General features: G+C 38.8%; 5 protein-coding genes across 5 annotated transcripts in view; 3 read left to right on the top strand and 2 right to left on the bottom strand.

Annotated features, from left to right (window-relative positions):
• The window catches only part of LOC130414534 (uncharacterized), a 17,828-nt gene extending 11,459 nt beyond the window's left edge, over positions 1-6,369 (top strand). Inside the window, exons 16-17 of the mRNA XM_056740482.1 lie at positions 26-134; positions 252-6,369. Of these exons, the coding sequence (XP_056596460.1) occupies positions 26-134; positions 252-332 (190 nt within the window). The 3' untranslated portion in view covers positions 333-6,369. The remainder of the gene's footprint in view (positions 1-25; positions 135-251) is intronic.
• Positions 6,370-15,331: 8,962 nt separating this feature from the next.
• Positions 15,332-19,658, bottom strand: eif3ja (eukaryotic translation initiation factor 3, subunit Ja). The gene is made up of 8 exons (XM_056740483.1): positions 19,514-19,658; positions 19,283-19,371; positions 18,839-18,893; positions 18,656-18,750; positions 18,404-18,515; positions 18,150-18,314; positions 17,972-18,045; positions 15,332-16,509 (listed from the first exon to the last, which is right to left on the bottom strand). Exons 1-8 carry the CDS (start codon positions 19,533-19,535, stop codon positions 16,378-16,380), a joined length of 744 nt encoding a protein of 247 aa, XP_056596461.1. The 5' UTR covers positions 19,536-19,658; the 3' UTR covers positions 15,332-16,377.
• A 646-nt stretch (positions 19,659-20,304) lies between these two features.
• apba2a (amyloid beta (A4) precursor protein-binding, family A, member 2a) lies at positions 20,305-31,500 on the top strand. The gene is given in 13 exon segments (XM_056740481.1): positions 20,305-20,468; positions 24,411-24,959; positions 24,961-25,863; positions 26,628-26,687; positions 26,842-26,881; positions 26,957-27,102; positions 27,284-27,370; positions 27,773-27,955; positions 28,633-28,812; positions 28,891-29,103; positions 29,200-29,319; positions 29,597-29,737; positions 30,360-31,500. Coding segments are annotated over 12 exon segments (2,664 nt in total). The 5' UTR covers positions 20,305-20,468; positions 24,411-24,440; the 3' UTR covers positions 30,432-31,500.
• A 576-nt stretch (positions 31,501-32,076) lies between these two features.
• duox2 (dual oxidase 2) lies at positions 32,077-35,497 on the bottom strand. Its single transcript, XM_056740700.1, has 6 exons — positions 35,351-35,497; positions 35,004-35,061; positions 34,180-34,314; positions 33,285-33,492; positions 32,986-33,200; positions 32,077-32,327 (listed from the first exon to the last, which is right to left on the bottom strand). Exons 1-6 carry the CDS (start codon positions 35,495-35,497, stop codon positions 32,077-32,079), a joined length of 1,014 nt encoding a protein of 337 aa, XP_056596678.1.
• A 597-nt stretch (positions 35,498-36,094) lies between these two features.
• duox (dual oxidase) lies at positions 36,095-53,764 on the top strand. The gene is made up of 34 exons (XM_056740179.1): positions 36,095-36,144; positions 36,278-36,370; positions 36,991-37,074; positions 37,152-37,316; positions 38,356-38,543; positions 38,630-38,828; positions 39,845-40,011; positions 40,178-40,238; positions 41,390-41,486; positions 42,156-42,246; positions 42,591-42,693; positions 42,779-42,945; positions 43,041-43,216; positions 43,324-43,442; positions 43,521-43,661; positions 44,380-44,493; positions 44,578-44,777; positions 44,855-45,040; positions 45,106-45,319; positions 45,455-45,548; positions 46,127-46,287; positions 46,398-46,464; positions 46,599-46,673; positions 49,300-49,478; positions 49,644-49,874; positions 50,175-50,274; positions 50,361-50,410; positions 50,510-50,637; positions 51,790-51,943; positions 52,106-52,338; positions 52,398-52,556; positions 52,944-53,099; positions 53,304-53,432; positions 53,604-53,764. The coding sequence occupies exons 2-34, from the start codon at positions 36,286-36,288 to the stop codon at positions 53,724-53,726; spliced, it is 4,596 nt and encodes a 1,531-aa protein (XP_056596157.1). The 5' UTR covers positions 36,095-36,144; positions 36,278-36,285; the 3' UTR covers positions 53,727-53,764.
• The last annotated feature ends 18,325 nt before the right edge of the window (positions 53,765-72,089 follow it).

Genomic DNA, 72,089 nt, shown 5'->3' with positions numbered 1-72,089 from the left:
TCCCTGTTATACAACCTGATTACAGAGAATACGTGAGGATCGAGAAGTCTTTAGAATTCTATGGAAACTACAAAGACCTTTGTCTTAACCTCAAGTTTCCTGAGTGGCAAGAAAAGTTCCATTTGGACCCAGAGGTATGTTTACTCTTTTCTTTTTCACATACGTGTATCAATGTGTTTGTGCATGATTTTATCTAGTTACCTTCTTAGGAAAGATTTGAGGTTGTTTTCACATGTGTGTGTTTGTAACAGGACCCGTTTCACTTCGAGAACCCTCAGGACTTGATAGACTGGATTAAGTGCATAGGATTGTCCGATCTTGTGGAGAACTGAGATCTTCAAATCAGGCTGCAATTGAAAAAAGACAGGTCAGGTTTACCCGACAGGTACCCGACAAGTATTCCGATTTATTTTACATTTCAAACGGCTCACAGTGAAATGCTAGAAATGCAACTGGCTGGCGGATCGTTCGCACCACGCCTCGTCTGACCGTTCCCTAAGAGACGGTTCCACCGTCTTGTTCCTAAACCACGCGCCGGAAACAGTGCGTGGTGATGATGAGATTTTGCAAGCTGTGTTCTTGGGTATGACAGACCCATCTTCGAGTCTGAACGGGGCGATCACAGCGGCTACGTTCTCCGGAATGTTGCCACAACCCCGTCAGTTCCCTGTGCGTGACCGGCGCCTCGGCGAGGTTGAATGCTTCAGCGAACGTCGGGGGTGAACGTGGGTTCCCATGTTTGTTTCCCAAGACTCGACAACGTGCTCTGTCATAACATCTGATAGCTACCTCCGGTCATCAGATGCGAAGCCCCCTGGAGCTCCCGCTTCCGGGCGGTCGAGCCCAAGAACAGGCAACGCAGAGATGACGGCCGTGCTTCCCCTGTCCGGAGATGCACGTTGAGCTCACTAGCATGGAGTATGCCGTTCGCGGCATGTTCCTGTCTGATGCGAAGCCCCCTAGAGCTCCCACCTCTGGGTGGTCGAGCTCAAGAGGCAACGCAAAAGTGATGGCCGTGCTTCGTCGGACTTCCCCGGAGATCCACGTGGAGCTCATTAGATGTGGAGTATGCCATCCGCGGCTTGCTCCTGTCTGAAGGGCTCAGGGAGCTGTTACTTTCCTGGACAGTGAAGGTAGCTAAGGGCTATGTTGACCACCCAGGTCGACTAGCAGCCGTGGTGCACCACGGATGCTGCCACTTGGAGTCGACCCGTGTCGAGGAGTTATAATGCTGTGGGTTAAGCTGCTTTCACCCTCCATGCTGTGGTAGTCAATAGGGTCCAAAACGTTATGGCGACCCATCGGGTCATATGCCAGAGCGTTTGGATCTGGTTGATCGGAAGGTCGACCTGGCTGCGCATCGCCACAGGCCTCGCGCCTTGAGCGACAAAGGTCAGGACGTGTGCCCTGGGTCGGACGATGTCCACGATAGTGGTCCAAGGATCTGTAGCTCAGCATTGCGCGATGAAGCTCGGAAGGTTCGCCTTCTAGGGGCGAACCTCCGATAGCTGATAGCTACCTCCGGTCATCAGCTGTGAAGCCCCTTGGAGCCCCCGCCTCCTGGTGGTCGAGCCCAAGAGCAGGCAACGCAGAGATGACGGCCGTGCTTCCCCGGGCCGGAGATGCACGTTGAGCTCACTAGACGTGGAGTATGCTGTTCGCGGCATGCTCCTGTCTGATGCGAAGCCCCTTGGAGCACCCGCCTCCTGGTGGTCGAGCCCAAGAGCAGGCAACGCAGAGATGACGGCCGTGCTTCCCCTGGCCGGAGATCCACGTGGAGCTCATTAGACGTGGAGTATGCCGTCCCAAACAAACAGGGCTGTATTGTGACACTGTGGAGATATTCTATGGTGAAGAAGCAGACTGTTCCGTGACCCGACCATCTATGGATTATTGAGGTACTGAGCACAGCCTGCCCTCCATCAGCCCCGCCTACCCGCGGTAGCCCCTCTGATACTGTGCCCTCCAAGGATGGCCCGTCAGCGATGCGGAGCCTCGCAGGAGGAGGCCTCTACCCTGTTGAGTAACTGCCTCAGATCGGCCCTGACAGGAGAGCCGTGGGATGGTGAGTACACTCTCTCTCGGGCTTCTCCCCAGTGATATCGCTGCCTTCCACAATCTCCATGTGACGTTGCGTCGGGCGGCGGTAACACTAAGCAGGTAAGTAGGCAGAGCAGTCAACCTCTCCGGGGTCCCACCCTGGTGGGGGTCCCACCCCCGGGGTCCCACCCTCTCTCAGCCACTAACCAGCCTCCCTGGCACAGTGAAGCAGATCATCCTCCAGTTTTGCTACCACGGCACAAGCCCGTTATGCAAGCTAGAGGACGATCCATCTTGGTTACGCGATCCATTTTCGCCAGGCACCTGCCAAGTTCGGGGCATTCTCCTAAGGGGGAAGCTCCCGTGCTGAGGTTGCTGCTTCTGGCGGGAAGTGCGGTTGAACCTGTCCCTCTAACCGAGGCATCTTCCGGGCCGGACTTCATATTGCCTTTAAGGGGGGAGGCTGCGCCCCTCTCTGTATCGAGCTGATAAAGAAGCGCATCTTGGCGACAAGATTGGTTGTGGCAATCGACCCGTAGGTCCGTTACTCTTACGTCTCTTTCTTTCCGCGACAATTCATGTTGAAGGAAGAACGTATCAGTACTGGGTCGGTCCCTGTCTCCACTCACGGTCACGCGGAGCTTGTGCTTCGGCACCTAGACCTTCTGGCATCCGGATTAACTGGGAAAGAGCAAGCTCTCCCCATAAGAGCGGGAGCTCCTCTTATCTCGGTGTGGAACTAGACTCTGCCCTTATGCAGCATGCTCACCCACGAGTTTTCTGCAGTCGGTGTTGAACTGGATGAATCTGGTCAGCCGGACTCCGGGTCCCGCTGATCACTTCAGAGGCTCCTGGGCACGTGGCATCCTCGATGGGTAATCCGCTTGAATTGATGCACGTACAGCCACTTCAGCACTGGCCTCCGAGTCGGGTTCCTGGGATGGCGGCACACCGGCACCAGGCAGATTGGGCTACGCCTCAGTGTCTACGCACCCCAGACCCTGGTCAGATCTGACCCTTCTCCGAGCTAGGCCCGATCGGGTAGGTCCGAGGTGCGTCAAGCACCTCCCTGCGGGGTGGGGTGTAGTGTGCAACGGGGAGTCAGTATCTGGCAGTGACGGGTTCCCTACTGCCTAGAGTTTTTTGGCAGTCCCCTTGGCACTAGACCTCTAGTGCAGGACAAAGCATGCTAGTCTGGTCGGGCAGCACGACTGCCGTGGCGTACATCAAAAGCATACGCTCACAGCAGATGAACTCGCCCGATGCCTCCTCTTACGAAGTCAGCAGGATGATCAATCAAAAGTCAGAGAAAAGTGGCCTCACGTACTGTAGTTGCGCCTTACTGGCCCAACCAGACTTGACTCTCAGACTTCTCAGTTCTGATAACAGCCCCCTCTGGCCGATTCCCCTGACGAAGCCTTCTCGCAGGGGAAGGGCACGGTTGGCACCCCAGGCCAGACCTCTGGAATCTCCATGCCTGATCCCCAGATGGGCGGAGGATGCCTGGAGTGGCCTGCAGTGACGGTCTGACCGCCCTGCCGAAGCCCCACCACTTGGCGTGTGCACGCTTATAGGTGGCGCCTCTTCTCGCCCTAGTGTTCTCCCCACAGCGAGAACCCACGGAGTTGCTTGATCCGGTCAGTGTTGACCTTTCAGAGACTAGAGAGTAATCTCTCCCCATCCACGTTGAGAGTGTAAGCAGCCGCTATTGCCGCTCATCACGATCGCCTGGAGGGTAAGTTTCTTGGTTAACATAACCTGGTCACTAGGTTTCTCAGGAGCGCGACTCCGGCCGCGACCTAATGGACCACCATTAGGTCCTACATGGCCTTTGGGCCTGTGAGCCCCTCGGAGACGCCTCTCGTTCTTATTACGATGAAGGCCGCTCTTGATTGCGCTTGCCTCTGTAAGAGGGTAGGGACCTCCAGTATTCTTCGTGTCCCATGGGTTCCTGGAAATTGGGCGGTAGTCTCTCTGAGATACCGGCCCGGTTACGTGCCCAAGGTTCCCACACTCCCTGCCGGGTTCAGGTGGTGAACCTGAACCTCCGAAAGGAACCAGTGCCCTACACCGTAATATGTAGGACAGGCATCTGGCCTGGGCGTACGCCTGCGAAAGTGCCTTCTTCCCTCTTTAGGTAAGTACAGTGCGCTATGTAGTCTCCGTATTTCACTAGAAATCTGGTAACGGACCGGGCGGTCTGTTAGAACCATGTCCAGTACTGGCAGTGTCGCCCCTACTTAGGTGGACCCCTATACTAGTACTATTGCCCCATACGTAGTGACTCCCCCATTGGGTAGTCCCGTATGTTGATTTCTTCACTCCTGATTCCCCTGTTGGCAAATCTGTGACCTCCCCTCCGGTGGCACACCCACCTTGGCTGGCCCCCTACGGCCGGGAATTTGACAGCACAAAGGGTGATAAATGACCGCCGCCATCTTCCTTTTATATCCGTATGTATGGGGCGGAGACTGGCGTGGGCGCGCCATTAGCGTTTTAGTTTTATCTCGAGATGATAGGTTCTCAGAATTAAACCCCAGTCTGTCCCTCAACACAACGTCTCGTTCCCTCCATCAGGGAACGAAGGTTACAGACGTAACCAGACGTTTTGCTCTCAGGTTCAGGACATACTGAATTTGGTTCTTACTATCTGGGGTCCGTCCTCCCAAGCTTCCCTTAGTAAGTCTAACACCCCACGAGGCTGACGTCCATAGAGTAACTTGAAGGGGGAAAACCCTGTGGAGGCTTGGGGGACCTCTTGTACCGCAAATAACAGGGGTTCCATCCACCGATCCCAATTTTTGGCGTCTGCGTGCATGACTTTACGGATCATTGCCTTCAATGTGCAATTTAAGCGTTCGACCAGCCCGTCTGTCTGTGGGTGGTGGACACTGGTACGAACTGCTTTAAAGCCCAATAGCCCGTATAACTCGCGGAGGGTCTGTGACATGAACGCCTTGCCTTGATCCGTGAGAACCTCCTTCGGGATTCCCAAGCAGGAGATGATTCGAAACACTCTTAGCCGAAATGCTGCAGAGAGCTACTGCTTTGGGTTATCGTGTTGCATAGTCTACTACAACCAGTGCGAAACGTCTCATGGAGTTATCAAAGTATATAATAATAGGCTATTGAAATCATTTAAATGTGCATTTATTTAATAAGAGATCACTAGTGTAATATATGCATTAGACATATTGCTTATGTTTATATTTTGCCAGCACAGTTTAAAAACACAAAAAGAAACATTTATTAATATACTGACAGAAAAAAGAACAGAACGGCATATTTTAGAGAAGATGTTTATTGCACATATCTTTTGAACATATTATAACATTTCTTCCTATAATACAACATACTGTAACAATGCAATGTAACGTACCGGCCGGTCTTGCAGGTGTTAAACGTACAACATGCATTTGACTGATGATCCGGGAAGCGGATTCTTTAATCCAATTAATTTGTGAGAAACAGAACAGAAAGATGGCCAACTGATTTAACAGGAAAGGTTGTCAAACTCTACAAGGCATTTCAATCAGAAATTGAGCAAAAAGATTAGATATGCCTAGAATAGTGCTTCTCAATTTGGCCCGCAAAATCCATTTTCCTGCTGAATTTAGCCCCAACTCTGAAAAAACCCACCTGAACTAGCTAATCAGCGTCTTTAGGAATAGATTCTTGCAACTCATAAGGATACTTCATCCTAAAAAATACAATTTCGTTTTTTTTATTTCGCTCCCAGACCATCTGAGATGTAGGTGATATTTTTTCTTGAGTAGAAAATCTTCTTTTGAGTAAATCCGCAGCCCTCTGTGCTTCATATAATTGATGTGAATGGCTGCCATCAAGAGTTGTAAAAGCACATATATCCAACATAAGCACGATCCCTGTGACGCCTGTATGGAAAGCCAGCAGGATCACAATTCGCCTGCTTTGGATCACCATATTAATATTAAAACGTTGATTTCTTTTCGGCGGGTTTGTCTTTCATTTCTTTTTCTTTCTTTCTTTCATTTCTTTCTTTTTCTTTCTCCGACTTCCCGTAGACCATGCAAACCAATAAGAGGAGAGGCTATGTATATTAGCTAATAAATTTGCATTTTGAGTGACGTGTGACGTTAACTTAATGTCGATCGGTGCACGGCGTTACTTAAACGTGTGGCGGCGTATGACGTTAATTTAGCACCAGGCGGCGTTAAGAAATCGGCGTTTTAATATTAATACGGCGATCCAAAGCAAGGAAATTGTGATCCAGTATCAAAAGTCAACAGTATCACAATTTGCGTGCTTTTGGATCGGCGTGTTTAAGTAACGCCGGGCACCGATCGACGTTAAGTTAACGTCACACATCAGTCAAAATGCAAACGTATTAGCTAATATACATAGCCCCTCCACTTCTGGGTGTGTGCGATCTACGGCAAGTCGGAGGCCCGTGTCATGTCAAATCCTACATGTTTAACCTTGTGGAAAAACAAAAAAAGGAAATAATTAAAGAAAAACCCACTGAAAAGAAAATCATATAACTAATGCAGTAATATGTAATGCAGTAATATGTCAAATTAAGTCAAGTCATGATAAAAGATACCGTAGTTCAACCCCAAAATGAAATTTCTGTCATCATTTACCAATGGTCCCCATTGATTTCTATTGTATGAGGAAAAGTCAATGTAAACGAAGGGTTTTCTGTTACTAACTTTCTTTCAAATATCTTCTTTTGTGTTTATACGTTTTACACATTATACAGTCATACAGGTTTGAAAAGTCAAGAGGGTGGGTAAGTGATTACAGAATTCTTACTGTGCTTATGCAAATTTCAAACTATCTCAGTGCTTGATGACAGAAATTTCGTTTTGGGGGTGAACTACCTTTAATCATGACTTGACTTAATTTGACATATTACACATTATACAAATAGCTTCCTGGAACATACTGCATTAGTTATATATTTTCTTTTCAGTGGGTTTTCTTTAATTTCTTTCCAGTTTTTGTTTTTCCACAAAATTAAGCTGGATATGAATTTGAGATGACATGAGCCTCCGTCTTGCCGTAGAGCGCCCAAACCCAGAAGAGGAGGGGCTATGTATACTTGTAAATGATAAACTAACAATCTGGTCGATGGACTACTAAGTGCCCTTCATGTTCAAAAATTGAAGGGAGGCAATCTCTAATAAGTATTGAAGTTTATTAATCAGATTATATCAAAATACAGCACGCTGAGTTGTCAGACAAATACTCCTCACTCCTCTCAAAAACCAACAACCCAGAGTAACAAAATCACATGGTATTTATAGCATAGCTCGACGATCTATCTTCTGGAAGGGAGGGGGATCCTTTCCTGTTTCCACAGGCAAGAGATGTATGATTATAAATTCAATGCACCTTTCAAGAGTAAATGATTATTAATAAAACATCAATCAATATAACATAATAACATGATTAGACGGGTTATATTTCCCACAGTCAACACAAAGTTCTTTATTTGAAGCACAAATCTACAAGAAAGGTAACTCACTGAAAAAGTGTTGGTGCTTAAAGTGCTTCACTGAACTGAAATTTAAACTTAAAAGATCTCAAGATAAATGGACCAGGGCTTGACGGCTCCGTGTCAGAGCATTGCTTATGATTTTCAGACGGATCAGGCCTTAATTTAACATTATTCAGGAAAAAGTTTTCAATTGTTCTTTTCATCTTCTCTCATCATCCGCTGCTACTCTGCCTAGCCTATTCACCTCTCTCTGTCTGACTGCAGCACACGCATTTTCAAACGTACACACCAGAGGTTAAGCTAGACTCTTTTATTGTCTGTCATTTTGACTGACAGAATCGTAAAAAATCCGTCATAATCTATTATTACCCGTCACTATGGTGCAAGGTGGCGTTAGGTGGTAATTAGCATGTTTGTGATGTCATCACATCGCATCTCGGAACTTGTTGTATTTTAATTAGTGGTGGGCCGTTAACGGCGTTAACGTGCTGCGTTAACGTGAGACTCTTATCGCACGATAAAAAAAAATGTTGCCATTTGTCATGGTTCCACCTCTCCTTGTCAGGTATTTCTTGGTTTAGAGGTGGAATCATACAGAATCCTCTGTTTCATGTGAGGAGAGATATTTTTGACCCTTGCGGTCTTCCATACTCTCCTCAAGTCGCGTCATTGCCCAACCCTCCTGTTTCATAGTTAGTGTTAATTACCTTCCCCTATAAAGACTCCTCATGTTTCTTTGTCTCGTTGCACGTTCATTGTATGATGTACCTCGTCTGTTAGATGTAAGTGTTACCAAGTTTATTCTATGCCAAGTTGTTGTTCCTTGTTCCTGTTTCCCGTATTCCCTTGTCAAATTAAGTGTAGTTTAGTGTTTGTATCCAGTGTTTGTTTTCTTAGTTTAGTTAGTCAGTGTTCTTGTCCTTGTTAAAGTTATATATATATTCCTGTCTTGTTTTCCCCCTCGTGGGTTTTGTTTTGCATGTTTTGTTTAGTGTTTATTTGTTAAATAAATCTGTTAACCCCCTCCTGTCGTCTGAGTCCTGCCTGCACTTGGGTTCTGCTCACACCTTCCGTGACACCGTTAATCTATTCTCAAAGTTGGGTTGGGAGCTGGGTCTATACTACGCAAGCTATGATGACTTTCACCTTGATATTTTAGTGCGGATGTATACCTAGCTTAATTGCAGTGTAGGGGGCGAGAACGAGATTTTTCAACTCGCGTGATTCGCGTAGCCTCATCATCTCATAACCAGAGCTTCATTCGCACGATTCGCGCCGCAAGTAGGTCTATCGCGTTTTTGGATTGACTTAACATGTAAATCACTCGCACTTGACGCGCCATTCGCATTTGGTCTGAACACAACATAACGTTACTGTGATATTACCACATCAAACGTGACATGCTAACATGGATGCAGCTTTGAAGCCGGCGGGTTGCTTCAGGGAAATTTATTTTTAAGACGCTTCCTAATGGAAACCTCGACAAGACTAAGGTTGTTGAGGTTGGAATTGGTTTAAAAAAAAAAACTCTCTCTCAACAGGTAGTGGTCTAGCTTTTGTTGAAACCAGTAAATTTGTAGTGGCACCTAATGTGTTATAGCTCCTGTATGACATATCGCTTGTTGCTCCCTCACTCTTTGTAAGTCGCTTTGGATAAAAGCGTCTGCTAAATGACTAAATGTAAATGTACTGTAGGAGCTCTTCCAGTCTCAAGTACCACCTAAACGCAAAGCATCCCTTAGCTAATGCGGAAGTAAACACAAGTACATCTTATTGGACATAATTTATTTTCATCACCAATTATCATAGTAGAACAGCTTTCTCAAGCAGTTTGTGACAGAGATGGGAACAAGTCACATATGGCCAAGTCCAAGCAAGTCTCAAGTCTTAACTATCAAGTCTCGAGTCAAGTCTCGAGTCACAGTTTAGACAAATCAAGCAAGTCAAGTCAAGTCAAGGGTTCACCCTAAGCAAGTCAAGTCAAGTCCTGATAAGTTTCAAGTCAAGTCAAGTCGCAGTACTAAAATAAACAGAGGTTAATTTTTTAGATACATGTTTATTTTTGCACAGAAAAGATGAACTTATATACATACATTATGTATCTTATTCACATTGCTATATATGAATTATATGCATATCTGTGCAACATTAATATCTGAAAATAAAAGTGTTGCTTACACAAAAGAAATCCAGTCTGAAATGTATAATAAAATCTAATTTAATTTAATTGCAACGTCTACACAGAAATGGAAATACTTGTATCTGAGAGAATGCATTTATACAGGCTATGAAGCTTATAAACTAAGAATTGTGATTGAAAACTTGACTATTGTATGTTTTAAGTATATGATGCTGTAATACTTGTGCTGTCCATTAATGTGAACAGTAGGCCTATAGGGAATTTGCATCTATTGATGGGAATCCCGGATCATTTTATTGACTTCGGTATTGAATCTTGTTTATCAAAATGAACGAATCTTTTTCATTTCGGTAGAATATAAATAAAATGTATGTTAATATAGCCCAGTGATGAAGTTATGATGCTTAATCGTCATCTCTGCGGTGGACACGCAGTATGCACGTTTCATACGTAATATATAATCTGAGAATATTTGTTTTCTATTTGAACTGGTTTCATTATTTTACAGCACAAAACGTTTTGCTGTTATTGTGAGTATAATTTTTTTTTAGACATTTAACAGATTCGAACTATGAAATTATTCTCGTCAGTATGACCGAAAAGTTTTTAAAGAGTTTTTTTAAGTTCAAGTGATCTCACCGGCGCGTCCATGTTAGCCAGTCATGCAGTATATAAGAGAGCTGCTATTCAGTTTCCACACGCAATCAACACAAACACTTGAACATACGCACATTTAATATAGACATTCGCCTACATGTAATACAGAGAAGCCCTTCTTTATTTTAAGATGATTTTAATGTTTTAAGAACATAACAATTCGGGCTACGCCATTATAGCCAGATTCCCCAATTCATCACCTTATGAGATGAGATGTAGGCCTACCAGTGATGATCGATTATCACTTTTCTAATGATAAAAAACAACCAAAGCAAAATTATGACAAACAGAAACGATTAATTCATTATATTAGTAATCGTTTTATTACACTGACTATAAAGAAATTACTTTGTAACCTTTCCTTGTGGTTCTTATAATGTCGGATGAAATTCGACGTTGTGGTTGTCGCGTCAGAAATCCTCGCGTTGCATACTCTGCATCTGGCAAATAATTTTTTATTTTCACGGTCCAGTTCAAAGTCCTTATAGCCAAACGTGACTGTGGAGCTCGACTGTTGTCCGCCATTGTAACGGCCACAACTGTTTCAAGCCGCCAGGCGCATGCGCAGTTTCCTCTCTATCGTAACTGCTCTACAGTAATTGGCTGTTTCACCTTGTTTGGCGCGGTTTGAGTTGAGCAGCGTTAAAGGCACAGGCGCTGTAGTGCTGCCGAGTCACAATAATTATTTTAGCTAATTTCATTACTTTACAAAGTTCAAGTCATTGTCGAGTCTTCCATTTAAAGTCAAGTCAAGTCTCAAGTCACCTGCTCTCAAGTCAAAGTCAAGTCAAGTCATTTTCTTACTTCAATCAAGCAAGTCGCAAGTCCTGAAAATTGTGACTCGAGTCAGACTCGAGTCAAGTCATGTGACTCGAGTCCCCCACCTCTGGTTTGTGATGCATTTTGGAAACAGGAGATGAGCCCCTGGTCTAATGCGTCTCCTGGCTTGAGAAACCCGTTCTCAAAGACTTACTTTTAGTCATTATTTGGGTAGCACACATATTCTGAATGCCTTCGGCAGAAATCAAATGAGCCATTTTAATCTAGATTAATCTAGATTTAAAAAAAAATCTATGCCCACCACTAATTTTAATACAACCGAATGCCCAATACAGCCGTTGTTATTTATTTTTATTTATATATTTAATCTTTTAATGTTTATGTTCATATGTGATTAGACCTGGGAAAACCCAACACATTGTGCAAATGTATATGCAGTTTTTGATACAATATTCAAGCCCTTTCCAATTCAGTTATTTATTTTGTTTTTTTTTAAGTTATGGCTGAGGTTTGGCTGAAGTGCTATAATGTTCAGGAACGGAATTTAGAGAAAAGTGTGTTGAGTTAAGTGATGAAAATAAAAGGGCAACCGTTCAGTATCGCAAGTAAAAGTCACGTTACAGTGGTAAGAGACTTACTTTAATATCAATTTAATAAAAAACATTTCCTAGTGAAGTCTATAAAAATAGTGTACAAAACCGTTTGAATAAAACAAAAGTAAGAAAAATGGCGCAGGGGACACTAAAATAACGAGAGCCTTGACATTATCACTAGACAAGGAAACAAACATTGCAGACAACAACTAATAAGCAGTGCAGCAATTTCAACGTTGTTTATCATGTGCATAGTGTCTGGACTTTTGATCATCCCTTGTATGTTTTGCGATCGCAGTCCGGCTCACATGAGCAGTGGAGCGGGCATAACTCCTGGTGCTGCAGACTAGGAGCTGTCAAAGTTTGCAACCTCTCAACCTCTCTCTTCACAAAGAATGTCATGGCTCCGCCCCAAGACCAAGAATAGACAAGATGGTGGAACCATGACAGGGAGCTCTGTCATCTCACGAAAACATTGTATAATGTATAATGGCATGCCATAGTTACACAGTTATGACGGGAAATGTGCATTGATACTCCTTCATTCTTCATGTTATGTGGTTTACTTTAATAGGTGAACTGTCTTTCCCGCGTCCCAGCGCGACATCCGACGGGTTTTCCCAGATCGCATCACATGTCTAGTCAGTAACAATGACAGGTGAAAACATGCAGGTCGCTTAGCGAGTATATCACCCTGAAGGGAATCGGGGATTTACAAATTGCCCTCATTGTAATCCTCAAAAATGCCGGAATGCCTGCAGATTTTTCTGTCACTTGGAAAAAAATCTGTCAATGTCAGAGAATCTTCGGTTAACGCAACCTCTGTTACACACACGTACAGGAATATCTGAACCACGGCAATTCAGAGGGGGGTCCGCCCTTCACTATCTCTGATTGGTTTAGACCACGATATGGGCCTGATGTGTGTCTGTTGTTGAATCACAGGGAGACTTAGACTTTTTTTCCCTCGAACGGCTGGTCGCTCCGGTGCGACATCTGATTACTTTTAGTCCCACCATTGAAAGATAAGGTTGCATTTGCGACCAAATTGGTCGCAGTCTAGAGCCCTGCATAGCAGTTTTTAAACATCGTTCTGGTTTTTGTTGTTAAAATGTCTGAAATGACAAGGAGGCAGCTTCCCGCAATAGAGGGTTGCATTGCTTTCCCCCCGGTGGGCGTGGTTTTCAGATTATGACGCGTTGCGCTCTGTCTCTATAGATAGAAAATCTCTTACGGTTGACATTTTATTTTGCAGGAACAGAACAGAATACACTGTCATATCGTCCAGCTTTGTTACCTGGGGTGGGCGATATGACCAAAAATGTATTTCACAGAAAATGTTATTTATGGTGATGATGTATTTCACTGCAACAATATCCCACATTTTGTATATATACAGCGGGGAAATTAAGTATTTGACACATCAGCATTTTTATCAGTAAAGGGATTTCTAAGTGGGCTATTGACACAAAATTTCCACCAGATGTAGCCATCAAGCCAAATATTGAATTCATACAAAGAAATCAGAACATTTAAGTATACAAGTTCAGTCATAATAAATGAAGTGGATATTTTGTGTCAATAGCCCACTTAGAAATCCCCTTACTGATAAAAATGCTGATGTGTCAAATACTTATTTTCCCCGCAGTGTACATATATATATATATATATATATATATATGTATATATATATATTTATGTGTGTGCTGTATGTTCTCAGATGTATTAATTTATTACAAATAAATTAAATGATCACCATAGTAAAAGTGAGTAAAAGGAATAAAAATTGTAAAAACGCACTGAATATGTCAACTGATTTAGTCCTGATATACCCAACCGTGTTTCTAGAATCAGTTATATAATCAGATACTCTTTATTTACATTTATCTTATTATATAGTAAACAGAAATATACTAAAACATATAACAAATAAGTATGACGTCTGTTTAAACGTACAGTTTGAGTTAATATTTGTATATGCCAGACAGATCTCTAGAGATGGAGATTATAAATGTTAAAGGTGCTATTAACTGGTGATCATAGCGTCTGTCTGTAGCTCTCCAATAAACAATAAACTAATTTTTGTTGATCATTACGTTGTCTCCTGTCTGTTGTTTTTCTTGTTCATCTCTGTATCTGCCTCACGCTTGATTTGAAATGTTAATTCACAATAGTATTGATATTTTGAGTCATTTCCTGACAAAGAGAGATCTCAGTTTGTAGTGTACGAATTGTTATCTTGAATTGATTACATGATGAGGGAAGGGGTGTGGAATCACACAGAGATCAGCAACGAGACAAGATGCAAAATAAAGCGGCCCACAGCGTTTGACTGCTGGTTGTGTAGACACTAGGGGTGTGACAAGAAACTAACTCCACAAAACAAGATGAGACGTGAGATTGGGTTCACAAGAGATTTTTACACTATTTTTAAGAAATCCTCAGTGATTAAATGCAGATAATGAGGTTGATCATTTCAGAGTTTATTTACTCTTTTCGATTCAATCGTTGTGATAGTGTTTATGTTAGTAAAACCCACTGTTTTTATCTCCTTTTCTGCTTAAATTTGGGGCAGGGATTCACACTGTATTTGGATTTCCTCCATCAGATGATAAATATATATGCTCATCGACTGAAATAACATTCTAAAGCCACCTGGAGTTGCACATTTACAGAGAAACGGCAATTATAGTTTAATTGTAAAATTGTATGTATTCTTCAAACACAAAATCTCCTTTTATAATGCATCATCTAGGCACAATGTGTTAGTATACAGTAGATTACAGCATTGTTTATTTAAATGAATGTGAAGTACCCCAACATTCCTTCTGTTTACATGAGAATCAACATAGAGAACATGCACTTTCTCAACAACCTTTTACAGAGAACATGCACTTTCTCAACAACCCCCTTCAGCTGTGATTTCTTCACAATAAAGCACGGCCTCTTGTACCTTACTGATGGCATACACAAGAAATGCTAAATATGCAATTTAGTGACCTCTGTTGGTTAAAGTGTGTTTTTCCTGGGACTCCACTCCATATGAAGAATGACCCAATTCATTGCAATAAACTATGATTTTGAAGATTAAGCTTGTTTTCCAGTTTCTTTGCACTTTTTTTGTATTTTATTTTATTAAGGGATGAGTAGTTTATCAAGGCAAGTTGCAAGAGCTGCAGAGGTTGAGTATCAGCTCGACAACCAAGAGTCTGATCCTCAGGCTGAATCCCAGCTGTCACCCGTCCCAGATTCATGTTCTCTGGGACACTAGAGGACGAATCTAGAGGGAAGTCTGCTTTCATTAACACATTGCCATGTTGAAAATCTGCATTCCTTTAATCATTTATGACTCATATACTGGTATCTTGTGTCAAAAAAAAAACGTTTAAGTTTACATGGTAAGTTTCATCTAATTTTGATCAAAGGGGTCAACCAGAAATTTTTAATGATCAGTTATTTAAACTGCCAGACAAAGGCTGCAGTTCCTTATTTTGTCCACTAGAAGGTAGGATAGAAAATAACAGGATAAGAAACATTTTAAGTCTAACACTGTTTAAATACACAGAAATTAATTTACGGAATCAGTTACATTTAGATGTGCAGATATGTTGAACAACAATGCAAAAAAAAACAGAACAATTCAAGGATTTTAAGCAACTTTTATTAAATTAGATCTTTATAAAACGGTGCAGAGTCCTATTATCAGCTTTGCACAAGTCTCTTTGAAGCACGTCAATCACACTGTATCTTGCGGAGAAAATTGAGAGCCAAACGATTCGTGACCCAACATCAGTCCCTTATATATCAATAGATAATCTCAAACCCTGTCTGAGATCGCATCAATTCTTTGCTGGCATGAATGAGGTCAATTGAGTAACTGCATAATGTGTTGCATTGACTTTGTAAATATTTGTGTATTCTTATCTTCAAAATGTACCTTTAAAACCAGCTCTTAATGAGTGAGCCGCACAATGCAGTTTCATACTTTTGGTCTTTTACTTCATATGGAATGCATCACGAGCTACAAACATTAAAGCGTTATTTTCTCTATTAGACTTTTTTAGGTTTAGATAAAGTACGCTATAATCTAGATTAACGTATCGAAATGAAGGAACCAAAACAGAAAATAAACCATCTAGTGTAGACATGATTCTTAAACCACATGACTTTTTAGATATTACCACTTCGGTTTTTACGGGTTTAGCTAGCTAAGACTACTATGCAAAAGTAAACTTGTTCAAACAAGTCTAACTTCCAAAGGAACGCTGGCTGTCAACTGCAGAATTAATCCAATTATGTTGAGATTCATATCGACATGTTCTGAAATTTGCATAGAATGCCGTTTATTTAATTAGCAGTTACCGAACAATAACACTTTGTTCATATTCATCTGGATTGTGAAATCTATACTGCTAGTTCACACATTGTCAGTGTTCACTTTTAAAGGAGTTGCATCATCGGTTTCATTATTCCGACAAACGCTGACCGACGAAAAACCAGAAAAAGTAGAGCACTTATTTAATTCTCTGTATAAACGTCTTTGAAGGGATATTGTGCATGTCATGGGATGAAGTTCAGAGTTGTCTAGCATGATTCTGGTAACGGCCTGACTGCAGGGATAAGGTCATGCTGTTAAGGTATATGGTTCAGCAAACGGCAAAAGTGATAAATCGGTTAAGCCGTGGTCACATGAAATCCTCATAGTCTTGTGCATAACCGCCATCAAACTCGCCGTAATCTGCAAGGTCATCTTTCAATTTTGCTTTAAATCCTCCTGCTGGTACAACTCCCTTCTTTTTCTTTTTACCTTTGTTTTGCTGTTGAGTCAAAACAGACACAAATAAACATATATATTTTTGCTTCGTAGATTGACAAAAATTTCACATATGCAAACTTTTTGGTTTGAAATATCTGGCAAAAATTTACAATAAAAACCAATGTAGAATTTTTGGAAATAAATGGGTTGTTGATATGACATGCCATTTTCACTGTCCCACAAGATAAAAAGCATTATTAGTATTGTCATCATTTAAAATGCAGTAAATGTTAAAGCGTATCTTTATCTTACATGGACCTGTTCTTATAAAACTGCGTTGTTATTGACTTTTTATTTTGAGCCAAATCTCAAAATGGTCCTTTGGTGTGACTGTCTCAAGCATGGTTCAGTAAATTAAAACTTTAAAATGTTAATAAATATATCAGGTATAACTTTACAGGTTTCTATTTTCATCCATATAATTCTAAAACCGTAGGAACTTGACACATTTTGTCACTGAAAACCATGTCCTCTTGGTGACACCAGATCCTGATTTTAAATCGGGCAAATCCACAAACATAAAAAGACCCCATTTAAGATCATGTTGCTGGAGCCCCTGTGAAGCACATGACGTGTTTACATGTTAAGTTTTTATCTCAAAATTGTTCAGATATTTACTTGTTTGGAACCACTTTAAAAGTGTTAAGTTATGTAGTCCTTTGGTGTGACGCCCTTAAATTATATTTTTTATAAAAAAAAGAAGCAGCAAGGTCATTAGCTGAGACAAAAGACTGAGACGTCCTTGGGTGTGACGGATAATGTTCACCGGTGTGATAATTGCTGGCACACAAGAGGACAAGGCCTTTTTAATAACAAGATTTCTGATGTTTTGTAAATGTAATGTAAGTGTCATGGAAATAAAGAAAAATGTGATACTACTTTGGTTTTGATACAGAAAGAATTAAGGGAAAAAATTAATGCAAGAGAGAGAACGCGGATCTATGAAAATGAATGATTCACACAGAACGAAGAAAATCAAAAAAAATGACACAGAAAGCAAATAGACTCAAAATGATTTCTTATAAAGAGCAACCACATTTACATTTAATTGTAATACCTCTCGCTTTCTCATTGAATGTAAAAACTACCATTTCTGAACAGTTTGGGTTTTGCAGAAGGTGAGTTATAGTCAATATCAAGATCACTCATCTTAAATAAGTATAATTTTCAGTTGTTTCAAAAGGATGACAGGAAATTTCGTCTCATTTTAGTTGAAAACAAACAAGTGCTCATGATGAATTTAGGTCTCTCGCATGATATTTGTATATTTTACTAAGATTTTTTCTTAATTCTTGACATGTCACACCAGAGGACATTTTAGTAACAGTGAAAGAGTTGACTTAGAGACATCTTATAAGTTCTGAAACTTGTAAAATATAAATATGTGTATTTTTTTTTTAAGAAATTGTGTTTTACAATTATTTTACTGCATACTCGTCAACCACCCAAATAAAGTTACATACCTTTTCTTGCTTCTGCTTTTCACTTAGTAACACTGTGATCGAGTTGTTAATTTTCTTCAAGTCATCAATTTCCACTGAAAGACAATGACAATAATTCACGTCAGAAGGCAAAGATTAATATGCTAATTACTCTAAAGAACTGTTAACATAACTACAGTTTACAATAAAGCAAACTTACATGAAATACACAGGTCCCTAAACAGTGATTCTAAAAAGCTGGAATAGTGTACAGACTTCTCATACGGAGAGATTTTTTCTTTAAGCAACCTCTCAAACTCTGTAAAGTCTTCTTTTGACGAGGGGCTCATTGCATCAATTCCTGTAACATTATTTGATACAACACCTAAAAACACAAAACAACAAATACTGATGTTATAACCACAACAAACAACATTTTTCATCCTCATGCAGTTATAGGAAGATGACACTCACCAAAAGCCTCTTTTGCTAGTTCTAAATCTGAATCCTCTTGTAGTTTTTTCACTCTGAGTTTCTCTGCCAGCTCCTCTTCTGGTGTCAGTTCATTGGTTATCGTCTCCTCTAACTTTTTAAAACCAAAGTCATCATTAGTCACTGTAATTCCCATTTTAATAGGAGAGTTTGATCAAAAATAGCATTGCTTCTGCAATGTATGAATGCAAATAATAACAAAATGTGTTGTGCTGCTGTGTTGTCTGAACTTACTTGTTGCTGTTTCAGCTCCTCTTGTTTTTTCCTTTGTAAACTTTCCTTCTCTTTTATTTTGTCACTAAGCTTCTTCTTTTCTGTACGCTTTGTCTCTGTATGTGGAAGAACGCACAGTTAAACCCCCAAGCCAAACTACAGTGAAACCACACAGGTGACAGAAGTAATGTAGAAATTCTGCACCTGTCGTCTTTTCCTCCACCTTTTCCCCGTCTTCTTCTTCATCATCCCAGTTATCCTAGATGGAGTACACCAAACATAAGCAAGAATACAACATTGATCTAATGACATTTAGATTTTGTTACATCTCGAAAATGCACCAATACACTAGGCCCCGTTATATACCTTTAAAAGTTCATTCAATATTGATCTTTGGCACACGTTTTATTTCTGTATCAATGATGATTATTATGAAGTTATGACTTTAAGAGCGTGTGCGCCCTCTTATGTTAATAACAGACTGGCCATGTATTTAGATTACCCACCATGCTGACAGACAGAGTTAGCAAGAACAGTTAGCCGCAGTTAGCCGACAGCAACTTAGTGACAATGAAAACGTGTTTCGTTATTTAAGCACCAAACACATGTATTGTTATGTAAACAACAAACATGCCGTCCGTTACTAACTTTCACGTCGTCTTCTTCATCTTCGCCCTCCCATTTGTCATGAACTGCCGCCTTTTTAATTGGCTCGTCGGGCTCGAAACTCTCAGCATCTGGACATGTAGCAGTGAATTTTGTTCCGTTAAAATATAAAAGGAATTCTTATGAGGATATTGTTTTTTAAACAAAACCTATTTATGTGTCATTCGTTTTTGAGAAATGAAGGATAACGTTAAAATTGAGAGAAATTCTCACCCCACGAATCGATGTCCGCCATGATTTGTGAGTCGCTGAAGGGAATGGGAGCATGAAGCTGAACGCACTACAGGAAGAGTTGTGTTGGTTTCAAAATAAAAGTCCTGAATAGCGCTGCTCACAGGCTGTGTTCGCTTAGACAAAATAATTGAACACCGTTAGAGATAATATCCTGAAGAAGTGTTTTTGTTTAAAACTCGATTATAATGCAAATCGTCTATCATTAGAAAGATAACATGATGAGCAAAACTGTTTAGAGATTTAACGCTGATCTCAATGTATTCCCCCATGGATTGATTAAAAGTGCGTAAATATTTCAAATGTCCCATCTAACACATCACATCTGGAGGAAAAAACATTTAAAAACCAAAAACAAATATTTTTTGATAGATTTTAACATTTGTAGTATATTTATATAATATAAACAATTTTTTCCAACCTTACATTAACATTAAAATAATACAATATAGTTTACTGATTCATTTATGGAAGCAGAACGTGTGCTGATTAGGTCATGTGACCATTCATCAATTAAAAAGAAGTTAAATATTATTTATTGTTTACAGTTATAAAGTGCTATGTGTAAATACATATATATGGTTGTGTGATGACACACCACGTAAAGTCTGATTCTGTTTTAAATTTAGTGTATTTTCCTTGTTTTATTTCCTCCAGTAATGTAGTTATTTTCAGAGGAAAGTAATCTAATAATAAAGAAAAATATTTTTTATTCTTATTTTGATGTTTTGTTCTGTGTCTTTAAATAACTCATAAAGCGAGTGTGTGTGTCTTGTCCCGGGATGCTGAGGGTGTCGGTGTGTGTGTGTGTATTTAGCTATCCACGTTCCCGAGCATCTGTGCTTCATGAAAGATATGGGATGACATTTTCTTCATTAATGTCGTAGCAATACGACGACAAATCCTTATTCGACTGATCAACACCAAACTGGCTCCGGTAAGAAATATGTTTTCATATATTAGGTGCATAACCTCGACACCCTCAATTTGCATTTCATGATAAGATATACAATACATAAACACTCATCGTGCATTTGTTATTTAAGGACAGGTTTAGGGGCACGCGCATGCATGCACGAGATGTTTCATTGACGATGAAACGACGATCTCACGCGGCACATTCTCTAGGTAACGTAACGTAACTGTTATATTAGCCATTTAAGCTAGCCCAGTATAAACAAGAGTGTTATGTTGACGCTTTATTTGACAAGACTTGCATTTGGGAAACATTTGGGGTCGATTGGTGTTGCAGTAATTCAGTCTCGAGATCGTCGTGACGTCAGAACCGCTGGATATGACGCTAAAGGAGGTTCATTAAGAAACTTTTCTTTACCTTTACAAGTCATAATTGATAAAAGGGACCAGCTGTAAACACTCATTTACACGAACCTTAACTAAAGTGTTTTCTGGTATTGTGGGCCAAACAAGTGTCCCGACAAGCATTTACATTTAGATGAGACAGCAATTCCCTGCAGGTGCAAAGGATGAACTTGATTCGGATTGGATTTTAGTCCATTATCTAATAGAATTTACTTGATGTTACGTTTGGGCAGATCATCAAATGAAATGAATCTTTAAAGGACTCAAAGTTGATTTTTAAAGGCGTGAAAAAGTCTTGGGAATCTTAATAAAAGCTCACTTATTCATGTTCTTATAAGAAGGCTCTAAATTACAGGCAAAATGAACGAATCAGATCCTTGCAAATTCATTGTGGTAGCTGAAGAAAAAGAGCATTAGAGAAGACAGGTTTATCGGGCGGTCAGATGGTGTGCGCTGATCCGATGGCGACACTAATGTCTTCGATAGCATGGCTTCGACCAAGAGCAAATTTCAGCTTAGGTTTGCTATTTTTCCCTAAAGCCTGAGCCAAATCCTCTTCAGGATATCTAAAGTTGCAAACAAGGTGTGAGGTATAAGGAATAAGAATTCAATTTAAAGGTATACTCCACCTGAAAATGAAAATCTGTCATCATTTACTCATTCATACAGGTTTGTCTGGAACAATCTGAGGGTGTTTTCTTTCTGCTGAATACAAAGGAAGATTTTCGGAAGAATGTCAGTAACTAAGCAGATCTCGTCCCCGTGCAATAGTAGGAAAAATAAATACTATGGGAGACAATGGGGGATGAGATTTGGTTTGGTTACTGACATTCTTCCAAATATCTTCCTTTGTGTTTAGCAAAACAAAGTAACTTATAGAGGTTTGGAACAATCTGGGGGCGAGTAAATGATGACAGAATTTTCATTTTTTTGGTGAACTATCCCTTTAAACTTTGCAACTTTAAGTGTTTGGGTTTGTTGCACGATCACCCCTAGATCGTGACCGAGACTTTGGGATACACAGTAATCTCTGGTTTGATGACCGAAGAGAAACAGTGGGTCTATATTCAGTTAAAAGGTCTGATAAATAAGAGGGAGCCAGACCATTTAATTCTTTAAAAGCTTGTAAAATAATTTTAAAATCAGTTCTAAAGCGCCTAAGCAAACAGTTTAGGATGCGTAGAACTGGATGCAGTGACATTTTTTGGTTCTTGTTAAGAGTCTGGCTGCTGAATTTTGAAGTAATTGTAAACGGCTAATTGACCAATCCCGTAATACAGTAGTTGAAGTAGTCCAATCTAGATGCTATAAATGCGTGGATGACTTTTTCAAACATTTTCCTGGATAAGTAAGGCTTTGCTTAAAGCAAGAATTCGAAGCTGAAAATAACAGGAATTTACCACCATGTTAGTTTCTTTGTCGAATTTTAGATATTTAACGCAGGGTTTTTCCATGAGGTCAAATTACCTGGGTTGAGTCCGGTCGACCAAACACTATAATTTCATTTTTTCTTCATTAAAATTTAAGAAGTTTCGAGATAACTAGGCTTTAATATCCGACACGCAAGACATAAGTGTATTCAAATCATTCAAGATATGCTTTCGGGGTAGATAGATTTTGGTTTAGTCAGCATAACAGTGGAACGACAGACTAACGTATTTCCTTAAAGTAGAGCCCAGGTGGAGCACATATAGGGAAAAAAGGATGGGTGCCAGAATGGATCCCTGGGGAACACCGCAAGATAAGGAGGCCACCTCAGAGGCAGAATCTCCTATTTTAACTTTAAAACAGCGATTTGTGAAATATGATTTGAACCAGTCTAATGCAGACCCGTTATCACTACACAGTGCTCCAGGCGTGATAGCAAAATTGTGTGGTCAAAAGTGTCAAAAGCAGCAGTCAGGTCGAGTAACAACAATACAGAGAGATCCCCAGAGTCACCATTTAATAAGAGGTCATTTTAAACCTTTAATAGAGAAGTTTTGGTCGAATGATATTTTCTAAAACCTGATCGAAAAACCTCAATAATCTTGGTATTATCTAAAAAAGAGTATGGTTCCAAAATGAGATAACTCCTTTTTTTATTATGTTATCATGTTTTATTGTGTATTATTGTGTTAGTTAGCTGTATTTTTTCTTAGTTCTTATGGCTCAAATCAAAACAAACTAACTGCAGTTTGATTGATATTCATTGGAATGCACAATAAAAACAGGAGCAATCTCATTTATGAACCACACTCTTCAAATATTATTCAAGTTTATTTTCAGTGTAATGTATGAATTCAAACTTCAAAACTTTTAGGCCATTTGTGTTTTGTACAGTGACATACAATAGTCGCATAATAATCAAAACCAGGAAGTTTTATCTAAGGGAATTCTACCTTCCACAAGGGAATTTGATGCCTATCAACAAGAGAGAGATCCCTGTAGTGAGATATCAGCATGTTTCCTGCTGATGCGCATTGCTGAACTGCACAGTTCTGTCCTCTTGATGCTCGGATGTAGTTGTGTTTTCCACAGAGGTTTTAACACATCTCAGGGTGAACGATGTCAAGGTGTAGGTAAACCTTTGGCTTGCAGTCAGGATAGTGTGGATAGTTGGTCACTTACTTTCTCCACAACTTAGGTCATAATAGGCGAGATGCAATTATGATCTTAAGAACTCTTGAGAAGTCCATTGTAAATGGCTATAATTGGGTGAGTCATACAAATCTTGGTTTCAATATGTATAACATTCATTTCAAAACTTTGCTGAAAGTTTAACACAATAAGATTTTTTTTAGAAAAAAAATCTCTTGCCGTAACCATTTAAAACAGGGCTACTCAAAGTCTGGTCTCCGGTCCGGATCCGGACCCGGAGGGAATTAAATCCAGACCCGCTTGTTTGACTTGTGGCGCCACTACGCTCAGACCAATCGACGCATGACATCACATGACCGCGAGAGAGAGAGACGAGACCCGCCTGCTCTGTATGCTTTTGAATGGTTTAGGCAGCTGATTGAGAACAGACAGTGCCATTTTCACATAAGGCTGCTCTGTATTTTGCACCATTTTATTTTTGGCCTATACCTCTTGGTATGTTTTGCCACTTTTAGATGTGTTGTAAATGTATTTTAAATGCAAAATACTCTTTATTGTTTTCAAAAAAGGAATGTTAATTCATTATAAAAAGTTATAAGGATGTGTATTAAAAACTAATTTTGAAACAACCAATTGTCCGGACCTTTGACATTCTCGTTAATTCAGATTTGGACCTTTGAAAGTAGACTTTGAGAATCCCTGGTGTACAGGAAGTTGAGTTGGGGTCACAAAAGTGTGCATACGCAGAAACGATTGTCTATGTTGTTAAGATGAAACCATCTTTATTACCATTCTACCATTTATAATTAAATGACCATCAGTGTTTTGTTTTTCATTCAGACTTTCATTATTACAGTTCGACTTATTCCACTGCAGTACCTTATAAAGTTACCCACCACTAGGGATTTAGAAACTCCGTTTTCTCTCGTTTGTTGTGAAAATGCTCATTTTGTACTCATTTGTACAAACTTTGTTTCAGGGCTGACAGAATCTCGCTCGTGTGGGTTGAATGAAGCCTGTTATGGCTCTCCGGAGAAAGCAGGAGAACAAAGCTTTCATTTCAGAGCTCAACCCATCAGCATCCAGCCTTGTGTCTGAAAAACCTGAAAAAATCTCTGGGGATGGAGACGATCCAAATCTTGAGAAGCCTGGCCGCAGCAAGCATGACATCCAGCCGTCTTCGCCCATGCGGGCCAGATCCAGTCTAACCGATGGATCTGAGGATGAATCAAGCCCTCCTCAACCTGACAGCATGGATGAAGACTCGCTGTCCGAATATGAGAACATAGCATCTGGGGAAGAGGAAGGGGAAGAGCATGACTACGAGGAAGATCTCCAAACCGAAGCGGATAGGATGACCTACTATGTCCACTGCTGCCCTGAGGATGAAAGTTACATGGAAGGAATGGACTGCCATGAAGGGCCGGATGGTGCTGAGGGTCCCGGCACATCCCGGGACCTCGGAGTAAACTCCAAGCCGGAGGCTTGGGGGCCCTCGGAAGGTTTCTACGAGGTCGTTCAGAAAGACAGCAACAACGTTGGTTTACAAACGTCCTGAGCCTATCACGGAGACCACTTTTGTGCAAGCTCCTATGGCTGAGGATGAGGAGGACGACGAGGAGACGGAGGAAGAGTTGGAGGATAGCGAGGAAGAAGACGACGGGTATTTCTTCTACAAGGATGCAGAGGAGAACAACAATGGGATCCGTCATAAAGGTGATGATGGCTTCGCAATTCGTACCCAAGATTTCAATCGTGGGCAAGGGAGGAACCAGGACAACCCTAAACATTCAAAAGACGTCACTCCGGGGTCAAGTTACACTCATAGGGGAAGAATCGGAAAGGATAGTCCAAAAGATCGTGATGTCCCAGGAGTCAAAGGAGGCAGAGATGACCCCGGCCAAAGCTCCAGATATCAAGGACAGAAGACGGAGAGAGAACACAAAAGAGACCAGGATGCCGGTGGGGTCACCGCAAAAGCCAAACAAGCAGATCCCGAGGACAGCGTGGTTTGGAAAAAAAGACATTCATTAAAAAACTCCAGAGAGGACAATAGGGACAGAGAGGAGATCTATTCACAACAACAAAGAAAAAGTCCCGGAGACAGCAAAAACAGACCTGCGTGTAGTCACAAACCAAAGGGTGCGAATGGAAAGCAAAGCTTTGATGTTGATGAAGAACAGCTGGAGAAGCAAGTGAAAGCCAAATCGAAGGTTGTGCCACAGAACTCAGGGAGAGACAAAGGTGGATGTCAACACACAAATGATGAGAGAGGGACTCCTGATGGTTCCAGGACCTCTGAATCTTCATCATGCAGGAGAAACAGCCAACCAAGAGTCTGTGAGACCACGTCTGTTCAGTCCAGAGATAAACAAATGCAGAAAGACTTGGCCAAACCCACTGAAGAGAAGTCAAGGGTTAGTCAGGAACAGGTAAGAGTGAAGGTCACATGTTAGGGTCCTCATGATTTTTTCTATTAAATAGTAAAAAATAGAAACTAAGGGAATTACGTTGTGACTAAAAACTACAAATAAATCAAACGATGTTACTGTTTATTTTATCATCTTTGGTGTGGTCACTTGTTCCCTAAAATTTATACAAATGTACTCATTTTATCAGGCATCTTCCGGACCGAGGTATCTCTGAGATACTGTCTTTTTATAACACTAACACAGAATAAACCAAAAAATGAAAAAGATAGAAAACGAACGGCTTGAAAAACAGATATGAAGGAGTTCCCAACTTTTTTGGACTCTAATTGGCTGGTTGTGCTATATCCAGTCCAACTTCAAAACAGATTTTTTTTACGTAAAGCTATAGTTTTCTCAAATAAAAAATATATATTTTGGTCGATAAAATAAAATCAAACATTTAAAATATTTATTTAAGCCTTTATAGCCAAATTTTTTTTATGGGTTTTTGGTAAATCGCCTGTGGTTGACAAGACTTTTTAATAAAGTCGCCGAAGCACAACAGTGAAATATGTCGGAGCACCAACCACAAGGCTATCCTCTCCAACTAAGATTTTAATTTGAATGACGTTTTATTAGACATGTAAACACTGTGAGTCAAATTTGAACCTGTATATTGTATATCATGGCTTTGATATGAAGTTAACACTCTTCAGCTGACATTTGTCAACCCAATTGTACCCATAAAATCTGTTTATCGTTTATCATTTTGATGTCCTGGACAGGTTTGTCAGAGTAGTCCGAATGACCGAAGAACAGAAACACCAGCTGGACAAAACAGAGAGGTAAACGAGAAACCAGTTAGATGCTCAAGCAAACAGTTAGGTGCTAAACAATAACAGCATTCTGCAATCTGAAGAAAGCATTTGATTCAGTTGTCTCAGAATATATCACATGCATGATGTCACTTCTTTACCTTATATATATTTTGCTTTTCAGCCACCCCAGAAAAATCCTTCTTTCCCGAGCTTTGTTGATAGTAAGTTTTGTAATGAGACAAAGTTTTTTATTGTTTTTACCCTACTAAATATTTATCCTTTGCGTTTCTCATCAGTCCCTGGTCCATGTGAGCCAGAGGATCTGGTCAACGGAATCATCTTTGCAGCAAACTACCTCGGCTCTACCCAGGTGCTGTCCGACAGGAACCCGTCCAAAAGCATCCGCATGAAACAAGCGCAGGAAGCTCTTGACTGTGTTAAGGTATTATGAAAGATCATCTTTAGTAACAATTGTTCTTCCTTTGGTGAAACTCTCACAAATATACATTCAAATGTGCTTTATGGTGAAGATACTGTTGATATACCATTGAAAACGGATGATGGTTGTGAGTTCCATGTCTGTCCACTAGATGATGCTGTTATCGTTGTGTTATGACTTTCAGTCTGTAGAGGGTGATGCTCACAGCTTGACAGAGATCGACTTGTTCATATCGACCAAAGCAATCAAGGTGCTCAATGCTGATACACAGGTGGGTGACATTTCATGGAACGATTGTAATACAAATCTCCCAGTCTGGTGACTCTGCTTTACTGGTTTTAGATCAGGAAACCAGCTAAACATCAGACCAACCTAACGCTACTTAAACCAGCTATACAATACAGTTCCATACTATATATATATACAACAACACGGTTGGTGTACTGGTTAGTGCTCATGTTAAGTCATGGGGTTGCATGTGGTCGAATTTGGCCTTTATTTTTTCTTTCCCTGTACTGTCCTACTAAAAGACAAACGTCATAAATATAAAATCAAATAATTTCATTAATGTTATAAAGAAAAACGTTCAATCAAATTTACAGTAAAAACATGCTGCTGGATTGATTCATACACACTGTTGTTTTTTTGACTGATCTCACATCCCTGTTGACAGGAAACGATGATGGACAACGCCCTCCGCACCATCTCGTATATCGCAGACATCGGTAACGTGGTGGTCCTTATGGCCCGCAGGCGTCTGTCAAACTCGTCTTCTCTTGACTGCACTGATTCGGGCCTCGCCGGAGAGAACCGGAAGCAGTACCGCATGATCTGCTACGTCTTTGAGTCTGAAGATGTGAGCTAATGAAATGAATTCCGTGTCACATTTCTTGTACAATAGGCTGAAGATCAAGTCTGTAACCTTTACATTTATTCATAGCTGATGCTTTTATCCAAAGAGACTTAGACATGAAGAAACCACTCAAACCCTTGTGTTGTTGCAAATCTGTACAAATGTCTTTTTTTTCTGATGAACACAGAGAAACATATTTCAAAAAATGCTTGTAACCAAATAGTTCTTGGCCACCATTGAATTCCATAGTAGGAAAAATTGCTTTTTATATGTCTTTGTTCTATTGAACACAAAATAAGATATTTTGAAGAATGAAGGACAGCACACAGTTCTGTGGCATGTTTGACTACCATTGTCAACTACTATGGTAGTCAATGGTGGCCAAGAACTGTTCAGTTACAAGCATTCTTCTGAATATCTTTCTCTCTGTTCATCAGAACAAAGAAATGTATACAGATTTGGACCAACTCCAAAGATTCCAAGATTTCTACCAAATTCAGCAGGTCTACATTCTGCTCATACCTCATCTACCCATGCTTTGTATTTGTTCACGTAACTGCCCGTGCTTTCACTTGTCCGCTCTCTCGATTTGAGTCAAGCACTCTCTCACTCTGCGATGTCGTCACGTTGTCAAGTAGCCTCCTCTCGAGCGGTTCACCTCCCATCCTCCTCCTCCACAGGCCCAGCTTATCGCACAGTCCATTGGTCAGGCGTTCAGCATGGCCTACCAAGAGTTCCTCCGGGCCAATGGGATCAACCCCAAGGACCTGAGCCAGAAAGACTACAGCGACATCCTGAACTCACAGGAGATGTATAATGACGACCTCATCCATTTCTCCAATTCTGAAAACTGTAAAGAGGTAAAGCAGAAGAACACCTTTGCTGTAGCAATTGAACTGTTTGTTTGGGTGTCAAGGCTCATTTGATGCTCATCTCAGATTCAGCTTGAAAAGCAGAAGGGAGAGATTCTGGGGGTGGTGATCGTGGAATCGGGTTGGGGCTCCATCCTCCCTACCGTCATCCTGGCCTGCATGCTGAACAACGGTCCAGCCACCCGCTCGGGCAAACTCAATGTGGGCGATCAGATCATGGCCGTCAATGACACCAGCCTCGTGGGCCTGCCCCTTTCTACCTGTCAAGGCATCATTAAGGTTTTGACTTATTTGGATTAGACTCTCGGCACAAGATTTCAACAATATGTATTTTTATGTATATGTCTGTGTCTGTGTGATTGTTGGGCATTTTAGGGTCTCAAGAATCACACCCAGGTCAAACTGAGTGTGGTCAGTTGCCCACCTGTAACCACTGTCATCATAAAGAGACCAGATTTACAGTACCAGCTCGGCTTCAGCGTGCAGAACGGCATAGTAAGTCAATAAACTAAAGAAAATATCAATCATATTAAAGCCGCTAAGAGTCTTTTCTGGGTGACCCTAATGGTGTCAAACCTGCAATTGTGCTATAAAGCCACCTGCAATTTTATGTTTTAAACTGAGTTGGCACTAAAAAGACAAAATGTACAGATTTCAGCTAGAATGAAGTAATTATCATTACCGTAACTCATCCATCGCTGGTCTCAATTTTTGTTGCTATATAATGCTGTATTCGCAAGATTCGACGGTCATCCTGTTGTTGATTTCACAGATCTGCAGTCTGATGCGTGGAGGTATTGCAGAACGGGGAGGGGTGCGTGTCGGCCATAGAATCATTGAGATAAACGGACAGAGTGTGGTCGCCATGGCGCATGAGAAAATCGTCCACGCCCTGTCGGTATCTGTAGGAGAGGTACGTTAGAGCGTTTAATGAACTCTGGGATGTTAAAAGTAGAGGGGAATTACATTTACGTATGAGCGGTGTGTTTAAAATGTGATGTGTATGTGATTTAACATGCAGTAAAACGTTTAATGAAATAATACAGGACAAATAACAAACCAAGGTAATCCAAACACTGAACGAAAGATACAACAAAGACTTACACCAGACAAAGGAAACACTACGGCGAAATCGCCTATTTCAATACTATACAGTTGCCGAAAAAGAGTATGAGTCATTAATAGTATAGTAATGAATAGTAATGATTTGTGACGGTAATGACATTTTTCACTTGATGTAGAAAAAGCTGGCATGCAGTCTGTCAAATGTACATGTTTTTTTTTTTAGTGAGGGAGTTATGACCGAGGATAAATCTGACCTTTTTACACCCTTTAAAATAGTTCAAAGTATTTTTTTTTTTTTAAGTTCTGTACTTAAAAACAATGTTTTTTTGTTCTTTAGTGCTCGTGTTAAATACAGATTCCCCATAGTGCTTAAGTACAGTAAAGAAGTACTGTAATCTTTATTTAAAGCACAGAGTGAACCTTTTTACAGTCGTACAGCACACTGACTGTTCTTTGTTTTTGCCTCGCAGATTAAAATGAAAACTATGCCCGCTGTCATGTTCAGGCTGCTGACTGGACAGGAAACTCCGGTGTACATCTGATGAACCCAACAATGTGAACATTTTTGCTGTGAAGTTGAACAAGTTTACCGGTTTACAGTTCTTTCTCCCAAAAAATTACTGAAACATATTGAAGAGCAATGACTTGCTTGATATACAGCCGCGATACGTGCATGAACACACACAAACTGAATCACATCATTTCTTGTATCAAAGGCGTGCTGTTCTTTATTACTTGTTTATTTTGAGAATTTAAGAAATTGTTTTTCTGTACCAGAGTAGATGCTTGTTTTATTAGTTTCTACTGTATAAACGTCATGTGGCTTTGGATTAAGCCCAAAATCCTCTTGAACTAAAACAGAATAGAATCTGTTACAGAATATGTGTAAATATTGAAGCAACTGCGCTCGAGATAACAATTACTGTAAGCCACGTATGATCAAATAATGTTGGACATTAGCAATACAAAAACACACTACATTAATTCAAAACACACAATTCCCAAACTCAAAGGTTAGTAAATCGACTTAAGCATGCTAAAATCCAAAGAGAACGGTTCTGTTTGATAAAAAGCATACATTGTATATTAGGTTTTCAACATCTCTGTGATAAATTAGCCTACATGGGTACTGTACACTGTGAATGAACCATTTCTGTAGATATAAGCATGCCTGATTCAAAGACTAAAATATAACTAATGAAATCCTTTCACGTTTATGCATGAGGTTATAGAATGAATGACATAATGAATCAATTCAGACTGAAATGCAAGTGTGATTTTTACGGTTTAATAAGAAAGCAATTAAACACCATTTTTAGCTTTGCTCACATCTTAGTAGTAGGAACATAAGCAATAGCCAGTCACTGGATTTCATAATTGTGTTACTTGGGAAATTCCACATTCCTCAGGTGGCTCACATTAATAATTATTATTATGCAAATATTGAAAACGCAACAAGCCGTTATTGTAATTTCCATTATGGTATCATCACAGTGAATAATAGAAAAAGAAAAGAATGATGACATTGGAGATTGTGTTTTATTGGTTTAATAGAAGTAGTATTATGTACATATTTACAAATCAATACGCAGGAGCAATAAAAACATTTCTGTACAGTAAAGTGTCTATAAGTTATTTTTAGCTGATCCCAGCTATTCAGTCAGCAGGTGTTCAAGTAGTGTGAGCGGGTGAAAAGTTGACGTCCTTTAAAGTCGCTGTAAAGAAAGAGAGAACAAAATAAATTCAATTGAACTTTCAATCAAACAGCATTGACTAGGTGTGCATTGTAAATTATGATGTGAATGAGATTTGCATCATTTAATTCATGTTTCAAAGAATCTTTTCGCGGCTTTATTTCTATTGAGTGATCAGGGGCTCGGCTGTAGCTCTCGAATATATTTATCACTTGGTAATTTGTTGGATGGTTTTCCTAAGTTCAAAACTGGTATCTTGTGGGCCAAATTGGGCGTGTGTACTCAAATGTGACATTTTATCCCAAGTGCATTCAAGATTTTAAAAATACGGCTTTTGAAGGCTTGCTTCTTTCTGAATGTGATGCCCCCGGTCTCTATATGCCTTGAAAAAACAGTGTAAAGATCCTTTAAAGTATGGTTTGGAATCATGGTGCAAAAAATGACAGAATCTTCACATTCCCTTTCATGACATGTAATAGCTCGCAAATACAGATTAAATGGTGTTTCTTCGTGCCATGAAACCCACTGTTATTGTTGCGATCTGCTGAGAGTCCTTGCGTTTTCCTGTCTGTTGGATGTCTTCACAGATCACCCCCTCTAGAAAGCCTTTGTTGAGGTAGCCTCCACCAGTATGACATTCTTCATCCTCACTGTCAACGCCAACACTAAATGCCTCTCTCATCTTCCCAGGAAACAGACATCCCAACAGCACCACCATCAAACCAATCACAGCGCACAACAAACCTGAAATCCAACATAACACAACATTGTTTCTCAACTGCTTCACCAACAAGATTTAACTGTCGACAAGAGACCTCTGGGACCTAAATTGTACACTTTACAATAGAAGTCAAACTCATACATTAATGGTGCAATGTGGGGATTTTAGCAGCATCTACTGGTGAGGTTGTGAATTGCAAACAACGGCTCATTCACTGCTCCCCCCTTCCTTTCAAAGCACTATGATTGCTCTCACAGATCACAGATTTCCTCAAGTTTCACTTCTTTACCGAAGAAGATAACATATTTACGAAATGCGTTCTATAGAGCAGTTTGTCCCTTTAGGGCTACTGTAGAAACAACATGGCGAATGCCATGTAAGGGGACCTGCTATGTATGTAGATAGAAATAGCTCATTCTAAGATAATAAAAAGATAACACTTCATTATGTAAGGTCTTTATACACCTCTGAACACATAGTTATTTATATCATATTGCATTTCTCTCAATAGATCCTTTCTAATATCACACATTGCACCTTTAAAACTGCATATGCATATAATTATGGTAAATTATTATCATCAAAAAAACTTGAAAGAAACAAAGTAATTTTGACCTATTTAATTTGTGGGTATCAAAATCATTTGAATAAGTTGTATGTTTTCTTTTAGGGAGCATTTACCCGTTGCCAACGCTAGCCAAAACGAGTGACTGTAGCTTGCTCTGAATGAATCTGCTCCTATAGTGAAGTCACACGGGGCCGTGTTGTATATCGTTGAGAAGGAAGCCATGGAGAAGAAGATGAAAGCAGCCGTGAGTATCATCATATGCCCGGCGTAGATGATGACAGGCATTGAAAAGAGAATATTGGCCACCAGCCAGCAGAGGAAAGCCGTCCTGTGATAGAAAACATTCATTTTAGATTCTTGGAATAGGAAGTAGTTTCGATTTTGGTTCTGTCCGTGCATCGGTGTGGCTTACCACAGATTGGCTGAAGCAAACCGTCCAGAGTATCTGTATTGGTAGATCAGTCCACATGCACTGTTACGAGTGAATTTCTCTGCAATGTAAAGGATGGGGTTGGGAAGACCCCTCTCCAGTGCATGAGTATACTGGTCATCCATGTCTCCGGACCACCTGAAGATTTCATTGTAGTCTATGGTCTCATTTATCTGTGATATGGGATTTCCTGTTTAGGGATAATATTAGTTAAAATATTAACATATGTGCATATAAAGGAAAGAATTATGTAAACAGCTTGTCATCACACACGCTATATACATAGAATTGAATTTCTGTGAAATTGCTGTAGTTTGCAGTTTAGTTTCATGATCTTAAATCTGAAATTTGGCAGTTTAATTATAAGTTCACAAAAATGTTGCTAAAAAGTCATTGAACAAAATTTTTTATTACTTTAAAAAGTTATTTTTAAGAATATCCTCCAACGTAATGAGAGTGAATGGGGACTGGTGCTGTCAAGCTTCAAAATAACTTTTTATAAAAAAAACGTGTAGAAAAATAAAGGAACTTATCTATCGATTGACTTCAGAAGAATATAAGACACAATCGTATGGTCCTCTTCTTATTATTTTTATTTTAGATGTCTCCAGTCTCCATTCACTTTCATTATAGGAAAATAAATGGTTAAGAAAGATGGAGATGAATCCAGGTTTGGAACAACCCGTGAGTGTGTTCTGGGCATTTCTATTTCCTTTTAATTCAATTCAACATGAAACACAACCGCAACCCATTTTACTTCGCAATCTTATGTGAAACAACAAGAACAAATCTAAGGCTGGACTTTTGTATCCACATAATTGGTCTGGATTGTAATATTTCGTGACAATGATGTAAATACAGTACTGAAGTGACTCACCTCGGAGTGTGATGTTGATTCCATACAGCCCAACATGCAGACCCACCTCAGCTGACACCACTGCATTACTGAAGGATTTGTAGGAGGTGTTGGCCTTCACGCTGGCTTCAGCCCAGTCTCCAGTAAAATTCAGCCCTTGAGTGAACAGAAAGAGTTTACAGCCAGTTACATGAGCTCAGTGGCTCTTATATAATCACATTAAATACCTGGATAGAGTGTACAGACCTATTTGTTCAAGCTGCTACACAACATCTACTACCGAGTTCAGTATAAGGATATATGGTAACCACAGAATTTAGACACCAAATGTCATTGCGTAACAAAATAAAACACAAGCAAAGTTTGACAAATACAGTATGCATTTATTCTGTTTCAACTGACATTATGAATCCGGAGACCTGGTTGTCCAAATGTGTCCAAAAACTTTCTACAGTTACTAGCGTATGGGCAATACTATGCAAATGTCAACCTTAAAATGAAACTATCGGTTTTCACTACTTGGTCAAATATTTGGTGGATTTAAGATTTGGAAGCACTTTATGGTTTTTAAAGCATAGTTTTCCATTATCAGGTAATCGTCACCTCCACAACGCATGATTTTTTCTTCCCTTATGAAATAGAAAACTTGTTCATAGACTGATAATTCTCTGACGTCTCGACTCATTTTTAAAGGTTTAGTCAGATAATTCCATATATTGGTAATAAATACACTCTCTGAGAGTTTATATTTCGGGTTTGGCCTGAAAATGTCACGTCCATAACGCTGGAATTTCCATTCCACACCTGGAAACTAATCCCATGAATGATAATTTAAAGATACTTACCAACTAAAACAATTCCGATAAATAAACTTGTGAATATCCTGAACATCCAGAGCAGTCTCTGCAACAAAAAACAATTTTTCTATTTTCAAGCCACCAAATCTACTTCATATCCAAGGTTTGCAACTGTCCTCAACTTTAACCGAACAGATCAAACCAACCCCCTCCCCGTTACAAATAAAAGACAAATGAATAAAAAAGTGATTTTTACTCCTTAACATATCTGAAGAACCTAACATTAATATATGATATATTTAACAAAAATGGTTTGAGATGTGGAATAAGATGCAACAAAAACACCATTAAAGGACTTCACACAGTTCTAGACAAAGTAAGTGAGCAGCACTCACCGACTTGCCACGTATTCCCGGCAGGATGAGCAGGAAGCTGACAGCCAAAACCGAGAAAACCAGAATCACAACCAGGAGGCTGATGTCGAAGATGAACGAGCTCCTTTGTAGCGGATAAAACGGGTAAATACCATCGTAGAAAGTCATCTTTCTCTGAAGCTGAAAGCAGCACAGTGTTGTCCAGCGGCTCAGTTACCTGCAGATCACAGATAACAGTCCATATCTCAATTCTTCATATTGCTTCTTTTAAACTTCTAAACAAAACTTCTAAAAATCACCCACTATAGGCACAGAAATGTCTCCTTTAAAAAAAACCCGTTATAGCGCAAATAAATAAAGGCTCATGTAAAGCGATCCCGGTGCAGGTGAGCGCACCTGGCTGCGATTGCGCGCGTGAAAGCCGATACGCGGATTGACACTGTAAATCAAAGGACATCGGATCTTCCAAAAAAACGGACTGTTACTTAATAGACCTGAACAAAGCTCCAGCCAACCAAATGCTGCGACGCAACTTACCTGTACGCGTAAACTCGAGCGCCTTGAGGGAAAGGTGCGCCTGGGGAATAAGATGATTAGATCGGCGCGCATGTTTTAAACGCTCGCGTTTAATAATTATAGCTTTGATCTGCATTGATTGGTATTTCCAGGAATTGGGGTGTTAACTTCTCGTGACCCTCCCTTCAGGATAAGAGTGAACGGTCAGGTCTGAATGTGGGTCGGATCTTTCTTTCACGCCTCATTTAGTGACTTTCCCCTTTAATCTCACTCCCATTCGACTTCATAGGCAACGGCTGGTGAGTTGTACGCTGTTGTTTTGTGTTTTTCATTTCTTTAATTGATTGATAATTGTTGTTAGCTTTCGGTTTCTGTAACACACAGTACAGAACAGCGTGTCGTGTTTTCTCTGAAGTGCGCATTCTTGCACAGGTGTAGAGATGCTTCATTGGTTCGCAAGAATGGGTTCGTTTGAGGTCCTCTGGAGACGTTTAACTGCGCTGCTTGTTCTCTATAGAGCTGTTTGTGAGTACTGTGTTGTTTATTTTACGGTGGTCAACACATTGGAAATTAAACCTTCAAATAAACTGAGTTTTCGCTGAAAGTTGAAAACAAATAATGATGAAATAGATGTCCTGCACTATTAGGATGTTTGAACAAAACGTCAGATTTCCCTTATTGGAATAATGCACGAGGTTCTTTAAAACATATTCAGCTCATGCTTGGATAAAAATGAATCATATTTTGCTTTTGGAGTCGGCTCCAGTGCTTGCTGTCATTATCTGGCGCATGTTTTATTATAACATCTATTTTCAGTTACAGTATTGAATTAAATAGGTATGCTAATTTGTAATGTTAAAAATATTAGAAATTATATTAATATTTAGTCATTATAATAAATTATAAGACATCATTGTTCTAGTTATTATTATTATATAATAAATCAATTTCATATTTATAGTATATTATTGTAAAGTGAATACAATAACATGTTTACGTTATATATTGACAGAATTATATTATATTGGATTTTTGTCAATTGTCTATATTCAAATAGTTTGAAACTCTGTATCCTGTTTTTACATACACATTAATATAAAACTTTTGTTAAATTGCTTTTGATCCGTCTGCTTTGTACCAAACAGGTGCCGATTCTGCCATTACCTGGGAAGTTCAGAGGTCCGACGGGTGGTACAATAATCTGGCAAATCATGACCGAGGGGCAGCGAGTGAGTGGGATAGTAATAATTTATCTTAAAAAAAGAATTTAAACTCATTTCTAAAGATGACGGTATTGCTCCTGCAGATTCAGCTCTAGTGCGCCTCCTGCCGGCGCAGTACGCTGATGGAGTTTATCAGCCCCGACAGGAGCCGCACCTGCCCAACCCCCGCCGCATTAGCAACAGTGCCATGAGTGGCCAGTCCGGTCTCCTGTCCCTCAAAAACAGAACTGTTCTCTCTGTGGCCTTCGGTGAGTTATCCTTCATTGATTCAAGATGCAACCTTATGAAACACAGCCACATGTTTAATTATGGTTTCACAGTTTCAGAAAGTATTTTTAATTCAAGTACCTTAAACTTAAAACCAAAGTTTTAATCAGTGCTCGAATTGAACCAAGTCTTATGGGGATCCCCCTCATAAGTTTTTTTTTTGGTGGGGGTAGTCTCGCAATATACACTTGATACAACATACACAATATATTTGGTTATAATATGCATAACTATATACGATTATATTTAATATAACTAATAACAGGCTTACATCGAAGAACAGTCTTCTTTCACTGTCCTGAGCTTAGCGGTCTTAGACGTAAGGCGGGGCGTTTCAAATTTAAAGAGACATGACAACTATCCCATAAACAAACATAATATAAATGATTGTTAATAATGAATTCACAAAATTTACCACATCCATTGCATGAATTTAGTCACATTTGTCATTATAATTTTTACTCAACTACAAATATCTGAGGGGGATCTGGGACACCCCATAAGGCATTAGGGACCCCCCTTAAGAAGTAAATAATGGACTTTGGGGGGTCCCTAATGCCTTATGGGGTGTCCCAGATCCCCCCAGCCCCCCTTCAATTCGAGCACTGGTTTTAGAATCTGGTCAATTTAATTTTTTTGGACATGGCAACTTCCGTGTATCACTGGCAAGCAAGTGCAGTGGTCAACTTGGATGGCTTGTGATTTCTAAACCGATTCTATTATAATGGCTGTAAATTTGTCGTAAAATCTCACAAACAGTCTATTTTATGATCAAAACACATTTCGCTCCAAACAGATTGCTTAATGATGTGTAGGAAACAACTTCTTGCTGCGTTCCGCTTTGCTAATCTTGAGTGAATAATGTGTTTGTCTTTCAAGGTTCATTATCCTCAAAAACTATTTCCACAGGGAGAAAATAAATGTGACTTTTACTTCCGGACGGTTACAATTGATTGAAAATGAATCAGAAGGAAATGGTTGTAATGCATTGTTTGCACATGCTTTTTGTTAACCTATTAGGTTATCATGTATGGTCTGAGATCTCAGAATCCCGACGACCCGGTTGCCCCCCTGAGTTCATGCATATTGAAGTCCCAAAAGATGACCCTGTTTTTCGCACCAACTCCTCAAAACCAGTCCTGCTTCCGTTTCAAAGAGCAGCATGGGATGGCAGCACAGGAAAAAGTCCAAACAACCCCCGCGCACAGGTAAAGCAAATGACAGCACATGTGTATGTGTGTGGAGACCCTGTGCTTTCTTCAGTTGACATTCAACTATCCCATCATTCTTTTAGTTGAATCATGTGACTGCATGGATGGATGGCAGCTCCATATACGGATCCTCCAGCTCTTGGTGTGACGCCTTGAGAACATTTTCTAGAGGGCTTTTGGCTTCGGGGCCTTCTCCGGATATGCCCAGACGGAGCAACACTAGTTTTCTCATGTGGAGCGCACCAGACCCCACAACAGGCCCTAGTTCACAAGAGCTCTTTGGTAAGACAAACATTTAATTATGACCATACAATCAATAACACATCAAAGGACTGTTTTGGGTTCATTCCAAGTATAAGATCCTGGTTTATATAGGCCAAATGAGGTGTTAAAAACGTAGCTTTCTGCCTGTACACAAATCAATATTTTCCATGTTTTGGTATGATTTTTGCACATATCTTTTGAAGAGAGAGAGAAATGGATAGTTCACCCAAAAATGACATATCTGTCATCGTTTACTCAACCTCAAGTAGTTCCAAACCTGTATGCTTTTTTTTGTGTTGAACACAAGGAAAGATATTTGGAAGAATGTTAGTACATGAGATTTCTTGGGCACCATTGAATACCATTAAATTGCTTAAAATTGTACCATTAAAACATTGTTCCAAAGGTTTCTTTGCGTTCAACCGAACAAATACATTCATACAGTAATTCATGACCGAATTTTCATTTATCTATTCCTTTCCCTTTTCTATCTCTTCATTTGAACATTTAATCTCCGTTTTAAAGCATTATCTGTGACGACTTTTGCCTTACAATCTGTAGCGGGAAATTTCGGTCCCTTCAAGTCTGAGATTTGTTTCCTCCTGCAGTCCAATAAAAACTCAACGATGTGAAGTTGTAAAAATCACAGGATACAGATACTGAGGTGTGGTGTGGAAATTAATCCTAATGTGCCACTGCCATTGCTTAACATGATAACCCAGTGACTGCTAAACCAGATACACGCTGTCAAACAGACATTTGTCACACTAATAAGCCGTAATTGAACTCTCTGTACATGGATTAGCATTGAATCTTGACGAAAATAGTTTTAATGACTGTTATTTTACTTATTTTATATGTCTGTATAAAAAAGCAACTAATATGAATCCATTTTTTTACATTTTTAATAAATGCTCTCAAATCACAATGGGAGCACCAATAATGAAAGTCTTTCGCATAGCACTCACTGAAATGTTAAACGTGTACAGTTGTCTGCAGTGTGGTTTGTAAGTGCCGGTTTTGCGTGTCTTCAGAGTTTGGAAATGCCTGGGCCAATGAGAACATCTTCTCGGTCATCGAGGGAATCATTTGGTTTCGTTACCACAATCACCTGGCCTCCAAACTGCACGAGGAACACCCGTCATGGTCAGACGAAGAGCTTTTCCAAGCTGCTCGAAAGAGGGTTATTTCAACATTTCAGGTACAGCAAATAGTCCTGAATTACTGAGTCACAACACATAATAGGTGCCAATTTGAAACATAATGTACTGCGGCGGCTTTGCTTTGAACTCTGTTGCGTTGAATGCTTTTTGTGAACGCGGTCATTAACATCTTTCTCTGGACTTCTTCTCTTTTGTTTTCTATAGAATATAGCATTTTATGAGTGGCTGCCGGCCTATCTGGGAATTCAAGTTCCTTCTTATTTAGGTAAGAATTTCCTCTGTGTTAATGTGAATATGGACATGCAAAACCAATCTGTGTTTAGTTTTTGCCTCAGACGGCACACCCACGCTTCATCAACTGACCGTCTGGAGGTGCGGTCACAATTCAGTCAATGTTTTTTTTACATAAATATGTCTGTGAAAGCAGAAAGATGTAGCAAGCGCATTTAACATGTGTTTTTAAAGCGTGTTTAAAGCGCTTTTTAAAGTGTTTTAAAGCAAGTGTAAAGAGTTTTAAAAATGTATTTAAAGCCATTTTTAAGTTTTTTAAACTTGTTTAAAGCGTATTTGAAGCAATTTTAGAGTAGATCGAGGATGCTCAGGACTGATCCCACTGTCACTGGTGTTAGTAAATTATATTTATTACCTGTACAAATCTTCTTGCCTTAAAAAGTTATGATTAAATTAAATTTAAACTTTTTCCTAGGATGGTGGCATAAACTTTTGTTTTATGCAGTAAGTTTCAAGTCATCGATATTTCCATTCAAGCATTTAGCTTGTGCATTTATCCCACAGTTACTTTCTAGGTCTGAACCCACTTAATTTCCATAATTTATATTGATTGTATTTCAGTAATTTGTTTCTACTTCGCTCTATTGTTGTGGTGACTATTCAGATAACCATCCACTTGAGCAGCACATAAAAAAAGGTCAGATAAAGTAACAAAGCAGGCCAGACTTCACGCCGCAGGTCAGAAGTCTGGCTGCATGAGACTAATCTGTGGTTTGTTAAAAGATATCTTGTGGCTTTGACGTAATGTAGTTGGCTTTGCAGTTGGCAACATGGACTTGGCCTCTACGTCATAACAGGTTAAAACAAGTCAAGTATGTAATTTAGTCCCTTAAAAATGTACTGTGGTAACAACAACTTCTGTCAAAATACAAAGTTACTGCAGTGAGTGTTTTAACTGTAATAAATGTGGTTAAGCATAATAAATCTAGAATAACCTTCAAAAGTATTAATTCTCAAATAATTACCTAATATTTGACATACAGAATGAAAGAATATAAGGAGGTATCCAATAGGTGCAAACTTCTTTAGGTCTGACACATTTTCCCAGAATGCACCTTGTTAAGTTGTCTGAAAGAATGCCAAGAGTGTGTAAGGCTGTGATACAGTACTCTTGACTTTCTGCAGGTTATCAAAAATATGTGGATCCGAGCATCTCTGCAGAGTTTGAAGCAGCCGCAGTCAGGTTTGGACTGACTCTTGCACCGCCTGGTGTTTATAAAAGGTCAATTTCCAGTATCCCTAATGAAAAGATACAATATAAGATGATATTCTTAAAGAGTACATAACTAGGGATTTTTTAGGGTTCTACTTTGTTTTATGGAGTGTCCAACAACAAGTTTATTTACATAGATGGTGTAAAAACTGTTATTCTTACCTTACTTCTTAACTGATTTGTTCCGCAATTCATCCGTCAAATACCCTCCTATACGCTAGCCTAGTCTGCTTTGATTGGTCTACCGCGAATGAGGCTCACGAGGTACAGTGTTTGGGGAGGAAGAGTGAATATTTCGTGGGCAGTCCTGGCAAAAAATAGGCGGGACTATATGTAGTGACGTACATCCGCTGTGGTTTGCGAATCATACTAGGGACGACTTGATTTTGACTTTTGACTTACCATTCATGACTCATACTGATTTTGGCCTTACTATATAGTATAGAAGTAGGCAATTTCTGACGCAGGGTAAATATTTTACTAAAATATTTTTACTGTTACACAATAGGGGCTGCGTATGATATATTGAATCTTCATAAACAGTAGAAGAAAAGATTCTGTCGGCTATCAAAGATTTTTAAAATTGATCAAAAATGCTTGTCCTGGCAACCCTTTTAAAAACACAAGAGTTAATTGTTTCTAAGATTGTTTGAATGCTTCTCGGTCTCTATGATTCAGGAACAGGACGTGTCACTATCAAAGTGCAGTGAATGTAGATGGGAGTAAATCTACTGGCCTGCGTTTGTGCAATGCCTTCTGGAGCCGAAATGTGAGTCATAACAAATGGGTTTGGGTTGACTTAGAAATCCCTATTTGATTTTACAAAGAAAACAATGCAAAAAGGAGGAGGCGAAGTGTATTGCTCTGTGTGTGTTACCTATGTCACTGACAATTGAACCTTAATGGACAGGGGAGGTCCTGAGGGGAATAGGTTGGGGTGGCAAGGGTCCAGCGGTGATTTCAAAGGTGGTGGGCGTGCATATTTAATCATTTATAAACGTATGATAAGATAAGATTATGCATTTGCCTTGATACATCCTGATATGTGGTTATGTTACTGATACAGTATTTACAATTATAGATATTTATACACATATGTTATTTCTCTTGTAGAACCCAAATGTGCAGTCCGGTCAGGATGTAGATGAGCTGGTGATGGGCATGGCCTCTCAGATCGCTGAAAGAGAGGACAATGTCGTCGTGGAGGATTTGAAAGGTTGTTTTACTATTTACTGACGCTAATGAAGTGTGTGGGACCTGACTGAAGAGTATTCATCTCTTCTGTGCCGTTTTTCACTCAGATTATATGTACGGGCCCCTGCGGTTCTCACGATCGGATGCAGTGGCCTTGACCATCCAGAGGGGGCGTGATTTCGGGCTGTCCGGCTATAATCAGATCAGAGAGAGCTTTAATATTCGGCCGGTCAACACGTGGGAGGAGATCAACCCCAGACTGAATAATACACGGGTATGAAATTGCTAACGTTTGTAGCATCACGGTAGCAACTTTCGCAAATGTAATGTGAATGCCTAGCGGTTACATTAAACTTTACACTTTTGCAGTTGCTAAAGGAGCTTGCAGAGTTGTACGAGAATGACATTTCCAGACTGGAGCTGTTTGTTGGCGGGCTCCTAGAAGCTCAGGACGGACCAGGTCCAGTGTTCTCAGCCATCATCCTGGACCAGTTTGAGCGCATAAGGAACGCCGATCGCTTCTGGTTTGAGAACAGACAAAACGGGTGTGACGTTTTCCAATGAGTTCACTAAATGTTACAACTGTAGACATTTCTGTGAGCTTTGAAAGCTTCATCTTGGATGTATTAATAGTCATTTTCATCCTTCTCAGGTTGTTCAGTGAAGAGGAGATCCAAGCCATACGTAACACCACACTTCACAATGTTCTCCTAGATGTCACCAGCGCGAAAGAGGGTGATATTCAAAAGAACGTGTTCTTCTGGGTGAACGGTAACAAGGCTTTAGCAATAATGAATGCATATCATTGAAATGGCAGAGTTTAATCATTTTGGGCTTTTTTTTAAATAGATGATCCTTGCCCTCAGCCTGAGCCAATGAAAGCCTCCGATCTTTACCCCTGCACACAGGCCACGTCTATGAGTTTTTTTGACAACAGCAGTAAAGCTGGATTTGGCATAACGGTGGTTGTGCTCTTCTTGTTTCCTGTTGGTAAGCACATTTTAATACTTTGTGGTGTGCTGTGATAAAACGATAATACACATTTCTTTTGTTAATTGGGTTTTTGCATAGCTTGCATTTTATGTGAAGAAAGGGTTGACAGTCATATGTTACATATTTTACAGTCACTGTTATGGAACTAACTACTATAAAGTGATTTTCACTTTAATTATAGACACTTTTTTTACCTTGAGAATAAAAGCTGATGGAGGAAACCGTTTAAAAGTAGCACAATTGGCATAAAAACAAACCTGGCAACCCTGTCTGGCTTTTCCTTGGTTTTGAAATGATGGATTTTTTTGTTGTTGTTCAAAATTAGTCACTTATTTGTTTAGCCGAACCCTTTAATGAGCTTTTAAATACACATTTGAAATAAAAACATAAAATAATAAAACTTTAATAAATAGTTAGCTATGATTGATTGACAAACTGTTTAATTCACAGCAGTAAAGATTAGCTAGTAGGGCTGCACGATATATTACAATTTGTGAAATTTTGCAAATGTGCAAATCTCAATACATGTATTGCAATGGTTTGCAATAACCAATTAATTTTAAACTTCAAAAAGTTATGTATAGTAAGACGTAAAGCGTTGTTGTGTCACATATCAATCTAATTCTTCTTCAATGTTGTGCAGCCCTATAAGAAAATAATGCATTTACCTGCCAATCATTTTCAACAAATGTACGATGATGTCATTCTGTGACAGTGAGCTTCATAGTGGCTTATGTGGTGGCTCATCTACGGTCAGCCAGATACAAACGATTCCAGAAGAAACTCAGAGGTCCCACCAGAAATGAAGAACCCACACGTGGAATCGTTGGTAAGTCACACGACCCTGTCACATTGGCTCAATCGGCCAATCATGTTCTGTTCATTTTTCTTGTTTTTGGAATTCCATTTACAGCCAAAGAGTGGCTGGGTCACAATACTACACCACGACAGGTCACACTTGCCTTCAATGAGAAGAAAGTGTTCCAGGTCTTCTTTGAGAGCAGATCTCTGACCAACCATAACCTGTGTGACCAAGACCACCTGGATGTACTGATTTCCAATGACCACCTGCACCGGGCTCTACTCTTGAAGATCCCTAAAGAATATGATCTGGTAGGGAGCGAGTTACTTTCTTACTCAGTCAACAAATGCTCAGTAGTGCATTATATTTGATTCGATGTGTCCACCAGGTTTTGTTCTTCGATGACTCAAATAAGAGGTCAGAGTTTTTGAGTCACCTGCGCTCCGAGCTGAATGGCAGAATTCAGAGTCTGAACGTGACGGAAATGTGCGAGAGAGAGATGTTGAACGACGCTGTGACCAGAGAACAGAGAGAGAAGATCGTGGAGACGTTCTTCAAACACGCTTTTGCAAAAGTAAGTGTGTGTTGACTTTATTGAGTCCATTGAGGCAGCATGTCAAATTTGTTTTTCGACTCCAGGTTTTGGATATTGATAAAAGTGATGCAGGAGACCTAAGCAAGAGGACCAGAGAGGCTTTACAATGTGAACTTACAAGAGCTGAATTTGCCCGTGTTTTCGGTCTAAAGCCTGATTCACTCTTTGTGGAGTCAATGTTTACACTAGCCGACAAGGACGGCAACGGCTTCATCTCCTTTCAGGAGTTCCTGGATGTCATCGTCATTTTTATGACTGGTAAGGTATTTAATATTAATAATTAACACATTTTTATTCTTTTAAAAATAGTTTTTAGTTAATCATGAGATGATGTCGTTAATAACCATATATAGGTTTGCTATACTGTTACATTACTCTGATTCTCAATTTCAGGTACACCTGAGGAAAAGTCCAAGCTTTTGTTTTCAATGCACGACATTAAAGAAGACGGTTTCTTGTCTAAGGAGGAGTTCTCTTCCTTGCTCAGGTCAGCTTTGATGTCACTTCCTGTTTGTGATCAATTCACCATGTCTGTGTCTGAAATCGCCAACTTCCATACTAAAGAATAGGCAAAAATTTGTATGCATAAAACAGTAGGAGAGAGATACCCGGATGGTCTACAACTTCTGCTGAGATTCGTGAATGTGGATCGGATAGACACTTATCTATCCCATGATGCCAAGGGAGCTGAGCAACGTTCAAATTTCAAAAGTAAATCAAATAAATAGCAGTAAACTTTAAGTCGGACGTCCGTTTTTAATGTTAGTGCCAATAAATGAATTTCTTGTGACTAAATTATGTTTTAATCAAGGCTCACGTGTAATATGTTGTCAATAAGTCACAGGTCAAAGAGCATACGGGTCACATGACCATAAACATGGCGGAGGCAGTACGCCCGAAATATATTCATACTACTCCCACTCATACTATATAGAACGTACTGTTTTACTGGCCGATAGGTAGGTATTTATTCAAATTCAGTACGTACTATCACACTATGCGATGTCGGATGCAGCCCATATCTAATTTTCAAGAAGGAATTGAGTTTTTCTCTCTGGTGTGCAGGTCTTTCATTGAGATCTCTGGCGGTGCTCTGTCTAAGAGTCAGTTTGATGATGGTATAGCGGTTATGCTTCAGGCAGCTGGACTTGACAACAAAGATCACTTCTCCTGGGAGGACTTCCACTTTTTATTGCGAGACCATTCAGCTCAACTCAATATTAAAGGTTGAACAAATAATGTGTGCTAGATTTCTTACACGATTTGTCCAGAAAGGAGACATTACTCGATTTTTCTTAACACACATGCAATTTCACTCTTTTGCATGTATCTACAGGCATGGAAGTACTTGGAAAGAAAAAACTAGCCAAACAACAGCGCATATCCTTCATGGAGAAAAACAGGTAAAGACTTTTACTGTAAAACTTAAAAGTGAATGAGTGTACATGAGGTTAATATTTACATTTAGTCATTAAGCAGACGCTTTTATCCAAAGCGACTTACAAAGAGTTTAAGGTTTTATTGATTTTCTGTTTAGTTCTCCAGTACTTGAAGATCTTCACAGCTCTGAGGGGGATCATGGCCAGGAACTTCGTCAAAGGCAGACCAAGAAGTGAGGCATTTAGATATAGCATGTCTGTTGCGGTCATTAAGGAGCATGTGTTGCGTGTTGTATCATGTGCATGGCCATTAGAAGCTCAGCGCGGTGTTAGATTTAAGCCTTTGAGAAACCTGTCATTTGCTCGCTGGGAAATGTGGCAATCAGCTTTTGTAGCAACTGATGCCACTTTGTGACATAACGTCGGCCAGGTTTCACTTGGATGGTATCAAATCAATTAAGTCGTCTGAATTGTCTGGAATAGTTTTATCTAGTCACAACACGTTTAATTGCTTTACTATGTGTTATAAAAAAGGGAAAAGAATTAGTGACTATTGAGCAGAACTGTAGTAATAATCAACAGAACATACTCGCTTGTCCCGCTCTGTGATACAAACAGTACACGAATAAGCCCTCAGATGGAGGAGGTGTGCTTTTACTCAGTGCTCGAATTGAAGGGGGGCTGGGGGTGCTCCAGGATCCCCCATAAGGCATTAGGGAGTCCCATAAGAAGTAAAAAATAGACTTAGGGGGTCCCTCAGATATTTTTATTAGTAAAATGTAAAAATGACAAATGTGATTAAATTCATGCAATGGATATGGTTAACTTGGATAATTAATTATTTGCAATAATTTATATTAAGTTTCTTCATAGGCTGGTTGTCATGTCTCTTTACATTTTAAAAAGTCATTTCTGTACACCAAGCCTGCATTGATTTGATCCAAAATACAGTAAAAGAAGCCTTTATGTAAGCCTGTTTTTAATAAATAGTACATATATATATATATATATATATATATATATATATATGCATATTATTATCAAATATATTGTGTTTTATATAAATTGTATATTGCAAAACTATCCCCCACCAAAAAAAACTCTTATGGGGGACCCTCTATAAGCCTTGGTTCAATTCGGGCACTGCCTTTACTTGTATTACTTATAAGAACTCCGTCACAAGTCGTTTATTCAAATAAACATAAATATAAAAGCAAACTTTTTGTAAATAAGGGGCCGTGTAAAAAGTTCCCACATTATGTATAAATAAACCCACGTTTTGATTGATTGCGACGGTCATCTAGACATCTAGAACATCTAGAGGGCTGTTTTATGGTGTGTACCTTCATCTTAACATTATTATTTATTATTCTTAGGTTGGGTTAAATAAGTCCGGACTAAATTATTAGCATTTCAAATACTTACAGTTTGGTCGGAAGTTTCCTTTTGTGATAGGACCTTTCTTGAAGTCTTACAACAATAAATGAAAACCTAGGTAGGCTTTTTTGTCATCATTTAAATTAATTATAATTGTTTGCTTTTTTTCTTTTATATAACAAATCAGTATGAAAAGGCATATAATATTCAACAAGTAAAGTATTAAATAGGATAACTACTGTTTCAAGGTGTATTTAGCTTCTGAACTTTTCTTCAGCTGGGATTCTGTTTGTTGGGGTAGTGATGGTAGGCAGTATTTGAGGTGGCTGTTGATTCTTCTGTCTTTTAAACCTTTTCATGTCCTTTTCTACTAATTTAGGGCGCTTATCTTTAACTGGGTGAATACGGATAGAAAAAATATTGTCAATTGTTTTATATGTAATGCAATGTGTATACACGATTTAAGGTTTAAAAAAGCTGTATTTTCCACATGCATGATGTTTGTATCTCCTCTTTGCTCCGCATCTCTTAAACGAGCAGATTTTTTACAAAGCTCATCGCAATGAAAAGCGAGGTGTGCTATGATTGGCCAGTTAACCAGTGTGTAGTGATTGGTCAAATACTGCAAGCGTGTGATGGAAATGTAACACCTCTTACCATATTTGGAACATCTGGTTCAAAATAATTGTACTGACAGGTACACCCACCTAACTTGTGTATACATTTTGGCGGTCTAAGTCAAATCATACCATGAACTGACGTAGATTTGTGGGGGTGTGGTTACACGAGGTGTTTCAGGCAGGTCTGGGTGAGCATTCGCTTTTAGATAGAATGCATCTTTTGTTCCGACACTTTTGCAATTTTACGTGTCTAATACGTGCATGGGCAACTTATAACACACCACAGAAAAAGAAAAACACGTACTCGCACCATGACACCTTCAAAATATACAGTTAGGGTGTAATAAACTGCCCCAAAAACAACACAGAATACCTTAAAGTCCCAGTGAAATAAAAAATGACAATTCTTATGTTTTCATGAAATAATGCAGGCTTGACCGAAGCATCCGTTAACTCCTCCCCTTCCAATGTCAGTCTGCTGCCAGTTTCATTTCAAAATCAATGCAGCAGCTGATTATACACATCCAATCAATTCGCAGTAAAAAACGCAAGCCACGCCCACTCATTTTCTCCTTTGAAAATACTTTTCACTCAGAAATGTGTCGATACGATTGCAACTTTCCTGTTCACAGGGATTTTAACAAACGCATATCAACACTCTAGCATCACGACCACTCGCATGTCTTCAAAAAATCTGAATAACAATTGGCGGGTACTTTATTCAATTCAACTCACAAAATGCAATTTATAAGTATATAAATTGCGATTTAAACCATTGTGTTTATTATTTAAGCTAAACCAACACAGGTACCTTGCGCAAATACTATGACTGATATAAAATACGCTCTTTTGCTCTGTTTAGGTTTGTCTTAAACAATCCCAAAGTCTACGTAAAGCCTCAGAGGGAACGTTACAACAGGAACCCAGTGAAGCAGAGGATCCAACAGTTTAAACGCTTCGTTGAAAACTACAGAAGACACATCGTCTGTATTGTCATTATGTACGGGATCATCGCTGGACTAGCTTTGGAAAGATTATATCGTAAGTGTCGTTCTAAGACTTTAAAGTCTTTAACTTTTATTTGTTCTGTGAATATGTGTACCTGTTAAATCAATTTATTTAGTAGTTGAACATCACCATGTTAAATTAAAATAAACACACTGAATTTCCACACTAACGGTTGCAAACCAATAGCGATGTTTGTAGATTATGGTTTGCAGGCCTATGCCAGTGGAATCCCTGAGACCTCTTTGGTGGGCGTGCTGGTATCTAGAGGTTCTGCCGCCGCCATCTCATTCCTGTTTCCCTACATGCTGTTAACCGTGTGCCGTAACCTGATAACGCTGTGCAGGGAGACGTTTCTCAACACATACATCCCTTTCGACGCTGCCATTGACCTCCACCGACACATGGCTATGGTGGCCATTATTCTCTCAGGTTGTTAAAAAATTTCACTACTTCTTGAGAATACTTCCTCATGGGCCTTTCAAAATGTTTATGACCGATACGGTTATAAGGTAGCACTCATCTAATATTATGAGCAAATGTATGAGTCAACTCTGGATGTGGACGTGCTCAGGTGTTGTCAGTTCTGTTATGAAAGTGATGATGTGAGTAATTCTAGAGAACATGTGAATACGGTTCATTGAGTTGTTCATTGATTTTTGATCATCAAAATATTGTGTAGTTGTTCAAGAAAATCCTTGTTTTGCTTTCTTTATTCTTTCTGGGCTCCAGTTGTACATAGTGTGGGTCACGTGGTCAATGTGTACGTCTTTTGTGTCAGTGACCTCAGCATCCTCGCCTGTTTGTTTCCAAGAGTCTTTTCTGACAACGGGTAAAATTAAAAAAAAAATTAAATTAGAAATACAGTGTGTTTGGGAAGGAACCTTTTTCAAGATCCTATTTGTCTGTCACTTGCAGGTCTGAGCTTCCAATGAATTGGACGTTTTGGTTTTTTAAGACCGTGCCAGGTATAGCTCTCCATGAAATAATATGTTCACCACAGCTTGTATCCTTTTAATGTATGATGTGTGGACGTGCAATGTATTGTCTCTCTCTGTCTCATTCAGGTCTTACTGGGGTCCTGTTGCTACTGATCTTCGCCTTCATATACGTCTTTGCCTCGCGATATTTTAGACGCATCAGCTTCAGGGGATTCTGGGTCACACATTACCTCTATGTGCTTGTCTATGTGCTGGTGAGAGACAACTGCCAAAAATCATTTTCTTAGTAACTTGAAGTGCTTTCCAGTACAAATATAAATCGAAACACACTATAACACGTTTATCTATTCCAGTTATATTGAGCGTTTGACTCAAAGCTGTTCTGGGCTTTATGCAGATAAGGGAAGTTCTTAAATACTAGACTGAATCTTGACTTTTATGAATCTTACATTGTTCACAGGGTCCTTCTCAAACTGTTGCTATACATTTAGAAGGACACAGTTCTCTAGACTATTATTAAATGCTGTAGCATTAAGATTTGTGCTCATAGAAATTACTAAAGCAGTCAAACCTGTTCATCACAAGGGGGCGTCCCAATACTTTTGTCCGTAGTGAACATTTACTTGAGAAGCAATATGATAAAAAGTAATACAACTAAGTAAGTTAATAGTTATTTTTTTTTAATCTGCCTGTTGGGTAATTTGAATTTTCTTACCACATTGGTACGGTTCCTGTTTTAAGTATAAACTTACTTATATTTGACATTTTGGTACAGTGTCTAGCATTGCATATGTACTAGTTTAGTATCTTAATATCCTTTTGCTTTTTAAGTTAATGTATCTTGATATATATCTTGAAAAATGTTGGTAACCGAACAACCGCGGTACCTATTCACTTCTATGGACACAAAACTAATGCAAGTTAATGGGTGCCGCCGTTGTTCGGCTACCAACACTCTTCATAATATCCTCTTTTGTGTTAATCAGAAGATAGAAAGTCATACAGGTTTGAAATGACAGTGAGAGTGAGTAATCTTAGTAAGTGATGACAGGATTTTCGTTTTTTGGGTGAATACTGTCCCTTTAAGAGTCTTAAACATGATTGGATTCACAATTAATGCTTTTATTTTTTTATGTTATCAATGAAAGGAAAATCTCTACAATACACGCTTTCTCATTTTGTCACCACAAGTGATTATTGAATTTCCTTTCAATTGAATTTTCCTTTCAATATGCATTTCAGTGTTTATTGACAAGAATGCATTTGGCAGACACTGTAATCCAAAGCATCTTGAAGCTATAGCGTCATTTTTTGCATTCCTTAATTATAAAATCTTGAAACAGCAGATCTGTATTCTTAATGAAGTAGAAGCTCTAAACTAGTATATTTAACACTTTTTTTGTCAGGTGGTCATCCATGGCAGCTACGCTCTCCTCCAGGAACCCCGCTTCCACATCTACCTGATCCCTCCCGCCCTCCTCTTCCTCCTGGACAAGCTCATCAGTCTCAACAGGAAGAAGGTGGAGATCCCAGTGGTGAAAGCCGAGCTGCTGCCCTCAGGTACACTGCACACAGTCTCAGATCTGGCACAAAGCTCTGTTTGTCTCCGAGGACCTGGACACAATGATCACAGCGTGCTGAAATGTGTTTTAGTCCTGATTGCCCGAAAGCTCCATAAAAAACTGAATTCACCATAACAGCCTTAAAATGAAATATCTGCAGGTGTGACATACCTGGAGTTTAAACGACCTCAAGGGTTTGTGTACCGCTCGGGACAGTGGTTACGTATCGCATGCCTGGAGCTTGGCACAGATGAGTACCACCCTTTCACCCTGACCTCCGCACCACACGAGGAGACCCTCAGCCTTCACATCCGTGCTGTGGGACCCTGGACCAGCAAACTCAGAGAGGTCTACACTCCTGAGAATCTCCAGGAGATCAAAGGCTATCCAAAGGTATGAATGCAGTTTATTGACTTTTGTTTTTTGCTTGATCTCACTTTTTGTTTTTCCAGCTGTACCTAGACGGGCCGTTCGGGGAGGGCCATCAGGAGTGGACGGATTACGAGGTGTCAGTCCTCGTGGGCGCTGGGATTGGGGTCACTCCCTTTGCCTCCATCTTAAAAGACCTGGTCTTTAAATCTTCTGTCAAGTGCAAATTTCATTGTAAAAAGGTACATCACCAGCTGCATGGTCATGAAAGGCCTTATCTTACGTTTATTTCATAAACAAATATATTCAAATTCCAATTCACACAACAGTCAGATCCACATGTTGCGTAACTGGATTAATTGCATTTCAACACTTGACTAAACGTCATATTAGATAACATTGCAATTAGATTTTGAAAAATAAAATGTATTTATATTATAATGCAAGTTCGCTTTTCAAGTCAATGAGTCTTGTTTAAAGGATATAATTAAGTATAGAAAACAGCTAAAATACCAATTTCTATTATATTTGTTAATCTTCCTGTCAAAACGTTGTCTAGTGTAAGCAGACTCATTGAAGAAAGGGTTTCCAATTGGTTAAAGTATTACGATAATGTATTCTGGCTCCAGGTGTATTTTATCTGGGTGACACGGACTCAGCGTCAGTTCGAGTGGGTGTCTGACATCATAAGAGAGGTGGAGGAGATGGACACTCATGATCTAGTGTCTGTGCACATCTACATCACTCAGCTGGCTGAGAAGTTTGACCTCCGCACCACCATGCTGGTAAATACCGGCGCTAGTTTCCCGCCTACTGAGAAACCGGCCATCGTTGTTTGAGAATGATAACATCACTGAGATGTTTTTATGGCTTATTATGATTATGATTCCCTCACATTAAAGTGATGAATAAAGAAATCAGGTTCACAGCATCTGATATGAGATTACGCACGAGTTGTTAAGTTGTAAAATCTCTTTCTTTTTCTGAAGTACGTCTGCGAGCGTCACTTTCAGAAGGTGTGGAACCGGAGTTTGTTTACTGGTCTGCGATCTATAACCCACTTCGGTCGTCCACCCTTCGTGGCTTTTCTCAGCTCGCTACAGGAAGTACACCCCGAGGTCGGTATATTTCAATGTTTACACAGTTTACTTGATGTTCGTCCGACTAACATCTTTATCTGTAAGGATAATAACTGATTCAGACGGGAAATCATTCTTTATTATCTCTTTGTTTAATTAATGATTTATTGTATCCCGGCAACAGTCATATGTTGTATTTTTTTATTTAAGGTGGAAAAGGTCGGCGTCTTTAGCTGTGGTCCTCCCGGTTTGACCAAGAATGTTGAGCAAGCTTGCCGACAAATGAACAAACGGGACCAGACTCATTTTGTTCACCACTATGAGAACTTCTAGATCATCTGTTGTGAAAATACATGACTTCAGACTATAAAATTGTTCATTAGCGATACCGTGTAACTTCATCTGCAAACCTGGAGATGCTTCATAGCTTTGGAAGGTTTGTCTGCCGCGACACATAGGCCACACGATAAAGAAACGTGTTTATGCCGTGATTGATTCAAGCAAACATGCTGTTTATAAAGCATTTATAATTGTAATGACAGAGAAATGTTAATCAATTGCTTCATCTAACTCCCTCTCGTTGATTCTCTTTACAAATACAAATGTCATGATTCTGCCTCTATTGGTCATGTTTTCCTTAGGATCATGATAGACCCACGTCTTTGGTGTAGAGAGAGACATGGCATTGTTTGTTTTGACATGCCATGCGCTTTGTCCGGTTTCGTCTTGACCCCCCCATCATTTCCTCGTTTAGCTTCCCATCACTGTTTGATTCCCCACACCTGCCCCTTTTCAATTATCCCTTGTTAGTTTCCCCTATATAATGCCCTTGTGTTGCTGGTTCGTTTTGATTTGTTTGTATTTCTCTGTGTTTGAGTATCTCCTTGAGTCAAGTTCATTGTCTTGTCTAGTTAAGCCTGTTTTTTCTCCCTGCCTTGTCTCCATTAAAGTAAGCCTTGTTTGCCCCCTCGTGGGACGATTTTGTTTGTATTTTGTAAACTTCTTAGTTGTTGTATTATTTCCCCATCGTGGGTTTTTTTCATTAAAAGTCTTTTGTCTAATATACTGTCTGCGTTTGAGTTCTCCTTCCTCATCCCTGCTCATTCGTGACGACATGAATGCATATTATTACATATTTCATGTAATGGTCGATCCATAAAGGAAATATCAATACATACTGTAATCTCACTTGCTAAAACTGATGGTTGCCTTAATTTTTTTTATATAATCAAATTTTCTGTACAAGTCATTTCAACTTACTATTTTAACTATTGGCTAGTTGTTAGTTGCTGTAACTTAAAAACAGGTTAGTTTTAGTTTTTTAAAGCTGTTAGCACTTTTTGAGTTAATGTGAAAAATATATGATTCCATGACTAACAGATCACATAATTCTATACGATGTGATGTAATTGTTTAAAATCATTGTCAATGTCAATATGATGTCAAAATATCCTAATAAATACAGTAAAATCATCGCTGTTTACTGGATATTTTATTACAAGCGTGTTATCTCAAATAAATTAAACTGGTACATTACAATCAGACGTTTAAAGCTCATATACCGCTGCAGACATGTAAGACTGTTACTGTACAACCTGTACCATTAGTTGTCAAATTATTAGATAGTTTCAACATAAACACAACAAACCTTGGTATATGACAAATACAAATGAATGAAGCAAAGACGCTTCTTTATCAAGTGCAAATACAGATGTCAGATGTATCATTTGAACAATATTATGATGAATGTGTATTTAGTTTAAAGATAGCAAATCAGCATTACCCTGCAAATGACACTGAGGTTCAGTGAGTTCAGGAACAGTTCACGGAAATAACTAAAACAATTGTAACTTGACATGTCTTTGGATGGTTTTCAATATCTTGATACTGTGTGAATTGGGTCTGAAGTATGTTAGATCATAATTTTAACCCACCATCCAATAAGTAAAAATAAAAGATGTTTCCTCACTGTTTTTTTTTACAAAATGAATGAACACAATGAAGAATTAAACATTAGATGTTTACATGCATCAGAATGAGGCAGGAATTAACATAAAATAAACAACATTTCACTGTAGAGGTTTTACATTTCTAATGTATGAGAATAATATACATGATAACGAATTGTATTCATAGTGTTTTTTTCCCATCTCATATATTATGCTGTCGTCATTAATAAGTGTCAATAAGTTTTCAACTTATAAGCGATGAAGAAATTACATGCCCATAGGCGACTGTGATCCTGCAGATATTTTCAGAATTAACTTCCTTATTGTTAATCACACAATGAAGTTTAAGATTGAGGGTTAGCATTAAGTAGTTTCCTTCTGGTTTTAAAGGTTAATGAATTGTTAAGTATGTGTTTGGGAATGAAATGACCCAGAATCGTGACCTCTGCCAAACACTACTTTTATTGAGACAGTCACATGTAAGTTATTTTAAAGGAAAATTCACCCCAATATAAAAATTCTGTCATCATTTACTGTTGTTCCAAATCTGTTTACGTTTCTTTGTTCTGATGAACACTGTGAAAGATATTTGGAAGAATTCTTATAACCAATAGTTCTTGGCCACAATGGATTAGCATAGTGGAAAAAAATACCATTTTTTATTCTGTTGAACACAATGTTTTGAAGAATTTAGGACATTCTGGGGCATTTTTGACAATTTTCCTACTAGGGTCCTCAATGAGGTCGAAGAACTGTTTGTTTGCAAGGATCCAACCAAATATCTTTCTCTGTGAGAAAAAAATACTCGTGACATTTTTATTTTAGGGTGAACTATCCTTTTAACATTACATTATTTTGACACAATGTTTTTTTATATTTATTTTACATGTGTTAGTACATGAAACATTACTTGAACGAGTAACCATGTGAAATGTGTAGCCTACGTGTCTATAAACAAAGATCAACAGATTACATTGTGTGACAATGTCACAACATCCTGTGAGACTGTGTTGTCATCACACAGCATCCACAACACGTTTACACTTTATTTTGATCTAACAGGACTGCATCCTTTATCCACATTATAGCCTTCAAATAATACACATTAATATAGTAGATTAACAGCCTGGTTTAACTATATGTCCTGCAGCTCCATCACTGATTATAAATTGGGGATTTTCTCCAAAAGTAGTGATTTAACTGATAATTCATTGCTGAACACAAGCTTTAGGGACTTTGTGTCGTAAAGGTGGATTTTGATCTACCTGGGAACACCTCCTGATATCCTCTTTCCTGAGAATAACATTTATAGCCTATACCTCATGATGTTTTACTGGAACTGATAACTCAGGGTGGAGTGCACGTACGCATTTTAGTAAATTATTTCAGCGACCTGGCTCACTGTCCACCACAGTGAGAAAAAAAAGAGATTGTGCGTAAGCGGAATTGTTCCACATTTCAACATCACAAAGTGTAGATGTGGCCCCGTAGCTATAGTACCTAAAAGTTCAGAAAGTCAAAATCCTGTCATCATTTATTCACTCTCACGTTGTTCAAAATACTGTATAGATGTGGAAACACAAAATAAAATATTTTGTGAAATGCCTCAGTGGTTCATACAATGGAATTCAACAGGGGTCAATGTTGCTAGTTCTTCAAAATATTCTCAAAAGTGAATTTAATAGTCTCTTGCATAACGTTTTTAACGGGTAATAATATCTGGCTAAACAAAGTGCCTAAACAAATATTTCTGGTATTGCCACATTGCATTGTGTCACAGTATCACAGATCTAAGCGTGAGGCAAAATATTCTGGAAGACAGAGTGTAGATATATGAGTCAAAGTCGCAACACAAGGTGTGTATAAAGGGAGGGACTCATGATCAACACTAGAACAAGGTGAAATATTAGATAACAACTTATAAAAGAGTTGCTGTGACGTCTCAGAAAATGTCCAAAACAGATATCAGATATCTTTTTAATGTGTAGTGTTAATTCACAAACATTATATAAAAGATTGTTAACCCAAAACCAAACATACAGATATTGGTATCGTTCACCGAAAAATGAAAACCACTCAATTCGTCATCATTTATTGACCCTCGCGCATTCTAAACCTGTATGACTTGTGTTCTGCAGAACACAAAAGAAGATATTTTGAAGAATGTTGGGGACCAAACAACATTGACCCCCATTGACTTCCGTTGTATGGACACCTTTGTGTTTCAGAGTTGATAGAATAAATGATGGTCCTGTAGAAGTGGATATAGGGCAGGAGTTGAATCTTTACGAAATTACCCGATAATCCCTTCAAACAACAGCATTAATGGTTTACCGTAATGAAAGACTATCTTTTCTTCCTGTTCTTAGGAGCACCGTTGGAATGTTAATATATTTTTAACCACTAAGGTAACTGAGTAATGCCGCCAGCAGAACTCTTCTGCAGACTCATTTAATGCGAATTGCTGATTCAATGACAAGCAGTTGATGGATGCTTAACCCATAACATCATGATTTAGACTATCAGTACTTGTCACGGCAAGTTATCTAAAGACGGATAAAATCAGATGGATAACAAATTAAAATAAATTATAACGTGTGCACAATGCCGATAAATGTTACAGAATAAAGACATTGATTGTTTAGGTCAAAGGTTTATTATCATGTGTAGATTATTTAGAATATTTTTATACTTTAGTTGGTTTATTCTCAAAAGCCCATTTCTGTAATCACAAACTGATCAGCCAATGTTAATATCCACATGTTCTAATAGAAAATGTGTTTCATCAAACAGGAAAAACTAAATCAGCTGGTCCAGACCTGACACTCAATCTATTGTTGGTCATTTTGGCAGTGGGTGGGGATCACCACGGGCACCGAAAGAAAGGTGGCTTCACGTCATAATAAATACAGAGATGAATGGAAAGAAAATCATACACTTTTAAAAATAAAGGTGCTTAATGATGCCATAGAAGAACCTTTTTTGTTTAAGTGGTCATAAGAATCTTTAACATCCGAAGATATTTTCTTTCTCACAAAAGGTTCTTAGAACTGAATGTCAGAAAGAGATGTTTCATTAAAGTACCATTGACTGAATAGTTCTTTGTGGAACCAAAAATGGTACTCTGTGGCATCACTGTAAAGAACCTTTTAAACATCTTTATGAGTGTGCAGATTAGTGTAGGATTGCGGTGTTCTTTTTAAAGCGTCTCTTTAGCTTTAGTCCTGTTGTTATTATTTTGCCTTCTCTTAAGTCTGATTGCAGTGAGATTTATTATCTATATTCGTTTTTCTATCTATTCGGTTTTCTTCTCTCTTTCATTTACTTCATCTACGTCAGTTATTCTTATTATCTCTTCTGTCTCCCCTGGCTGTTGTTGATATTATTTCTGCTCTATTCTATCTATTATTGTAATAGATATATACTGTTGAAAGAAAAAGTATGTGAACCCTTTGGGCTTACTTGTATTTCTTCATAAATTGGTCATAAAATGTGTTCTGATCTTCATCTAAGTCACAACAATAGAGAAACACAGTCTGCTTAAACTAATACCGCACAAACATTATACGTTTTCATGTTTTTATTGAACACAACATGTAAACATTCATAGTGCAGGGTGGAAAAAGTATGTGAAACCCTAGGCTAATGACTTCTCCAAGAGCTAATTGGAGCCAGGAGTCAGCCAACCTCGGGTCCAATCAATGTGATGAGATTGGATGTGTTGATTAAAGCTGGCCTGTCCAATAAAAAACACACACCAGTTTTGAGTTTGCTGTTCTGAAGAAGCGTTGTGTGATGTGAACCATGCCTCGCACAAAAGAGCTCTCAGAAGACCTACGATCAAGAATTGTTGACTTACATAAAGCTGGAAAGGGCTACAAAAGTATATCTAAAAGCCTTGATGTCCATGTGTCCACGGTAAGACAGATTGTCTACAAATGGAGAAAGTTCAGCACTGTTGCTACACTCCCTAGGCGTGGTCGTCCTGTAAAGATGACTGCAAGAGCACAGCGCAGAATGCTCAATGAGGTGAAGAAGAATCCTAGAGTGTCAGCTAAACACTTCATGGGAGGACGTCACGGAGGAAGCCACTGCTGTCCAAAAAAAACATTGCAGCACGTTTGAAGTTTGCAAAAGAGCACCTGGATGTTCAACAGCACTACTGGCAAAACATTCTGTGGACAGATGAAACCAAAATTTAGTTGTTTGGAAAGAACACACAACACTATGTGTGGAGAACAAAAGGCACAGCCCACCAACATCAAAACCTCATCCCAACTGTGAAATATGGTGGAGGGGCCTCATGGTTTGAGGCTGCTTTGCTGCCTCAGGCCCTGGACGGATTACTGTCATCGATGGAAAAATGAATTCCAAAGTCTATCAAGACATTTTGAAGGAAAACTTAAGACCATCTGTCCGCCAACTGAAGCTTAACAGAGGATGGACGATGCAACAGAACAACGACCCAAAGCATAGAAGTAAATCAACAGCAGAATGTCTTCAGCAGAAGAAAATACGCCTTCTGGAGTGGCCCAGTCAGAGTCCTGACCTCAACCCGATTGAGATGCTGTGGCATGACCTCAAGAGAGCGATTTACATCAGACATCCCAAGAATATTGCTGAACTGAAACACTTTTGTAAAGAGGAATGGTCCAAAATTTCTCCTGACCGTTGTGCAGGTCTGATCTGCAACAATACGAAACGTTTGGTTGAGGTTATTGCTGCCAAAGGAGGGTCAACCAGTTATTAAACCCAAAGGTTCACATACCTTTTCCACCCTGCACTATGAATGTTTACATGTTGTGTTCAATAAAAACATGAAAACGTATAATGTTTGTGCGGTATTAGTTTAAGCAGACTGTGTTTCTCTATTGTTGTGACTTAGATGAAGATCAGAACACATTTTATGACCAATTTATGAAGAAATCCAAGTAAGCCCAAAGGGTTCACATACTTTTTCTTTCAACTGTATTTGTTACATTTCATTTACATTTGTACTTTTATTGTAAATTGTAAAAAAAAGAACAACAAAGGAGTCGAAGTGATGCTATAAAATGAGCATAGTATATTGAATACAAGTTGCATTTAATCTAGAAACATATTAATTATTTGATAGATTCACTAGATTCAGGAGAAGACGGTTTCAAAGTAACAACATAAACAAACGTTACAACGCATGCACACTTTTGTGAACAAAACTTAACTTCCGGTACTGTTACACATCTGCAAAGTCCCTGTAGATAATTTCTGATAGCAAGCTAAAGAAATAATCAATGAATTATTTGGCTAGCTAGTTAAAAGTATGTCTAGCCAGTATTATTTTGGGTTACAGTAGAAGAACCTTTAGTTGGCTAAGCGTGCGACAAGATCCATGACACATTCAACAAATTGCTTATTGAAAACAATTATTATACAATCAAATAAATTAATAACAATATACTGCTGTGTGCTGCAATTTACAGCATCTACTAAATGAAACAATTTTCTAATTTTCTCTGCTTTAAGTCTCCCCAACCGGAAACGGCCTGGTTCTGACCTTGAAATGCGGAAGTCATGCATGCATAGAGCTGAGACGGACATTGGAGACCCATATATATTTTTGAAGATAATACAAATAAAGCATCTAACTTGAGATTAAACAACAGAAGAATAAATACTCTAATAAACGGAATAGAATAAATAGATAGAATGAAATAATAAAAAAAAACTAAGAGTAATAAAAATGAAATATACTGTTGGCTGTTAAAGTAATTGTGGTGTTTATTGGCATTTGTTGGATCATTGTGAATTAGCCTCATGAAACCTTTATTAAGATCTATGACAACCTAAAAATCTGTTGAGATCCTCTGTGTGATAAGTTGGCCCAGTTTTTTCTCGTTTTTACAGTTTCAAGGACAAGCTTCACGCAAACCATTGACGAATGAAGGTGTGCTGCCCTCTGCTGGAGGAGACAACTACTACGATTTCTATAAATTCATAAAGAAAGCTTTTGAGTGGAAATTTCCTGCATTTTAATGGTTTAATTTGTTCACAATTTCAAAAAGAATGTTTTGGTAAATATTTTAAAATATAATACACATTTAAATTTGATACATGCCAAAAAACATTATACAAATATATAAGCATATATCATCAGAAAAGGCAATAATGAAGCCCTAATCCTAATACACTAAAATGTAGGAAATAACATAACATGATAAAATAAAACTGTTTGGTTGCAAGGATTCAACCAAATATCTTTCTCTGTGAGAAAAAATTACGCGTGACATTTTTATTTTAGGGTGAACTATCCTTTTAACATTACATTATTTTGACACAATGTTTTTTTATATTTATTTTACATGTGTTAGCACATGAAACATTACTCGAACAAGTAACCATGTGAAATGTGTAGCCTACGTGTCTATAAACAAAGATCAACAGATTACATTGTGTGACAATGTCACAACATCCTGTGAGACTGTGTTGTCATCACACAGCATCCACAACACGTTTACACTTTAATTTTGATCTAACAGGACTGCATCCTTTATCCACATTATAGCCTTCAAATAATACACATTAATATAGTAGATTAACAGCCTGGTTTAACTATATGTCCTGCAGCTCCATCACTGATTATAAATTGGGGATTTTCTCCAAAAGTAGTGATTTAACTGATAATTCATTGCTGAACACAAGCTTTAGGGACTTTGTGTCGTAAAGGTGGATTTTAATCTACCTGGGAACACCTCCTGATATCCTCTTTCCTGAGAATAACATTTATAGCCTATACCTCATGATGTTTTACTGGAACTGATAACTCAGGGTGGAGTGCACGTACGCATTTTAGTAAATTATTTCAGCGACCTGGCTCACTGTCCACCACAGTGAGAAAAACAGAGATTGTGCGTAAGAGGAATTGTTCCACATTTCAACAACACAAAGTGAAGATGTGGCCCCCTATAGTACCTAAAAGTTCAGAAAGTCAAAATCCTGTCATCATTTATTCACTCTCACGTTGTTAAAAATACTGTATACATGTGGAAACACAAAATAATAAAAAAAAAAAAAAAAAAATACTAAGAGTAATAAAAATGAAATATACTGTTGGCTGTTAAAGTAATTGTGGTGTTTGTTGGCATTTGTTGGATCATTGTGAATTAGCCTCATGAAACCTTTATTAAGATCTATGACAACCTAAAAATCTGTTGAGATCCTCTGTGTGATAAGTTGGCCCAGTTTTTTCTCGATTTTACAGTTTCAAGGACAAGCTTCGCACAAACCATTGACGAATGAAGGTGTGCTGCCCTCTGCTGGAGGAGACAACTACTACGATTTCTATAAATTCATAAAGAAAGCTTTTGAGTGGAAATTTCCTGCATTTTAATGGTTCAATTTGTTCTAATTTCAAAATATAATTTTTGGTAAATATTTTAAAATATAATACACATTTAAATTAGATACATGCCAAAGAACATAATACAAATATAAAAGCATATTTCATCAGAAAAGGCAATAATGAAGCCCTAAGCCTAATACACTTCAATGTAGGAAATAACATAACATGATAAAATAATGAGATGCTGACATAAAAACTTAAATACAAAATTGTGGAAATAAAATTTTAAATAAATGAATTAATCTGTAAAAATACAACAATACATTAAAAAAAATGTTTTATAATAAATGCAAATAATTTTGTTTTTTTATTAGGGCTGTCAAACGATTAATCGCATCTAGAATAAAGTTTCTGCTTACATAATAAATCTGTGTACTATGCATAATTTTATAATCACATATATACAAATACATGTATATATATTTAAGAAATTTAAACACATAAATGTTTATTAATTTTTTCTTAAATAAATGCAGGTATGTGTATGTTTGTATAATACATAATTAATATGCACAGTACGCAGACATATATTATGTAAACACAAACGTTTATTCTGGATGCGATCTAACCCTTAAATTAATATAAAAAATATGTTAATATTAATTCTAGATGCGATCAATCGTTTTACAAATATCATACAATAAAATAATGAAATATAAAAAAAATCTATTAAAAATGAACTGAACAACTTTTCAAATTATAATGCCCCCCAGTGATAAAAATAGCAAAAATAAAAACCATATTCAAAGTTATCAATCTGCAGTAGTAGAGACAGAATGACCTGACCATGGCCTGCTTAACACAAAGCTAATCCTATTACTGTCTGTGAGTACCGGGCACGTATTTTGATCCTGTCCATATTGTCCTGCACTCAGAAACTTTGTGTGTCACAACACATGCAGCACCGATGATTGAAAAACATACAAACATGATCCTCTATCAGCTGTAAAAAATGCACTTTACTCAAAAAAATCCTCAAGAACGATTCAAGACGTTACAGTGGGAACCTTCAGTGTGAAGATGTTTGGAAGTGGCTCTAAGAAATGGTTCATGAAGAAAAACACAAGACAAAGGAATAAAGGCAAGAAACCGGTCAACGGAAGGAAAAAGAAGTGGATTGCCAAGGTTTTGAAGCTACACAGAGAGAGGATTTTACAGGAACTTGATGTCAACAAGGTTCTGCCGTATCTAGTGTATGACGAAGTGTTTTCTCTTGAGGAATATAAAGAGTTGCTGGCCCAGGACACCAGCAAGAAACGAACAGAGCTGTTTCTGGATCAGCTGTCCCAGAAAGGACCGAGCGGGTTTAACGCTTTCTGCTCTGTGTTGGAGGAAGTGTGTCCTCACCTGCTCACCTGCTTCCTCCTGGACTGTCAAGGTAAACCGGAGAGATTGGGTATCAAATTGTTGTCAGCTGCCTACACTGAACTGGAAAAACACAAATAATTTTGACCATCACAGTTGAATTAAAAAAGAAAGTGTTCAGGGATGAATTTTTTTCTTAATTACCTTTTAAAATTAAATTTGATGTCAATTAAGCAGATTTACCCCCTAAAACTTTTTTTAAAATGTATCATTTAATTTCATTATTTAATTGAATTGTTTTATTTTATTTATTTATTTTTATTTTTTATTTTTTTAAATATATATATTATAGTCGCTTATAATCGCTTCATTGTAACATTTATAGAAGCAGACATTTATTCTCACAGTACAACAAGAATCCATATATAAATTTATTTTATTATTTTATAACTCCAAATTATTTTTCTTGATTTACCATCACAATAGATCATATATAATATTATAACTTATTTTACACCAATGATATTTTGGGGGAAAATGTGCTGATTTTAAAATAGTCACTGTACTATAGGCCTACTTAACTTAGTGGTCCTAGATACTGTACCTAGAATTTATGGAGGATTTTAATGTATTATTTTAATGGATTTTATTGTTTACCCAGTCATTTAAAAACATACAATTTCTTCTTAAACTTAATATTGCCTGTGATACCCAAAAGTTATTTCTAGATAGGTCTTAGGTCCTTCTTGGTAGGTACAATATTAAAATAACGGTTTCTCACATCATTATAGGGGTTAAGCTGAGCCATATCAAGATGAAACTTTGGGGGGACATCAATGTATACTTATGCTATCCAATAAAACATGAATGAGTTGTTAAAAATACTACGAGGTCTTAAAGACGGTGTGTCCTAGATGTAGAAGTAAATAGCTTACTTAAATCCACCCCACTGAGGAGATTACTGGCTGGGCGACAACCTGTCCTGGACTGAACTCAGCATATGGCCTCAAATTTAAGTGTCTAGGTTGAGCTAGTCAACTAATCTTCAGCTGTGATGTGTATACACATGAATGTGAAGTTGATAAACAGGTCAACCTATGTGGAAATATAAGCAATTATACAAACCCTGAGGCCCACAATTAATTCATGTAGTAATTTGTCTACAGACGCCAGCTGTCCATATGACCTTGATAAAACCGTGTTGGACCTTAACATTCAACCTTGTGATATACTCTGTGGATACATCATGATTTCAACAGTAGCAGTTGTATGTGTTGTCTGTAGGGGGAGCTAAAGTATATTAGTATTGAATCTTGCTCTTTATTTTGAGCACAGTGTGCCAAAGCAAGTGATGATGTAATAACCTTATTTAATAGTTAATTTTCTCCTTTGTTTACTTTTTAACTACTTTTTAGCTCTTTACTTAAATACAAATCGTGAACGTTGGAATTTATGTGCATCAAAACCAGATAATATTAGAGTGTTCACCAGTGGTAAACATGTAGTAAAATAGTAAAAGAAAATGGTAATAAAAGTTTATGCTTCTGTGGTCTGATCTCACGTCAGTTTGTAGGCTAACAGTTTTATAATGTTAATAATATGAATATATATTATAAAAGGCAATAATGAAGCCCAAGCCCTAAGCCTAATACAGTAAAATGTAGGAAATAACATGATAAAATAATGAGATGATGACATAAAAATTTAAATACAAAATTGTGTAAAATAAAATTTCAAATAAATGAATAAATCTGTAAAAATACAACAATACATAAATAAAAAACTAAATGTTTTATAAAAATACGCAAATAATTTTGTTTTTTAATAGGGCTGTCAAACGATTAATCGCAATTAATTGCATCCAGAAGAAAGTTTCTGCTTACATAATAAATCTGTGTTCTGTGCATAATTTTATAAACACATATATACAAACTATGTATACATATTAAGGAGATTTAAACACATAAATGTTTATTTATTTTGTCTTAAATAAATGCAGATATGTGTATGTTTGTATAATACATAATTAATATGCACAGTACACAGATGTTTGTACACAGATAGATGTTTAGCGATTTAACCCTTATATGAATATAAAAAATATTTGCTTTGTTTGCCTGTTAATTATTTTGCCTTTATTTATTTTTTCATTTCATTGTACAATGAAGCTCCGCACCTTAACCTTACTTCTAAATAAATGACCAAATAAGAATACAGAATAATATACATGTATAAATAAAATACATTGTCTGATTATTATTTTGACATGAATGTTACTTGGAATGCTCTCTATCATCCATGCTTTTAACTTATGTCTCAGGGCCTTAGGTTTAGAAATAAGGTTAAGGCTAAGTCCATCTCATTTTGCATCATGAGCAGAATGTTCTACTTTCCCGATTCTCTGAATAAATCCTCATTAAATTTCCACACAGACACAAAAGTTAACTTTTCAAAGGTGTCTGAAAGAGTCTCCTACATTCGCTGTACCCGGACACTGTTTCGCTGTGACGTTTAACAAAATGTGTTTGTCCCTCGCAGATGGCTCAGCTGAAGGAAACAAGAAGCAAGGACAAACAAAAGCGTCCCACGGCCAAGCGAACGCGCTGTCCAAGAGACAGGAGACGGTTTGTTTTCTACCTATGTACACAGACCCAGTTTTTGACACGAGGTAAGATATCACCTCGCCGGCGCTGTAATTGCTGCAATCTGTTCCTCTCGGGCCCCTCTGTGTTGTTTTGCATAATGGATGAGAACTGGAGAGGATCTACTCCTCAAGTTCAGTGTAGTGCACAGTGTCCCGCTATTGTCTGCCGGGTTAATGCAAGTTTACATCACTTGTCTTGTTCCAGGTCCGCTCTCCTTCTCGCTTACATTATCGAGCCCTTTCAAGGGCGTCACGGTGGGCGTTAAAAAACAGATAAAAGCGCTGTTACCCTCAGAGTGAGCCTTTTTCGCAATGCATCAACACATTTGGAAAGATAGACAGAGATGCTGAGGAGGCTGCTGTTCGTCTCTTTGATGTGTGAATCCCGTCTCATCAGTCTTTCGTATTCCTGAAGTCTCTCGAGACGTTGACCTTTACTGTGGGGGGTGCTTATCTGGCCTTGAGGAATTTCTGCATTTCTGTGCCCTTTCTGTGGCATTTCTGTATTGAAAAACTGGGCTTAAAACTGCCTCGAGGGTTTGCTGGTCTTAGCTGGTCAAGCTGCTTTTTGGTGCCCAGACCCGGGCGATAAGTGCCCCCTTTTGTTAGAGTATATTTTTAGTCATTTTTCTTAACATGGAAAATACAACAATGGATGTTGTGTATATCCCACATGTGCTTTCTTGTTCTTTCACTTCCAATTACATGAATCCGAGCAGTCGTTTCACAGTAACGTTTATTGAAGCAGACGTTTATTGTGATGTGACTTTTCATTTTGTCACAGTACAACAAGAATCCATACATAGATCATTTTAGATTACTATTTAGGATTGGGTTTGATGCTTAAAGGGGTTATATGAGACGGATAAAACATTTACTTTTACGCATTTGGTAGATGCTTTTATCCAAAGCGACTTACATTGCATTATCCTATACATTTATAGATACGTTTGTGCAATCCCCTGGGATCAAACCCACAACCTTGCATTGTTAACGCAATGCTCTTACCACTGAGCTACAGTATACAACACTTTCGTTTAGATGTAATGCAACGTGTATACACGATTTAGGGTTAAAAAAGGCTGTTTTTTCCACAAACCATCCATGTTTGTATCTCCTCTTCGCCCCGCCTCTCTGAAACGCCCTGTTTTTTTACAAAGCTCATCGCTCTGAAAAGTGTGTAGTGATTGGTCGATACTGCCTGCATGTGATGGAAACCTAACGCCTCTTACCATATTGCAATTGTACTGACAGGTACACCCACCGTTCGCTTTTCAATATAATGCATCTTTTGTTCAGACAGTTTAATTTTTGCAATTTTACGTGTCTAATACATGCATGGGCAACTTATAACACACCAAAGACACAGAAAAACACATATTCGCGCCATATGACCCCTTTAACTGCTGTTGGACATTGTTTAATCTTCTTGTACAAGAACAATGCTGTTAAATGCGTATGCTAACGTTTCTAACTACGTTTCAGAATGCATGGGTATGTCTGTAAGATGTCTGCTTAAGATCTGGAAAACATCTGCGGTGTAAAAACAACTTAGAAACGGCAGTTTTACACATATTCTAATATAAACATCTTACAGACTGGATGCAGATGTAAATGCAGATATCAAATAGTCGTCTTCCAGATGTAGGCCTATGTGGGCTATCAGGGATAAGCTTGCGGTGATGCAACACAAACACAAGTTGAATTTTGATCATTGATACCAGAAAGCCCTGTTATAATATAAACAATAGTTAGATTTTCGTTGTTTTGTAACAATCACAACAACACTGATTTCAAATATAACACTGAATTCCAGACCCACTAACGTTTCTACATCTCGGCACATAATATTAATATTGAAATTAATTATCATTGGAACAAATATGGAGTTTCTGTTTTCAGGTCGACTACTGTTGTAACAGTCTAAAAAGAATCATTAGTAAGTCAGTGAATGTTAGTTAAAAGACTACAAATTTAAAGTCCCCATGGACTCCAACTGGACGTTTTTTGGCTTTTAGTATGAACATGTTAATCTGAAACGCAATCCAAAACATTGACCAAATTCACGTTTAGAAAAAATAAGCATTTCAAACGTACAGTGTCTTACTTCCACCATAGCGGATCAACTATTCTGCTCACCATTCTACACTTTAGCATCTCATCAGATTTTTATGACCAATCAAAAGCTCTCAAAAATCTAGAGAATGAACGTCCACCCCAGCTACTGGCTATTTAAGGATGGGGTCACGAAATAAGCCATGGCCCAATTTTCTCTTTTAGTGGGAATTACAGCAGTGCATCAAACAAAGCTGCAGATATCAAAGCACTTCAGTGAATCTTTAAATGTGCTGCAATGGAAGGCACTCACATCAGCATTAACATACTTATATAATTCTTTATGTAGCTGTCCTTGAGCTAAACTACACAGTGAGCTATAGAAGTTTTAAAGATTTCTTTGATGTCATGCAGAGCATTTTATCTATTGATGATCATATTAACCATCATGATCATGTTCTTAAATATTTCGTTTGAATTATGCTGAACTCCCAAAATAAATTCTATTGAGATTCTTTAGAACTGCTTATGAATTATATTCAAATACGCAAAAGGAAAACAATGCTGGATTAGTTTTATTTTTTTAATATCTGCATCAGTGAGTCATTCTGTTCTCATGAATATCATTTTTTTTGCCGTTGACTCTGAATACTTGCTGACATCACGGTTGCAAGCTTGCTTAAGTCATCTCCCTTATGTAAACCCCTCTCACCTGTCTGTGTAATTGGAATATGGTGCATCTGTTTCTTGTACGCCTGTAATTGGACATCACATTGTCAGTGTTGTCTAACCATTTTCTTTTGAGCATGGAAGTTTGACAAGCATAAATACTGAGGAAACCATCCAGATAGATGCAGTATGCATGAGAGAGAGGCATTTGTTTTCATGTCAGCGTGCTGTTTGATCAGTAAATGTGTAACAGCTGAAAGTGCTTCTCAGTGTGTTGTGTATTTATAAGTGAGCGAGATGTGACATGAACGGAGGGTTCGTCGCAGTGCCCGAGGAGAAAAACATGTGTGCATGTGTGCGATGTCTTAATATGCTGTGATGGAAAATGAGGCAATTATAGATCCTGTTTTATAAAATACCCCATTTTGTCTATATTCTCAGGTTGCAAAAATAATCCCAGAATGCACTCCAACATACTAATGGCCAAATTCACTTCAAAGTGATAGTTTGTCCAAAAATAAAAAGTTGTCATAGTTTATTCACTGTCATGTCATTTCAAATCTGTTTGACTTTCTTTCCTCCGCAGAACACAAAAGAAGATATTTTGAAGAATGTTGCGAACCGGCACCCATTCACTTGCATTTGTTTTGTGTCTATAAAATAGAACTGAATAGGTGCCAGTGCTGTTCAGTTACCAACTTGATACAAAACGTCTTCTTTTGTGTTCTGCTGAAGAAAGAAAGCCATACAGGTTTAAAATCACACGAGAGTGAGCAAATGATGACAGAATTTTCCTTTACAATAAAAAACATTTGCTTTCTATGGCAAATCTCTTTTTTAAAACATAAAATTGCAGGTCACGTTATGTGCTTATCTTTAAACAAGTAACATCAAAGTGAGATTCACTGTGAAATCTTACCCGACAACTTAAATTATAAATCATTATTATGAGTTTGAAGTTGTGAAACAGGGTAAGGATTAATGTAATAAAAAATGTTCAAAATGTGTGATTTTGCAATGCAAAACATGCTAAAGTTAAATACATCACTTGGAAAATCAATCTGTGAAACCCACTTGTAAAAAGCGCAATCAAAATCAATTTGGCTTGACTAGTTGATGTCATAAAAAAACACTGTGCAACTGCACATACGCATATCCAAGTTTTACTTCGCAGCACTTTATGCTTGCGTATTTGAGTTTTAGAATTTTCCATATGTAAATAATGTGTCTAGTAGAGCACTAAATCTACACTTTGCTGTAGGAATGTTAATAAGTATGTTGAGTAGCACAAACACAGTCCTGTATACTACGATTGCTGTGTTGGTAGGACAGTACATGTTTTATACGTACAGAATGACACCATACATCATATGTGCTTGCTTAGTGATGGATGGAATGCCTGTTCTTAACCAGTGTTGGGTAAGAGAAAGGTTGGTGAGATACCTGTTCTTAGCCATATGTTTGGGTAAGAAGAGAGGTAGATAGCACACTGACCCAACCTGCTGGAGGGTGGGAAGGTGCATTCGCAGGCATCCGCCCCCCCGGATGCCAGTCCTACATGTCGCCACGCAGGACGTGGGCTGACACCGGGTTTACGCAAAGGTTGTTAACCCTTGCGAAGGTGTTTGGGCGTAGCCCAACCCACAGCTCTACAGATGTCTGCTAGAGAGGTGCTTCTGGCCAGTGCCCAGGAGGTGGCTATACCCCGTGTGGAGTGAGCCCTCACTGCCAACGGGCATGGGAGATTCTGAGATCGGTATGCCGTCGTAACGGCATCCACGACCCAGTGTGCCAGCCTCTGCTTGGAGACAGCCTTCCCCTTCTGCTGTCCTCCAACACAGACAAGGAGCTGGTCAGAGCTTCTGAGCTCTGCGTGTGGTCCAGGTAGAGGCGCAGTTGGACACAACACGGATCGGGTTTGGTCTTCCTCCCCGATGGGGAGCGCCTGCAAGTTTACCACTTGGCCCCGGAAGGGAGAAGTGGGAACTCTTGGGCACGTATCCGGGCCTGGGTCTCAGGATAACGTGAGAGTTGCCTGGGCTGAATTCAAGGCTATCCGGGGACACGGAGAATGCCTGGAGGTCCCCTACCCTCTTGAAGGAAAAGGGTAGCAACGAAATGGTGGCTGGTTCCCGTAGGAAGACAGCCACCCGTGACCACAACTTCTGTATGACCATCTGCCCGCAGTGCGGTCAAGATGTGTTAACGAAAGCTGCCTCAGTGTGCTGGACGCCCAGACACTCGACGCAGCTATCGTGTCCATCCCCCTCCTCGATGAGAGTACCATACCCAAGAGAACAGCTGGACATGCCGTGCTGGAGAATGCACAGTCCAGAAAAAAAATTTCTAACACCTCCGGGACTGCCGAGACTCCCAGGGGGAGGTCGCTGCAGGTAGGGACGATCCGCTGCTCTACGTCGTAGATCCGGCAATGTAGAAGAAGAAGAATTCATTGAATTCGTTTTGTTCATGATCATGAGGGAAGGCTCTGAAGAACAAAAGGTAAATGAATGCTGCACGCCGGCTTCCTTTTATACCGGACATCCGGGGCGGATTTTGGCCTTTACTATAGTAATCAGAGTTGATTGGTTCTCAAGGGCGAACCCCATCTGTCGTTCTCGACACAACGTCGAGAGACAGACAGAAAGGGAACAGTGCTGTGTATACAGCAATTAAAGCACTTGGGATGTTTC

The sequence above is a fragment of the Triplophysa dalaica genome, chromosome 24 (assembly GCF_015846415.1).
Source record: "Triplophysa dalaica isolate WHDGS20190420 chromosome 24, ASM1584641v1, whole genome shotgun sequence".
Taxonomy (NCBI): domain Eukaryota; kingdom Metazoa; phylum Chordata; class Actinopteri; order Cypriniformes; family Nemacheilidae; genus Triplophysa; species Triplophysa dalaica.
Note: the sequence above shows the minus strand (reverse complement) of the source record. Positions and strands in the feature narration are given on the sequence as shown.

Excerpts from the sequence above, each read along its gene's own strand:
- duox (XM_056740179.1), top strand. The coding sequence starts at position 36,286 with ATGCTTCATTGGTTCGCAAGAATGGGTTCGTTTGAGGTCCTCTGGAGA. Across the intron at positions 43,662-44,379 it reads GCTCTTCTTGTTTCCTGTTG|TGAGCTTCATAGTGGCTTAT; the intron begins GTAAGCACATTT and ends ATTCTGTGACAG. Across the intron at positions 49,479-49,643 it reads AGCTTTGGAAAGATTATATC|ATTATGGTTTGCAGGCCTAT; the intron begins GTAAGTGTCGTT and ends CGATGTTTGTAG.
- eif3ja (XM_056740483.1), bottom strand. The coding sequence starts at position 19,535 with ATGGCGGACATCGATTCGTGGG. Across the intron at positions 18,516-18,655 it reads AGGAGCTGAAACAGCAACAA|TTAGAGGAGACGATAACCAA; the intron begins GTAAGTTCAGAC and ends GGTTTTAAAAAG. Across the intron at positions 18,046-18,149 it reads TAGGGACCTGTGTATTTCAT|TGGAAATTGATGACTTGAAG; the intron begins GTAAGTTTGCTT and ends ATTGTCTTTCAG.
- duox2 (XM_056740700.1), bottom strand. The coding sequence starts at position 35,497 with ATGACTTTCTACGATGGTATTTACCCGTTTTATCCGCTACAAAGGAGC. Across the intron at positions 34,315-35,003 it reads TATCGGAATTGTTTTAGTTG|GGCTGAATTTTACTGGAGAC; the intron begins GTAAGTATCTTT and ends TGTTCACTCAAG. Across the intron at positions 33,493-34,179 it reads AATCAACATCACACTCCGAG|GAAATCCCATATCACAGATA; the intron begins GTGAGTCACTTC and ends ATCCCTAAACAG.